This window comes from Thunnus maccoyii, chromosome 7 (assembly GCF_910596095.1).
Source record: "Thunnus maccoyii chromosome 7, fThuMac1.1, whole genome shotgun sequence".
In the NCBI taxonomy this organism is placed as follows: Eukaryota; Metazoa; Chordata; class Actinopteri; order Scombriformes; family Scombridae; genus Thunnus; species Thunnus maccoyii.
This window is the reverse complement of record NC_056539.1, coordinates 2438284-2510372: the sequence shown is the minus strand read 5'-3', so window position 1 is coordinate 2510372 and position 72089 is coordinate 2438284. Positions and strand designations below refer to the sequence as shown.

General features: G+C 39.6%; 3 long non-coding RNA genes across 7 annotated transcripts; 2 read left to right on the top strand and 1 right to left on the bottom strand.

Moving 5' to 3' along the window:
* The first annotated feature begins 29643 nt into the window (after positions 1-29643).
* On the top strand, positions 29644-32309 carry LOC121900589. Of its 2 annotated transcripts, none has more exons than XR_006096989.1 (3): positions 29644-29683; positions 31644-31713; positions 31948-32309. It is a non-coding gene; the product is annotated as an uncharacterized LOC121900589 (long non-coding RNA). The 2 variants fall into 2 exon arrangements; XR_006096990.1 differs by lacking the exon at positions 29644-29683 and adding an exon at positions 30688-30962.
* Positions 32310-39574: 7265 nt separating this feature from the next.
* Positions 39575-42229, top strand: LOC121900790. Of its 2 annotated transcripts, none has more exons than XR_006097082.1 (2): positions 39575-40754; positions 40845-42229. It is a non-coding gene; the product is annotated as an uncharacterized LOC121900790 (long non-coding RNA). The 2 variants fall into 2 exon arrangements; XR_006097081.1 differs by having other exon boundaries at positions 39575-40766.
* A 2061-nt stretch (positions 42230-44290) lies between these two features.
* LOC121900825 lies at positions 44291-49741 on the bottom strand. Of its 3 annotated transcripts, XR_006097098.1 has the most exons (8): positions 47956-49741; positions 47745-47846; positions 46574-46657; positions 46304-46385; positions 46157-46219; positions 45654-45822; positions 45340-45516; positions 44291-44899 (listed from the first exon to the last, which is right to left on the bottom strand). It is a non-coding gene; the product is annotated as an uncharacterized LOC121900825 (long non-coding RNA). The 3 variants fall into 3 exon arrangements; XR_006097097.1 differs by having other exon boundaries at positions 44291-45516; positions 47924-49741; XR_006097096.1 differs by having other exon boundaries at positions 44291-45516.
* Positions 49742-72089: the final 22348 nt, after the last annotated feature.

Sequence of the window (72089 nt, the reverse complement as noted above, 5' to 3'; positions counted from 1 at the left end):
CATATGCCAATGTGTCCTTGGACAAGATACTTAACCCCAAATTGCTCCTGATTGCTGTGCCATCAGTGTATTAATGTGTGTGAATAGGTGAATGTGATTTGTAGTGTAAAAGCGCTTTGAGTGGTCGTAAGATTAGAAAGGTGCTATACAAGTACAGTCCATTTACCATAACACTGCTATCTTCTTAAGTAACAAACTGCTCAAAGTGGAGAATGGGCTACAACCCTGAATGCCCAGGCCAGGTGATGCCCCTGCTTCAGTCTCACACACTGCTAATATTGCAAATTAAGACTATATTTCCCATTAACCCTTTTCTTTCTTTTTCCCCACACTCTATCAGGAAGATAAATGTGCTTTTGAGAACAATCCTCTTTCATTTTCACTGTTTTATTAAATCAAATTCATGTGCAAGGTCCTCTCTTCTGCCACAAGCCACTTGCTATTCACTTGCAAAACATAAAGACATTAACACTGAAGCTTTGTCTTTACTTTTACTATTCATGTGTGTAATTAAAATGCCTAAAGCCTCAATGAAACCCTATGTGCCTGCTCTGTTAATTATACCACAAGATATGAAAAAGTTTTGGAGAGAAGACACAATATTAGATAAATTTAATAATTTTGCTATTCTTTGGGTCTCACCATAATATAACAAAAATTCTACATATGAGAAGACGTTGGGCCTCATGCAAGAACATTTCCGTATTTTTATCCTATTTTTTCCTGTAGATTGCTCATATGAGTGTTCCAAGTCGGATTCAAAAAATTCTCTGAACTGCATGCTCGTGTCAGCCTGATGAATGTCATTTTATTCATGAGTAGGTGTGTGTTTGTGAGATCAAATTATTAACATAATCAACGCGCCTAAAATGTCCACATAAGGCTACATGCTCCAATCTGTTTGTGGATGAATTTCATTCACAACAAATGTTGTCAATAATGTCAATAAAAAAATGTTAATACAGCTGCCAACAATGCGTCATCAGAGCAGTGCAGTATTGTGACAGAAATAAAGAAAAAATGGTATGACATGGAGTTAGATGCTAAAACCGAAGCGGTCCATGATGGGAGGCTGTCAAGGGATGTCACAGTCGCTGAGATATTAGATGTGAGAATATTATTGTCTACAGTAGGAAATGTTACACTGTCAGCTGCAACACAACATGATACTAGACAGAGACCTGCAGAGAGACACAGAGGCAGCTGTTGGAGTGAGAGAAGTTTCCTAGCAACTACTGAAATGTAGAATATGTTGCTGTGCCAAGAAATGCCAATAAAAACCATAAAATCTAAAAAAAAAAAAAAAAAAAAAAAAAAAATCTCAATAAATCTCTAAATGAAAGCTTCTGTGCTCCCGAGTCTCAAAATGCATTGCCTCAAGAAAGCAGCCAATCACAAAGCTTCATATTCTGTTAATGCAAAGTTTATGGTTGATCGATTTTATTATATATACACATATTTTTTTCTTTACATTTCAATATACAGTACATTATTTTCTTCCTGATTGTAAACACCAATATGCAATACCATTGACTGTATGTGCAATAATGTTATACTAAATATAGGTTATGTCACAGCTTTAGCTGGCATCTTCACTATAGCAATGGTCGCTGAGGATCATGGGTAGGCTAGTGTAGCCACTTCCGCCATCATCCAGAACTGACAAAAACACTTGATTTCTCACAACTGAAGATGAAATAATTAAAACTGATGGCCATAACACTAACCCATTGTATTGCCGAGTTATCAAGGACACTTTCGTGCTTTTGTTTGGAGAATTGATGAGGATATCATATCAGCGTTGAGGAAAATAACATTACTTCCCGGCACAGGACTGATAAATAAAAACAAGGATAAAACCCGCTATTAAATGTTGATTAATATAGCAGTTATAGTTTAAACATGAATTACAACTGAGAAAAAACAGTACATCTTCTGTGCTCCCAAGTCCAGAAAAAACGTACATGAAAAAAATGGAAAATTCGTGTCCATGGACACGAATCAATAAATTAAATTTCATGACTATTTCACGAATTGCCATGAGACTCGGTTGGGACAGGACAGTTGCTGCGGAGGATAGTGATGGATGAACAGAGATTAGAGCCAATACTTCAGTGACACTTACATAGCATTGCTAGCAGCGCTGTGAGGATATACTTTGAGCTGCATGCTAACATTCTCACAGTGACCATGCTTACATGCTGATGTTTAGCAGGTATGATGTTTACCTTGTTAACCATCTAGTATGTTAGCATGCTAACTTTTGCTAATTAGCACTAAACACAAAGTACAGCTGTGGCTGATGGGAATATCATTAGTTTTGCAGGTGTTAAATACATTGTGTGTGTAGCATGGAGGGGGCTACAACTGAATTTCATTGTGTGATCCTGCATTGTATAATGACTATTACAATGAATCTTGAACATTGAATTTGGTCATAAAGGAAAGTATTGGACAAATTACATTTACAAATTACATTACAGGGAGGCAATAAACACTGCTAGGAACTGACGGCAAGACTGCCAACACAATTAACATCTATTTAGTTCAGAATTGACAAATTTGTGCAGAAATTAAAAGTTTTACCTGATGAGGGCAGATTACCATAGGGGATCTGGGGATCACCAAAGTTATTAGAATTCATCTTGAGGGGGAAATGAATGTCTCCATCAAATGTCATTTAAATCGATCCAGTAGTTATCAAAACGCTTAAAAACGTCAACATGCTAGAGAAAAAGGCGGGGGATATTAATATGGTAACCCATCCAATAGATTTCCTGACCAAAGTGGTGGACAAACCTGCTGGTCAACATTTCCATCCATAAAAGCATCTGCTGGTGTGGCTAAAAATGCACACGTTGTGGGTATTTGATAGGTCATTTTCAGTTATTTTTAAAGTCTATATATCTTATTTGGCTACTTCAAAGCCAACATAAATAAATAAATGATCAGAATTTCACCATTAGAATCAGTCTTTGATTCCTGGTGTGTGTTAGACCTTCATGTTGGGAAATAAAAAGTACTTTTTAAGTAAATGAAGAGTGTAGCAAAGTGTTGCTAAGAAGAGCTGTCTAAAATTATGAAAAAAAACTAAGCTGAGTATAGTGTAGCTTAGTCATTTTAGAGATTTTCTGTACTGCTTGACTTTGCTTGAGGGCCCCTGTAGGAGAGACCAGTTAAGGGTGCTTGTAGGAGAACCTCATTGGACTGGCGATGTTTGATAAGATGCACATTGAGGGTATTTTGTTGTTGCACTGAAGGCTTTTGTGGAATTGTATTCTGTCTGACCCCAGCAACTAAATCTGATAGAGGAAAATAGGATATAATAGAAAACAATACAAGATTAAAACAGTTCCATTGAAGCACAGTTTCTTTGTCCATCACACTTTTCTGGTTCCTTAAAGATACACCATCATATTGTTGGACCTTAGAACCCCAAATTTGTACTCCTGTACTCTTAGGACTTGAAGCTAGGGGTAATATGACCTCTGTGCTGACACAAAAGTACCTGCTGTAGTGACATTAGTTAGCTGAGCCCAGTTGGTCAATATCAAACTTTATACTTACTTCAGCTCAATGACCATATTGAGTAAAAATAATGAACATTGCAGCCTCTAGGGGATACTAGCAGGTCTAACCTTCTGTCACAGTAAGACTGTTCTTGTCGACATCAGGGGTTTTGAACTGCAAATGTAAAAGGTTTTCAGTAAATAACTGATTTTGGTAAAGCCATTTATTATTTTGTTTGGACAGTTATTAGTATGAAAATGTTTTAAGACTTTTATTTAAATTCCTCCTTCTTTCTTAATCCAAACAACTTCCTCCATCAGCCTGTCAGCTCTCTACTGTGACTGCACTAACTCTACTCACGTGTGGGTGGTCAATGATAAAAAAAAGCACTGCTGCATTCAAGATCTCATTTTCTGTGTGTGTGTGTGTGTGTGTGTGTGTGTGTGTGTGTCCCTTTAGATTAGGCAGCCATGAATCCAGGGCATTTATTAGCGCAGGATGCGTAGAAATATACGCCTATGTAATTGGATACAAGTGTGGTTTCTCAATCACCAGCCATGGTAATATGAGGCTTCAGCGTTATGAAGGGCATGCTAACATTTTCAACTGCCAATCACTGGCTTTGCTAATATTTCGCCTGTGAAGAATGGGAGGTCATCAGGGATCGGCACTTCTTAGAATGCCAGTGCAACCCGCGGACAAAATGATACTCTGGTGATTGATTATTTCTTATTGCATAATGATGCTTACTAAGAACTGTCTTAATTTGTTGTGTAAAATTCTATATGCATGTATTTAAAGCACATATTTATGCATGTGCTCATAAACATACACACACAATGGTAAGAGGCTTTAAACTGAAGATGAAAGTGTGCACATTCTCCCGCAGGCCATGTTTCAACATGCAAAGACGCCTGCCCACCCCTGTATTTACATGTTTAATTTACATATTTAAAGCTCCTTTTATAGAAAACGGTGGGTAGAACACACATAGTTTGAGCAGTTTGCATATGTTTGCTTAATTCCCAGTGGTTCCTCTCGTGGAAAGGACGGACAGAGGGGAGATGACAGAGAAGAGAAGAGGAGCACTGCAATGTTGAGGGGAAAAAGGAGGGATGGCAGGGATCAGAGGGAGAGCTGGGGTGGGCAGGGATGTGGGGTGTAATTGATGTGTTTGTGTCTCTGGAAGCAAAGGAATTCCACTGCAGTTGATCTCATTTGGCACTTCTCCAGAGGACTGAAGATTCACACAAGGAGGGATTCAAAGACCAGCCTTGCATATGATTCATACACACTCAGTACACACTGCACACACACACACACACACACACACACATGCTAAATACAAAGACACAGGCATGCATACTGATAAACTCTCCTCCCACTGCGCACTTATTCCCACACAAATCACCCATTAATGTCCTACATTTCTGTTTTTAATGAGCTTAAATACATTGAAATTATATTATTTTGTACATCAGAATACTTGTTAAAAGAATAATTATGGTTCTTATGTAATTGAAGGGCACTTTGTAATTTTTGAGCACAGACTCCTCTAATCAACAAAGGATTAATTCACACGTTTAGTATTTCTCTTTATGTTTCATAGGTATATCACTGAATCATAAGACTGCAGGTCTATAATTATATTACATTGTATTGTATTGTAAATGTGTTTTTATTGTATCAAAAGTTTACAAAACAGAGTATTTAAAAGGATAATTCTGGTTTATTCCTATCAGTAATAATAATATTGTACTCACTAAGTGAATTGCTGAGATCTGGGACTTTATTTTAGTAATGACAGTGAGTTCCCAGATCTCAGCAGATGCTATGGTAAGGATAATTCTATCATAACTGTTAGAAATGATGACCAGAGCTCTGAAAATAAGATCCAAGTTGTAATAAACCTGAGGTTTATTCAGTTAGTTTCATTTAGTCAGTTTCATATGTTCCAAGAAAAATATTAGAAGAAAAAATCTTGTCAACTAGGAAATGCATGAAAGTAATTTTAAGTATGTATATCCCTAACTTATCTCCTAGTCTAGATATTTATGCTTCAGCATAAATCAGAATCAGAAACAGAATCAGGTTTATTGCCAAGTAGGTTTGCACATACAAGGAATTTGCCTTGGTGTTGTAGTGTATAATAGTCAAAAATATGCACAAAATGAAGTGATCCTAAATATAAAAAGAAAGAATGAAATCTACAATTAAAAATATGTAAATTATATTCTAAGTGAGAAGAACTGCTACAGGTTTAAATTTTAAATTGAAGAGAATGAAATGAAATATACAAAATATTGATCATGAATGTGAAAATGTTCATAGTGTAAACAGTATATGCAAACAGTATATGCAGTGTACAATTATTATTATTAATAATAATAATAATAATAATAATAACAAAAGTTGTGTTAATGTGACGAGCCATGTTAGATCTAAAATCACAGATGCGCAAATATAAGATTATGAACTTTTACACTGTAAGGTGTAATATCCATGAGTGGGTTAGAGTCCATGTCAGTGGGGGTCCTGGGCCTTATTGAGGGGGCCGGCTGCAGATGGTGTGGGAGGGGAGGGGATTGTTTCAAAAAGTTTATGTTCAGGGTGGGAGGGGTTGGCCATGATCTTTCCTGCTCGCCTCAGTGTCCTGGAGGTGTTCAGGTCCTCGATGCTCATTTACTTTATTACAGTGGGACCTTAATCAATGTACAAACTAAAGTGGATTCCTTTGAAAGTACATCATTTTTCTGTTTTGGCCTGTCAGACACACAAACCAGCATCTCCCTTCCCCAAAAGCTGAGCTTTTCAAAAGAAGGAGGTTTAAGTTCCTAAAATCCACCATGTTGTTGTTGTTGTTGTTTCCAACTCAGAAACACGATTTAATTTTTAATTTATCTGGCTTCCAGTGGGACACTCACACTTTTAGACAACTACATGAAAGTGTGGATAAACCCGATCTTGACACATATTATTTTTTTGTCAAGTTTATTTGCACTAAAAGCCTAAATTAGATGGGGAGCTGTCAATCTTTTAGTGAGTTCCTGCCTTATCTCACATTTCTCAGGGAAAATAAACCAATGTAGTGGTTCCTTACTGACCAACCTGGACTTCCTGTATCGTATGTCAAGTCTGACTGGTACTTGATGCAGCACAGCTCCCTGAGTTGATTCAAGACAGGCCTGCTGACACCCATTCAGTATATTTCCATTCATCCATTCTGCCACTTGTTAAAAGAATGGGTACTATCTTGGAGTCCATTATCCAGTTCTTATAATATATCCATGAACTACTGAGTTGACTAAAAGCTCCTGGTTTAGGTCCGACATATCTGCAGCCATTGGGTGCTTTCTATTCTGCGGATGTTCCAGTCATTTACTGTAAATGTGTTTCTGAGGCGACGAGGAGAGAGAAGGCTCCCAGAGGTGCTTTGAATGAGGAACCACAGGTATATGATTCTAACAGTATCATCTAACAGGTTTCTGATGATCTGTGCAGGAGTGCCGTTGACTCCACATCACAGTGAGTCTGTCATTTTTGTATTGAGGTGCAAGTATTATTAGTATCTGACTTTCACTTATGGCTGTCCTGACCACATTTACGATCCAAAATTTATTTTAATTCTAGTTTTTCCTTCATTAAACAATTTACAGTGCACACTTCAGGTCTGCATCAATATTCGTAAAACAGTAAGAAGTTTTACAGCTGGATACCTTTGCATAAAGAGAATATAGTCCTGTGGTATATTCTATCATGTCCATAGAGTATCTGCATCTGTTGTGACAGGAAGGCCTGGACAGGATTTGGACAAACATTTATTAACTTCGGCGTTCATAAAATACTGACATTTTCAACCAACAGGAGCTCTTTAAAGATCAAGTCAAATCAATTTTATTTGTATAGCCCAACATCGCAAATCACATATAAGCCTCAGGGGGCTTTACAATCTATACAGCACATCAGTATCCTCTATCCTTAGGCTGTTGATTTGAATAAGGAAAAACTCCCTCCCAAAAAAATCTTTAACAGGGAAAAAAAGGAATGAAACCTCAGGAAGAGCAACGGATGGACAGACATGTAATAGATGTAACAGAATAGGCTAGATAGCAAAATTGCAGTATGGAAAAATAGGATGACAAAATTATTGATAGATTGATAACATACATATTTGTAGGATATATTGGAAGGATGTTGAGGAACTTCCAGATGCCATGTGACCTCCATCACCATGGAGACCTGGGAAGAGGAGAAACTACACATACACACTGAGGAAACTCACATCACACTTACATTGAAAGCACATTTAAAGGGGATCTTTTAATAGCCGGTATGAACAGGAGGAATGATTACAGCGAGGAAAACCTCTTTCACTGTTCTTAAGGAACTCCTGACTGTTGTTTTAAGACAGACTTGAAAAATTGTGAACCTGTCCTTTAATTTAAGGGTATATCTCTGAAATTAAAGGACAGGTAGTGACTCACTGACAACTACCTGACTGGAGTGGAAGGCCCACCTGTGCACACTATTTCTACATGTTTCACAGTTGAGATGCTGTGCTTTATGAGTAGTTGCTGTCCTCCATCCCTGTGTCTCTTCCTCACATCCCTGTTGGGAGGAGTTAAGACACACGGAAGAGATGTGAGTGAGAGAAGCAAGGAGCCACGTTAGCCAAATGGAAAGCATGCAGTCCCTTCTGCAAGTTTGTTTGTGTCAATGAGCAGTGTCGGGCTCTGATCACGTTTATCCAGCCTGTTTGCTGTGGTACAGCTTCATTGTGTCTCTGTGACTGTGTGTGTGTGTGTGTGTGTGTGTGTGTGTGTGTGTGTGTGTGTGTGGGGTGATGGTGCGAGATTAGCCATAAAGACTAAGCCCATTTAAACCCAGTGCCAAAGGCCACAACATCACATCAGCATTATAGCCTGTTTACTCATTCAGAATGCTCCACCATTACCTCCAACAGCCTCACTACCCCAACACTAATCCATCTCCATTCAAGCAGCATGAACACACACACACATACACACACACACACACACATTCAGTGCACCTGATCCAGAATGGTTTGGAGCATTAATTAATGTATGTGCCTGCATTGCCTAAAGCACAGAGATGATACCGCTGTCATCTGTCCTATGAAACCTGTCACTGAGACATATGCACCTGCTCTGTGTGTGTGTGTGTGTGTGTGTGTAGAACATGCTTACTCTGAATACAAAATGCAAGAAATATACTGCACCTTTCACTAGAGTTACAAGAAATGTAATGCGACTAAAATGCAAAATGCTTTGAGACTATTAAAGGATAAATTTGGTTTATTATGACTTGGATGTTATTTTTGTTATTTGGCCATCATTTCTATTAGTTATGATAAGATGTAATGTGATGTACTCACCAAAGTAACTGTTGAGATCTGGAAACACAGTGACAATGCTACAAGAGAGTATAAATATGAGAAATATAAGCAATCAGTAAAATAGAGAACAATTCAGCCAGCAGTGGGAGGTCACATACGAGACTAAACCAACTCCCTGCAGGCAGCCGGCAGATTATATTACTATTGTGATTATAAGGGATGGGTACCGTTAAGATTTTAACGATGCTCCTTATCAGTCCAGTTCTTTATCACTTCAGGATTTAGGATTAGAATTTATTCAGTCTATATATCAAATATAACAAAATATTTTTTTAAAGCAACAGCAGCAACATTCAACAGCAAAGTCACTATATAAACTCAATATCTCCCTGGAAACAAATGTAAAATTTAAATAAAATCCTCCTCCATCACCCTCCCTCTTGCTAAAACGATTCACTGGCTGGCACTGCCTGCTGGAAGAAGGAGGAGTAGCTGGTTTGGGAGTGAGGCCTTTAAATCTCAGCCAGAAAGTCAAACAAAATTGAATCAATTTCTAAATATGTGGCTGATTAGGCTAAACAATTACGCTGCATACAGTCAGCTTTCATTTGAGGTTCTTCATAACAATTTGCCGTTAGCCTCTATGGCTATAAATCGGCAGTGGATGGGAAACTGCAGACATAACAGCTTAGAAAACATTGCTTTTCTGCAGGTTTATCCTTGAGCAGGTGTTCTGATAGTTACTTTTACTGGCATTTTACTTGGGAAGGTTGACATAGTTTTGTCAACTCGAGTAATGTCTTTACTTCACCTGGCGTCACTCTTACTCTTTAAGATGTGTACATATGAGCAGGATTTGTGATATTATCTATAATTAAACATTTTACTGGGTGCAGATGCGTTCTAGGCAATTTTCCCCCTTTCTCTGTGTGCCCCTCATACATTTGCATGCTAGGCAATTCCCTATGTTGCTCATAGACTGAAGTAAAATTATTACCAGTTGTTATCAGTAACAGAAATTACCCAAGTTGTGTTCAACTGCAGCCCAAGTTTTACAACAGCGCTAAATCTAATTAGTAATTATTAATCACAGTTGTATGAAATGTCAGGTTGAATGTTTTCAGTAAAACCTATTTCCTGAAAGATGTATTGGTGACATTACTGTCAGTCCTAGTGCAGAAACCTCTTGAGGACCGGATGTGAGATGATTTTTTTCAGACTTGTCATACCTTTATTTCAGTCTAAGCCATTGGTGTCACCCTTTAGAGTCTTTGGTCTTTTGGATTTCTGTAATTCATATTTGAATCTACATTTGTTGTTTTGACTAAACCATAGTCTCTTGTGTTTTCACCCTGAAGGTAACAGGAAGTAAACAAAACATTACGATGCCAAAATTAAAGGTAAACTCAGCTGATTTTACACATCAGCGTGTGTTTACAGCTGTTGGGGAGTACTACTGCATATGAGAACAAAGTAGTATAAAGCCTTTTGTGGCTCCAGAGGGAGCTGTGTGAAATCTGATAAATTGCCTCAAATTATGTCACTGGGGTCAGTGTCAACTGGTGTTGAAAGATGTTATATTTGCATTTTCCAGTTTTGTTATTTGGCAGATGCTTTTATCCAAAGTGCCTTACAAGTGAGGTAAGACAAGCAAACATTAGAGGACAGTGACTCAGAAAGAGCCTTGGTACAAATTCTCAAGTAGCTGACCAGGCCGATCTGCCATCCAAGCAGGGATATCGGGCCAAGATGCGTGCTGGTACTGTGGTATCCTCTGGGGGGAAGGACAGGGAAAGCTGGGTGTTGTCAGCATAGCAGTGGAATGAGAAGCCATGCTACTTGATGATGGAACCCAGCAAGGTGGTGTACAATGCAAAGGGAAGAGGGCCAAGCACAGATCCTTGAGGAACACCAGTGGTTACTTGACACCCAGTAGGACGTTCCAGAGAGGTAGGACTCGAACTACACCTTCCCATGATGCCTAGGCCGGGAGAGTGGACCGTAGGATCTGGTTTTAATAGGAGTGGAATACTAAATCAGTGGAGCACAGTTCCTCAGGCACCCTCAGAGAGGACCTAAACTCTCAAATATCTTTGTTTTATATTTGACATGAGTGGTAACATGAATGCCCATATACAACTTGTATCAGCTGAGAGGAGGAGATAAGTGAACTTCTTAAATTGCAGAGCACTAAGCTGGTGATGTCTACGGTTGTGATGGAAATTTGTTTTTTGTTATCAGATCAGTCAAAATCTTAGCTGTCACACACAGACAAACCTCCATACACACATTCGGTACATACGTTATGACTTAGCTACAGCTGACATCTGTACAGTTGGTGAATTTGCTGTTTGGGGCAAAATAAACATGAACTGCAAAAACTGTCCAGCAGTCAAATATGTGCGATGAAAGCGAGGTAAAGATTTTGCTTTGTGCTTTCTAAAACCACAGACTTCTAGGTTCATTTAACAGAAGTAATAAAGTGAAGTTAGAATTTAGAAATATAGTTTGAACCACGTCATTTATTTCTGGGGGACATATTCTTAGACACACTGTACTGAGCAACTGTCCCCAGGCGTTAATTAGCAGTGTAGAATGGATACCTACATATAAAAATGTTTTTCTGCAATATTTTCTACAAAATGAATAGTAAAGGTCTCAAAGCAAAGCCCAGTTGTGTGTTTGTGTGTCTTTGCGAGGCAGAGAGATGATGCAGAAAATGTCTCTAAACTGTAAGAGCAAAAGAGAAAGAGGTAAACAATACGAGGCATCGCCTACCATCACAGTGGGGTTTCTTTGTTAGTTTGATTGACATCAGAAGATGAAAGGATTTGTTTTTTAATGGCAAACTCAAAAACATGTTGGTCGGCTGTGTGCTTCTATACTAGAGACAGACTGTGTCATTAATACAGACATAAACTGAGTTTTGGAACATAAACTGATTCTTATTTACAGCACTGACCCTGTACAACCACTGCATGAAGCGGGAGGTGACTGGAAGGGTCATGTAATGTTTATCAGTTTAAAGGAAAAGGGTTTATAACCTGGGTCTCACTGTTGTTTTGGTGAATATACCTGTAAATCAGCATGACATTGTACTCGCCACTGTCACTGTAGATACTGTGAGTATGAACGTTCCCTTGCAGACACGCTTACAGTACAGTTGTTGCCTCATCATGATATGTTGGCAGACCCAAACAGCAAGGAATAAGAAACATCAAAGAATAAGAAGCAGTGATTTGGCTAACCGGTAACAACCTGCAACCAACCAGCATTTTCATTCATTCAGACAAAAAGAACAAAAGACTGAAACAAAAACTTCTTTTTCTTTTGAGTCATACACAAGTAAATCAACTGAGAGTGGAGAGAGTCAGAGAGATCATTATTTGATTCACGGAAACTTTTGTGAGGGTGAAAGTTATGTCTTGGTTGTGTTAAACAGCCTTGCAGGTTCACATATCACCAATAAAAACAGCTCATACTGTGAATCCCTTTGTGAGATTAATTACCATATTCAAGCAGAGAAATTCTTACTTTTAGAGTTTAAGGACAGAGTTGAGCTAAAGTTCACTCACTACTTAGGTTAATGCTACAGTAAAGTATTTTCTGTGTCACTGTACCATCAGTGTGGTGTACATACTGTGTATCAGGCTGTACTGAGTACCTTTACTTTTAAAGATAAGCAGAGGGAAAAGCCTCTGAAAGTGATGCATCTGTTTCTTTATGGAGCTGGCTTAGTGCATTGCCATAATGAAACAGGAAAAAGCAAAACACAAACTTTTGAAATGTCTAAAATATCATTTTATGCTTTGCATTAAGATTTCCCTTTTTTGGAACTAAAGGGCGTAGTTCAAACAATGAAAAACAGACCCAGACCATCACACCAAAGTATGTGGATGGGGGGGACACATACATTATATTGCAGACTATCCGGACTCCCATTTTCTTAAAATATCTCTTTTAATGTGATTTGAACTCAACAGTCAATGGACCATAGCAAGATAAAAAGCTAATTTATTATTGCAGATTTCTGAGTGCAGACAATAGCACAAAATGTTACAATACTAACACAAGGTCAACCAAACATCAGTGCAGAGCCAGGAATTCCAACATACAGTGATGATGTTATCTTGTGAAGTGAGTTCAGTGTAGGCTGTGAAGACTTAATGGGCGTCACACACCAAACAAAATACAAATGAAGACATCATATCCAAGAGGCTCTGATGATGTCTCTACGTCACTATGCCACTGAAATTTTAAAGAGATGTTTTGTGTGAAAAAGATTTGTATCCACAGTACTGTTCCTACGTCATTCTTGCAGAGACCTCTGCCCACTGTGAAACACCTGAACTGTAGCAAAACGGCTTCTTCGCTGTCCTGTTTTCAGTTGGCAAACAATAAAACTCACACGTACATTTACATGTGCCCACTGGACCTGAAGGCTTGCCGTATTGGGTTGCCATCATACACAACAACATGTAGTTAAAAAATAGTTAATAATGCAAGAGTTCTTATAAAAGCATCAAGATAATAGTTTAATTTCAACTTGATACTGTTGAAATTTGAAAGAGATGAATCTACATAGACATTTTATTGCCGTATTGTGCAACATTAAAATGAGCCCAGAGTACGAGCACACAAGTGGAATCTAAAAAGAAGAAGTAGTATAAAATGATAAAATCAGTAGTAGTCGGGCCCTACAGATAATTAAGAAAAACTTCTTATATAGGTGGCAGTATAAAACATACAGTTCTTTCCACAAATTTTTAGACTGTGTAAATGTGAGAAACACAAAAAAATGTAACAGTGAAAATAAGACTGTTTCTGCTGCCAAGGCAGGGAGGATTACTGCAGGAGACGTGCAGATAGAGTAAATGTGAAAATATAAAGGTTTATCTCCGCCCTATCTTTAGGGTACAGTGGGGACACTTTTCACAGCTACAATACTGTGTTATCGCACTGAGTCTATGAAAAGTTTTTGTATTCATTAAGTTGCCTTATGTTCCCCAGAGCTGCAGTGATGGATTGTGAGAGCAAAAGAAGCAGAAGCAGGCTATCACCAATCCTGTGAAGATATTTCTGAATAATTAACAACACTTATTTAACTAGCTTGGGAAAAAAAAATTCCCATCTTGTGAACAGCATATTATGTTGACACAGTGAATGTAGAGTTCATGAAGAGGAGTGGCTTTTCCAACATTTTGATCCAGTCATCTGAACTTAACCTGCTCTGAAGCACACAGGATAGGTTGCCATGGTGATGTACCCCAGTTAATAGTGATCATCACAAGACTGAAAAGCCATGGTTAAAGGAATACTCGAGTAAAATGTTTTGACTATCAAACGCTCGAGAGACCTTTTGACACACCTACATTTATTTATGTTTGTTGAGGATGACTAGCACAAACCGCTAACAGCTCTATAAACTATACATTTACAGTAAATTTTCATATACAAAATGACAGCAGAGTATCAAATAATGTGGCCAGCATTAACAACACATAAATACATTGAGGAAGGTATTATTACCTGTAGCCTACCACAACAGTTCACATGGTAAATTCAGCCAAAGGTCCATTCCCACATCAGTACAACAACAAAGTCATGTTATACTCACCACTGTGCAGCTCTCACATATTTCTAACAGAAATAATATGTTTAGTTTAGTTATCTGTTATTACATTACTGGGTTTTATTACATTTTTGATCAAGTTAGGTGCAAATTTTATTACATTTTCAGTCATCATTACATTTTCAGGAAATTATTACATTATTGGGTGCTACAAGTCTGACCCTAATATAAACCTGTCTCAAATAAAGGTCTGGTTCTCTCTGCGGAAAAGTAAAGGCCCTGCATACTATTTGAGAATATGCGTTATGCTACAGGTGTGGTTTGAAAAGTTTCTCTGCACGATTTGATGCATTTTTTTGCCATGACTCTGGGTTGCCATTGAAATCCATTGTGACTTTTTTGAATGCAAGCTGTGGTTTGCTCCTTTGCAGAAGATAGCAGGGGTGATTCTTCAGCTTATTTCCATAGTTTTGGCCATCATTCTTGCTATAATTGGACTCTGTTGCTGTGATGTTGCTACATTCCCAGATCCAAAGAATTATTATTTAGCAACCCACCAATCTTACTTCCTACCTCGGCCCCACAATGAAGCCACATAACACCAACACAATGCCAAGACAACTGCAACTAAATACCATAACATATGACAACAATGTAATGACAACACAAAGCTACAACACCACCGACACATATTTCCTGCAAACACAGCCGCAGTGAAGCAGCTTTCACAGATTTCAAAGGAAGAGTTTCCTCTATAGCTGTAGCAGAGAGGGATGAATCAGTGTTGACAGTTATAGCAGCTACACACTGCTCTAAAGGAAAAGAAATCACCATTGTAACATTAACATGCTGGAAAGTAAACACCATGTAGACTTTAACATGACGTCAACATTATTTTTTAAATGTACTGTAAACAATTTTTTTTATTAAAAGACAGAAAAAAGGTCTTTGGGGAAATATGAGAAATGCTCCTTTTTGTCTCAGTCAGTTGTGTTGTTGCAATAATTTATTTATGTACTTGTGTGTGTGTGTGTGTGTGTGTGTGTGTGTGTGTGTGTGTGTGTGTGTGTGTGTGTGTGTGTGTGTCTTGTTCGAGCCATTCTGGCAAAAATAGACCCTGTGTGTAAAGATAGTGGAGTGGGGAAAAGCGAGCCAGAACATGACACAGCCGCTTACTGTGGACATTACACTCCACCTCTACCGGTCCCTGTAGACTAGATTACTTTTTAAATTAAATCGAGCAGTGTGAGCTTTCCAGGTGATTTCTTTATTGTGTGTTGTATTGATGTATAAGTGTTTTCTTTAAACTCTTTAAACAATTTCATTGTATGAACCTGGACTGTGTATGTCACCTTTTGGATGTGTAGAAGAACACAGAACGTTAATTACCATTACATCCTGACCAATCCTGTTGACATGTCTGAAATTTAAGTATTCACTGAAGTTGCATTACTGTGCCTCATGCGTAAATGTGCACAGCGTCTCTCTGTGAGGGGATCACTGCAGATATTTAATACACAGATATTTAATGGTCAGCAACCCCACACCCCCAACTGAAATCATGTTCCAGTGCATGCTATCCATCCATCCATCCATCTATCCATCCATCCATCCATCCATCCATCCATCTATCCATCCATCTATCCATCTATCTTTCTAGCAATTGAAAGCATAGCCAATGACTATGTTTTTGTAGAGATGCAGTAGGGACAGATAATAGAGAAAAGCAAGTTGTTTTCTGGTTTTGGTTTCATTTCTATTCCAACTGCAGATTTGAAGATGAAAACAGGTAAAGCACATGGATTTACATTTTTTTTTAATACACGAAAAAGATTAAAACAAAATAATGCATTCTATACTTGTTTATCCTGTTATCAAACGAGTTCAACACAGCTTTGGGTGGAGAGTACATGAACCTGGTTGCCTGGTGAAGCTGAGTCTATTTATTTCAGTTCACTGGATTGTATTGTTTTACTATATAAAATAACATTAGTTAGAGAAAACCAAGAACTTTGACAGCAAATGACTTGAGCTTACAGATTTCTGGTGTTTTCCCAGTGCTCAGTAAACAGAGAATCTTCCTGCATCCTCTCTTCTTCTTGCTCCCCAAACTGCCCTCAGTCCTCTTCCTGCACACTAATCCTTGATTTTGAGTATGTGCTGGAGAAGCCACCATCAGGGACTTCCCAATTAACAATGAGTGAAACCAGGGTAAGGCAAATACACTGTTTGTCCTCTGGAATTTTCAATTATATCACACAGTTTTCATCACCAGATGGAGTTTGCTCCTCAGTTGTCAAGGAGACAGATCTATAAGCATGTAGAAATAAAGCATAAAAAGTCAGTATAGTAAAGTAAAGTATAAAATATTTATGTTAGATCTTAAGTTGTTTTGTCTATTACTTACAAGGTCAAGACAGAAGAATAAAGCCCTTCAAGTGCTGCAGATGAAATCATGACAGCTACTGAGGTTACTTCCCTGAACTTAACATGTTTTAGTTTTTTATCATTTTTAATCACAGTGGATACAGATTGTTTGATTATTTGATCACCATGACATTGGTCAATATTGAAAAGAAGGAACTTTTGCAGCCACGCTGAGTCTGGCTGAGTCAGTGGTCTGGCTGGGTGTGGTAGAAATTGACAGAGAATGGATACTGAAATGCTGAATCATTGTAAGGTCAAGATGTCCTGTATGGCTTTAACAGATATGTAACCTCTGTCACACTTAGTGGGGGGGCCAGAGGGACCAGGACCAAGATGTGGCCTTGCTGGGGCTCATTTCTTTTTAGTGTGTTGTAATGGCTGATAGATAACTAAGGGAGCTGTTTGTTTATGACCTTGTTCTCTGTGTTGGGATATACGGTAATACATTGTCTTCTGGTGTTCATCTCAAAGCTTTTGTATATGCAGCATTGTGTGTGTGTGTACAACTGCTTCCTGGGCCCAGAATTAAAGTCCTTTCATTAAAACAAGTTTATGGGGGAAAAAAGTTGTAGCTAAAGTAAGGCTTGTCTAACAAAATGTAGCAGGTTTTCTTCCAGGATTTCTCCATATGTTGCTGCATTCTGAAAGGCTTGTTAAAGTAGAGGGTCAGGTGTTTATTTTAACAAGCCTCCCAGTCCAACCTTCTTCTGCTTTGTGTCAGTCTCTCACATTTACTTCAGTCTTTTGCTATCACAGGTTAATCACCTGGTCAACGGTTGTGTCCATTGTAGATGTGCTACTGTGTATTTTTTTGGTGGCCTTCCTCCACTGTCAAAACAACATCACATTGGAACCAAACCACTGGGCTGATGTTTCCGAACCAAATGTTAATTCCTTTGGCAGCGTGTGTATACAACGGACTACCAATTATAAATATGGACCACATTCCTCAATTAAAACAACCAGAAAAGAGGAGAAAACTCATAACACAAAAATGACCGGTAGGATTACGGACATTGTGGCAGGTGCAGCATGCTCATACGCACTTTCAACAGCAGAATAGAACATTTAAAGCACTTGACACTTTTGAATAAACTTTATAAAATGAAATAAATTTTTCTAACAGGAAATCAGCTAAGCAGTAATTGGTCCTACCAGAACAGGTTTATTTAACCTAAAATGACTTGCCACATACTGATTGCATGGAGCTGATCTTCATTCAATTAATTACACAACTTGCTGCACTGCTGATACTTTAGGTGTCATACTAAAAAGGAAAAATATTTATGCTTTCAATAATTTTGTCTTTTATGAATATATACTTAGTTTAGATCAAGCTGTAGAGACTTGTTGTAAAGTAAGTTATATTATACCATTGTCTGGGTGAATACTGGGCAGGAATACTCAGCAGGTGTGTCTTAAAAACCGTTTATTGCACACGTAGTCGGCTCAAGTTTAATCACTGTTACAAATCCATCTGCTACCCAACCTGTAACCATAGTAACATTAAAGAGGACAGCTGTCAAAGCTTACTCGTTATGAAGTTTTGAAGAATGGGAAGCAGCACAGGAAAAAGTTATGGAGAAGAAAAGAAAAAAGAAGTTGAAAAACGACACAAGGAACTGACACCTGAAGAGCTTGAACTGATAGAGGAAGAGAAGGATGAGATTAATACAAAAAAGGCAACAAAATGGGCAGTTAATATTCTACCAAAAACAAAAGAACACTGATTTGGAGACATACTCTGTGGTTATGCTTAATGACACCTAACGTGAATTTTATGACTTGGTTCAGGCTGGCGGTGAGTACAGCTTGGCAAGTTGTCATAACAACGGTAAGCTCTTGCTTCATAACCTTTCGATTTTGAGTGCAAAACTTTCACCAAAAATTTATGAATTTTTATTTTTATATTGTTGGCAAATGACCATGGTATAAGTGGGATAATCGACTTGTAGGTTTGTGTTAAACGGTTGTGCAAGGGGGAAAACACTTTGTATAACTACTACGCTTACTGTACATTTCCAAAATAGTTCCAACGTATGAAAGTATTTGTTTCAACATGTACTATATGTTCAAATGCGTGTCTAATAATGAGAGTCATATTTGTGTCTTGCCTGTGCCGCAGCAGACATTCCAGCAGCAGTTGGAATGCTGTTAATGGGATGTATTGTGTGGCACGCGGTGCACACACTCATAGTTTAGTATGTGGTAATTACTGTGGCACAGGCATGATTGGATAATGAAATTCCTGAATAATTCCTGCAGCCCTGACAAGAGCTGCTATTGTTCATCAGGCCATGCCTAGTGGGAATGTACCTGCACATATGTGTGTTTCGAAGTGTGTGAATGTGCTAGTATGGCTGCACGGGCACGGAAATGTGTGTGTTACATTTTGCCTGCTCTGTATGAGTGAAAAAGTGTGCAAAAATAGCAATGCCTTATTATGGTGTATTTGTGCATCTTCGTGTGTGTGTGTGTGTGTGTGTGTGTGTGTGTTCCTACCTGGCTGTGAGAGTGTGAATTAGGATCCCGATATAGTTCAGGCTCATTAAAAGTTTCCGCTGCTGCTAGCAGACTGTTTTTCCCCATCCAGTTATCAGCCAGGCATGGAGAGCTGTGTCTGCAAGGAAAAGTATGGTATTACTCTTACTGATTATGATGAAGACGATGATCAGTGGTCCCCAGTGTAGGTCCTCAACACCCACAGCTCCACTGGTTTTCACTATATCGCCAGCTAATCAGGAACTGATTTAGACCTGGGATTCATGATGACTGCAACTAACTAGCTGTGTGTTGTGGCAAAAAAAACGGTTTTGTCCTTCAGATTTACCCTGAAATGTAAATGTTTCTGTTCCTTAACATTTCAGGTGGAGTGTTACAAGAAGCACATTGGATTGCTGACAGAAAGGCAAAAATAATGAATGATTTCTCACAGTCCAGCAGGAATACAGTATAGTTGCTGTGGTAACGCTGCTTCCTGCAGGTGAATCAAATCTTGATTGCAAATTGCTACTGTTACTGTGCTTTTATAGTGTGGTTAGTAAAGACGTCTGGGGGCAGGCAGAGATAAAGCAACTAAACTGGACTGACGAGGAAAAACTTTTGTTAGAAGAAGATGCCAAAACTAAATATGATCTAAAAGTTTGATCTTCTGTAGTAGCTTTAATTCTTTGATAAGCAGATTTTTGGTATGCAGGTCAACATACTATGCTGACCTAGCTGCTAGTGTTGGCCAAAGGCTGCATGTGGGCGGATGGTCAGTAGTAGAGGTTATGAATTTGTTCTTGTGTTTGCGTGGAGAATGCTGCATTCATTTGCATATTTTATAATATTTCATTTACTCTGTCGGCCACTTGGGAGCAGAAGAACAAGCTGAAAACACAACACTGACATTGGCTCCATCTACACTTGGTATTAAAACGTGATCTGTATCTGGATATGTTATCTGGATAATGACATTCAATTCACGAGCCTTTGCGTTTATTCTTGATATCTTGATTCTACCCACACTGCGATAGGATATGCAAATTAGCTAAGAAGGGCTGGAAGACTTGTTAACAAACCTGGAATGTCTCAGGGAAGCAGTGCTGTGGATGGGCGTCAATCATTTTTTTGTGAGGGAAGACTACCAGGCACTAGTTGTAGCTTTTGCCAGGCTTGCTTAAGCTAGCAGGAAGAGGTGTAGCTAGGTGACATTGCAACTTGCTGGGTGGGTTTTTTTTTTTTCTTAATTATGTGGTCACACTCTACTGATTGCATTTACACCTGCTGGGATCTAATTACCATGCAAGCTTGACCACCTAAAAATGTGGTCTGGCTGATCAGAGCGCATTCTGATCACAACGTGTTCTGACTGCATTTACATATGCATTAACATGTATTTTTCCTTATCCACATAGGATATCCAGATATAGATCGCATGTTAATGCCAGGTGTACATGGGGCCATTAGGACTTTCTCAATAGAGTACATGAAGATATCATAGAAAAAAGATTGGATCCACAGATAATATTAGACCCTGTATCATCAGTTTAGTTTGATTGCAATAAAGAAAATCTCATTTAATTCGCAGCACTTCTATTTGTTGTCATTTATATACTGTATATTCATCACATTTTAGTGTGTGGCATTATCTGTATATATAAGAAAACAAAAGTCCACAGAAGCAGCATTTTTGTACCATTCTGCCCAATAAGAAAATATTAACCTCAACTTTACCTTCAACCAAAGCAATTCAGCAGACACAAATATTAGATTTTGACACTGAGACAAAGTTTAACTGCCAAATAGTATTGTATCTTATATATAGAAATCTTATATATAGAACACACAGAGACATCAGTGCCACCTGTAAATTACTAAAGGTCTTTAACAATTAATTATTCATTTAAATGATATTTAACGGTCTATTCGATATTAAGACAATCAAAAGATGAGGCAGTGATAGCTGCTTTGGCTCATCTTGCTTTGGTGGGTGTCTAAAGATTGCTCTTCAAGGTTTTTACCAGTGGTTAGAGGAACTCACTCATCAATACAGAAAGAAAGGACATTCTTGGTCCAAGAGTTTGGTTCACATTCAATACCTGTGTTACGGTGACCAGGTGATGATCAGGAATTACAACATTTAGAATCGCAGATTTAACACATGGAAATGTTTGCATGTATTGAGATTTAAATTCAGACCTATCGCTACATGGTGTTGTTAAGTTAGGGCCCAGACGGCGGATGAGAGGCGGAGGATTCTTGTTCTGCCAAGCTAAGGGAAGTGTACAGAGAAGAAGGGGGGGAAAGAAGGAAGGAAGGAAGTGGTAAGTGGGAAAAGAAAGAAAAGAGGCTGGAGGGAAGAAAGAGGGAATGGGGGGGGGGGGGGGGGGGGGGGGTGAGGTGAGAGTGAGTGTGGGACACTGCAGACGATCAGAGCTGGCCTCCCACTGGGGCTGTTAACCAGACGACAACAGAGGGAGCCAATTATAAAGAAATCACACACTTAGCATCGCAGCCTCGCCTTGCCTTGCTAGCAGAAATGGGGGTGAGGGTGGGGGTGTAGTCTAACTTTGTCTTCTGCTTTGGGCCCATCTCACGCTCATGAATGATTCATCAATCCTCTCCAATCATTTCCATTTCGATTCATCTTCAGCCCCACTCTCAGCCAAAAATACCCTAATATTTTTTTACTTCATTTTACAGAGTCATACAGAGTCGCTGTAGTAATGTTTTCAATGATATTTGGAGGCTATTTGAATCAATCTTATCTTCAACCAGGCGTCAGTGTGGCGCCACAGACTCAGAGCTGGTATCAGTTTAAATGCTCTGCTATGAAGCAAAATCCCTTAGACGTTATTAATTACCTGCTTACAAATGCAATCACTAACATGAGATTAAATTAGTCCAACAGAACATGATCTCATTACTTTCAGACACTATTACAATTATAATACCAAATATAGCTGCAAGTCAGTTGTAAGGGTCTGAGTGCAATGCATCAAATGGTTTAAGAAGGCAAAGAAAATGAAATGTGTAACTTATTTTATAGTTTGCTTGGAAGCTTGGAAGAAGATTCTGTTGTAATCATACATTTTAAAATCAGTTTGAGATCAATTTAAAGTGACTGGGGTAAATACTTGTATTATAGATGCAATGGGCCTTTTTCACAGCAGTCATTTTGACTTGTTATAATAGGAAAAGCACAAGTGGAGCTAATGTCATTAACGATGGCTCTGTTCTACATAGTGCTGGCATAAAATGAATGCACAAATCCAAAGTGCCAATTCTTCTGGGGGTTCGATATGTTTCAGGTCTGTACTGGTACTGCCTCCAGGAAGTAGCCATGCACTAACAAAAGCCCTCGTTTTCTCCCGCATAAACTATATCACCAGACTAGCTGCCAGAGAAAAAAATGGAAGCATTAGAACCATAAACTGTATTAAAAGCTTATTTGAATACTGTGTGACAATGTTTAAAGGGTGTTTATGCTGATCTGCTGCCTATATTCTTAGGAATACTGAAGCGACCGCTCGGGGGCTCACCGGATTCATTCATGTACAAGAATTAGACAGTGTTTGTTAGCTCATTAGCTTCTTAGCCTGTAGACAGTAGATTCAGTGCTTGTTAGCCTGTTAGCTTGTTAGCCTATAGATAGCAGACTTGGGAATTCAAAATTGTTGGATGTTACAGGACAGAGTGAACTAAGCAACCACACATTTTTCTGTTCTCTATGTAGCGTTTTCAGGTTAGGCTAACCCGTCGTTGCTAACTTTGGAGCTAACCCCCTTCACTTTTCCAGCAGCTGGGGAAATAACAGACGTGACTTTTCTTGGTCTTGAGAAGCTGCAGCATTTATTAACTGTTACACTGTGTCACATCTTGCCTGGACTTAAGGTGTTTTTTTGGTCTTCCCTGAGTCTGTCAGACTCGGGGAAGCAGGAGTGGACCCAAACGCAGAGGCCGGAATGCAGATATGATGAAAAACTCTTTTAATAGTGGATGGTCACGGACAGGTAAACAGAGCTGAACAGAACTAGCAGAAGAAACGAAACAAAACGATCCAACAAGGACTGAACAGAAAACCAGAACTTAAAGAAACTGAACTAACAAGGAGATGAGGTGCAGGTGGGGAGATGGGTGGAGAACTCGAGAGGGGAATGAACATACAGGGAGCTGATTGGCTGAGGACACACAGGGAGCGGGGCAGGGCTGACGAGGCTAACACAGGGCAGGTGTGGGGAAGACAGCAGGGCAGGGCTAACGAGTCCAAATGCAGGGCAGGTGTGGAGGAGTACATGAACACACAAGGGAAACAGAACAAAAACCCAGAAAACAAACTTAATGCCATCTACACTAACCCATCCAAAACCAACCACAAATCACACAAGAAAACCCCCATGAACCGAGGGGCCAATGCAAAACCAGGAGACCCCAAAGAACACAACATAAGACCAAAAAAACACCTTAAGTCCAGGCAAGATGTGACAGGTAGGCTATTGATGTAGCACTTTTCTCCTTATGACAGTAACATGGCGATTATTCGAATGAGAATTTGGTCAGATGAGAGTATATCAACCAATTAATCGACCAGTCGACCAGGAGACTACAGTCCTAATTTATATAGCACATTTCAGTAACAAGGCAATTCAAGGTGCTTTACATAAAACATTAAAAGATTTGAGATACACAAGACAAAAGACACACAACATAAAAGGACACTTAAATAAAATTAAAAACAGTCATTGAAGAGTTAAGACAGAATAGAAATAGAAAATAAAAACAAGCTAAAATAGAATTAGAGAGATGAAATTCAAGAATAAAAGTTACAGTGCAGTGTGAGAAATGAATAATTATTTAATTTAATCAAAGGCAGTGGCAGACAGAAAAGTCTTCAGCCGTGATTTAAAAGAATTGAGAGTTGCAGCAGACCTGCAGTTTTCTGGGATTTTGTTCCGGATATATGGAACATAAAAACTAAACACTGCTTCTCCATGTTTAGTTTTGATTCTGGGGACAGAAAGCAGACCTGTCCCAGACAACCTGAGAGGTCTGGATGGTCCATAACATAGCAGCAGATCAGAAATGTATTTTGACCCTAAACCATTCAGTGCTTTATAAAGCAATAGCAGTATTTTAAACAATTCACTGACAGACAGGAAGCCAGTGTGAAGATCTGAGAGCTGGAGTGACATGATCCACTTTTTTGGTCTGTTTGGAGTGTGTTGTCTGCATAATTATGATAACATATTTTGTTGTTTTCCATAATCTGAGCCAATGGAAGCATGTAGATGGTGAACAGAAGAGGCCCCAGAATGGAGCCTTGGAGAACTCCACAGATTATTTTTGTCTGCTTAGATGTGTAATTACCTATAGACACAAAGTAGTCCCTGTCCTTTAATTCCTTCAAAACACTTAAGTACTGTGCCAGAAAGTCCCACCCAGTTTTCCAATCGGTCTAGTAATGTGTTGTCAACTGTGTTGAATGCAGCACTGAGATCCAGTAATACTGAGACTGAAATTCTGCCACTGTCTGTGTTTAAGTGGATGTCATTGAAGACCTTTACAAGAGCAGTCTCAGTGCTGTGGTGTGGTCAAAATCCTGACTGGAAGACATCAAAACAGGCCCTGGTGGATAGAAGTTCAGAGTAGTAGCATGGCCAGAAATATTAATTTAGGTGTGCCTGTGAGATATAAGGTGTGCAAAATGTATTGTTTTAAGATCTCGTTAATATTAGTATTTTCCTACTATTCATTGTATCGATAGCTGACTACTGGTTTTGTCTACTGTTGCTTAGAAACGTGATAGTTTCAAGAAATAAGGTGGCGGAGGTGAGCTGCAACATTATATTTAATTTAATGCTGCAGTGATTTCCCCAATAACATTATAGCACAACTGTTGCATGAAAGCAAGGCCAAACCTGGAGTTGTGGCGACTGCAATGGTGTAACTTACTCACTGAACATCTGCAGCACTGAACATGCAACTACATCACATCAGACTTTCTAATAGCAAGCGTAACCACACAACCATGTTTTTTTTAAGGCTAAGCCTATAAGCTATTTGCACAATGCCACTACATGGCAAAAACATACTGACAGCATGCCACTTAAATTAAGTAAGCATCATGTATCCAACAATATAGTAAAGTGTGAGATTAACAAAGTTTAGCTTCATTTATAAGCTATAATGACATTCACAATCCCTCAGGCAAGCACACAATAGGCTGCACCAGCAGGTCCCATTTAAAATAGTACGTCTACCATCAAAAGCAGAATTTATACAAAAAGCACATTAGTATGACTTACATGTGTCAGCACATCTTCAAGGTTTGAAACAATAAGAAACATCCACTGAGCTGGGATGTGTCATTTCTAATGCTTCCAGACTTTAGCAGAATTGAATGAAAATCAGAGAGAAGTCACAGAAATGTAGCCGCAGGATTTTAGTGAAATAAACTAGTCATCTTTGCACATTACAGTGCACACAAGATGAACTGCTTACTGTAGGTTCGACATTGCTTAACTCCAAAGACATTCATATTTAATACAAAAGTAATAGAAATGTCCCCAGATAGTCTGGATACTATAGTTAACTGACTTTAGAATATACATGAATCTGTTATTTTTCTGTTTCAGCAGAGCTTATACAACACAGCTTGAAAACAAGTCATGAATGAAGACATTTGCAGGACCAACCAGCAGACCTTCTGCACAGGCCCCAAACAATCACAAATCACAGAAAAGCAGCAGCAACAGGTGATTCAACAACCAGCAAACAACTTATTCAAAGCCTCGGCAGGCTCCACAGACAGCAACAACAACACAACAGCCTCAGTGTCCAGACAAACCACAAACAGCGCAAAATAATAGCCACAAACCATCAACAACAACACAGCAAAGAGTTACGTAATGTTACACACAGAAAGCCACAGCAGGAGTTTTAACCAGCAGGAAAGAAACCAAAGCAAGCGAAGAGACAAAGATACAGACAGACAAAAAGAGAGGGTGTATTTGACTCATGATTTTTAAGTCCATGCTCTCATTTTTCACAGAAATGAAGTATCATTAACTTACCTGCTCTTGGTCCTGCTGTGTGCTGGTATATTTTTTTAACATTAACAGATGCACTAAGGCCCGAAGCCTCTCAATAAATTCTAGACTTAAATTGATTCAATACGACTGGATAATGAGAAGGTACATCACCCCTGTAAAGATAAATAAATTTAATCCAGACATCTGTGTAAATGCCAAATCCATAAAAGGAACCCCTTTCAATTGCATTTGGGCATGTGAGAAAATGCAAACATTTTGGAAAGAAGTAATTAATTTAATCTCCCAAATAACCTCTAAACTCATCCCTCTTAGTCCCAAACTCTGCATTTTGGGCCTGTGCCCTGAAAATTTATCTTTTAGAAGGCATGAAATTAAAATGGTTGATCTCTGCTTAATTCACACAAAATGTCTGATCACTATCTACTGGAAAAGTGTGTCAAACCCTCACATCACCCATTGGCTTAAACAACTATCTTCCTGTCTTGCACTGGAAAAACTAACATATAGTCTCAAACGTAAGCTGTATGAATTGTGCAAAATTTGGGGCCTTTTTCTACATCTTTTACATGAATCCTCTTCTAGCTTGTCCTATATAGATGTCTGATACCATAATATGTACATTGGCATTGAATATATCTACTATTCTTATGCTGTGTTCTATATTTGTATGACAATCCTCAGGTTGATACTGCTCTATTATCTGCACACTCGCTGTACTTTATATATCTCAATGGAAACGCACTACATATTTCTCATTAGCATAGCTGTCACGCCTGTATTTCTTTTGTTTGTTTCTTGTTGTTTTTTCCCTGGATGAGATGTTTGGTAGGGGGGGGGGGGGGTCTACAATGTATGTTAACTTTTTACATTGTATCCTTGATTTAATTTTCATCTAAATCTCAATAAACAAATGTTTTCAAAAAATGTTTTTCTTGCCAAAGACCTGACATTTAATAAAGCTAGATTTAGTGTGTTAAAAGCATTACCTGCCCAATTTTTTTGGGACAGGCTGTGGCTGATGAGGAATGGATACTAAATTTGGTAAATTTGCAGGATAGGTTGGGTGCTTCCTGTTTCTTTGCAGATTCACCATTCTTTTTCTATTACCTATCAAGACAGGATTGAGGAAGCTATCGGCACACTGGGCCCCGGCCTGTCCTGGAAAGAGTCATGAGTGCCATCAGCCTTGCAGCCTGGACCCAGCAGATATCAGTTAGAGCGTGCTGCATTTTGTACACAGACAGCTGGATGTGTTTTGCTTTTATCAGGCTAGGGAGACAGAGGATGATTCTGATTCCGTCATGGAGGGTGAGGGAGGTGGTGTGCATTGTAGCTGTGATAATCATGTCAAAACTGGTGGAGGTGCACGCCGAGGGGGGGGGGTTTGGGAGAGAGAAAATGAGACTAGATTGGGGTTTTGGTCCCAGCAGTGACCAGCTCTTTTATCTGGTCAGTGAACTTCAAGAGGGAAGAGGAGGGGTAAAGGGTGACTGGAGAGGAGGGTGACCTGGATTGGGTTTGGGGGGGGTGAAGAAGCTGAATCCTCACAGGCGGTTGTTGGTGAGGGGGTGGAGACTCCTCTTGCTCTCCGATAAATCTCATGTCTTCCTCTTGTTTTGATTCCTCTTGTCACTTGTCCTTGGCGGAGGGAACAGATGGGTGATACAGACAGTAAAATAGGTTATAGGTGAACAATTTTACTCCTGACTTGTTAAGGCAAAGTCCATCCTTAGATGCCTTAGATGTCTGAGGTCCCAGAAAAAGTTTAAATTGTCAATGAAGTGCAGTGAATGGACAGTGCATGCAGTTGAAAGCCATGTGTTCAGTTCCAACAGTCTGCTGAATCTTTCAACTCCTCTTCTGACTGGCAGTAGAGGGCCACTGATAAAAACCTCAGCATTCAAAGAGCTGACTGTGTTCAACAGATCATTTCAGTACTTCAGGCTATTGTTTCACAGCATCACTGGTCCCTATGTGCACTATGATGGTTTTCACAGTTGGATGTGCTGACACGATATGCGGGATTCCCTCTGTCATGTCAGAGACCATATCCTTGGGAGAGCAGAGTATTTTGATGTTTTTAATGCATGTACTTCTTACATCTCTTACAGCAAAGTCGCCCATAATCAGAGTTTGAAGCCTAGTTGATAGCTTTCCCTGTAGCCTTTACTTTCAGATTTACTCTCAGTCCTTACCTTGCTGCGTGAAGATAAAAGGTTATCCAGGTCATCAGATGGAGATCCGGGATCTCCAGGAGGACGGCTGTGTCCTACCAAGCATAGGGGTTGAGAAGACTCTCTGCCATGATGATGATAATGCAGGCCAGCCAGTCGAATCACAAATCACAGGGCACTGGGCGCTGCCTGTTACTTGTCCTCCCATTTCTTAGAGAAATGATTTATGCTTTGACTTTGCATCAAGTGAGCTCCAGGAAGGACTACCACTTGTAGATTTATTACCCAGTACACATCCCATTCAAGTTAGCCAGAGGGCTAAACCTGAAGTAGCCGACTTGGCCAGCGAAAATCACTAGTGCGCATGCTCTATGGGCCGCACAACGCGGAAGATCCGGGTACTTTCATACCCGGAAGTCGAATTTTTTTTTACTTCATGCGCCACTTAGCAACTTTCATAGGAATGAACGGGGCCCCGCCTCCAACGCTGTATCCAGTTCTCTTTATACATCCATGAGGATGGGTGCCTGCTTTCCTCCTTAGGGCTGGATCTCTTACATCGATTTAATGTACTTAATTTTTTTTTTAATGCTAATCTATGATTGACCAAGACACGTAAAATGATGCTCCAAGGGAGGACGTCCTCCCTAACCAATCAACAACCAGAATACAATATTGACATTGCATTGGTCCACTGATGGTTTCCAGATTTCATCTTCAATTCTCTCCACTGTAAGGCAGAGTAGCAGCAGTAGATAGCTCTTTGCGTTAGCCAACGCAACAGTTGGCTTGTTGTAGCAGCCTGAAGGACTCTTTATACATCCATGGAAGGACTGTTAAGGACGGTTGTTAAGCTAACGGTGAGAATGGATTTGGACTGTGCTGCACAGCAGTGACAGGATGCCGCTGGGGAGGCTGGAGAGAGAAGCAACCGGAGAAACAACCAGGAGAGTTAGCTTGTTTGTCACTGTTGCTAATGATATCAGACTGGTTAACCAGCAGCCACAAAGTTCTGTTAACTAACAAACAAGATGACCAACAGCCACAAATGGACGTTATGACATGGATACTTCATCTCCATGAAAGAAAGAAGAAGACGTCAGATAACGTGAGTCAGATACAGCCTCTCTCTCTCTGTCTCCTTGGTCGCTAATTTCTTCTCTGATGGTTAAATGTCTCTGTGTGGCTGTTGTGTGAATTTATCTCCTTAACAAACATGCAGCGGAGATCATATAATGTGCTGTAGGTAGTTTGCTTGTTGAAGTTACAGTGAGCTGTCTGGACTCACTCATTCATTTGGAATTGATCCCGTTTTTAAATGAGTGGTTGTTCAGTCACCTGTTGATGTGATTAGTGAATGAGTGTGCAGGAGGTCTGGCTGCTTGCTTGTGACAATTTCTTTAGTTGGTTTTTAAGCTGAGTCATATATTGAGTAATAAGCTTAAAGTAACTAGAATAACAAGTGTAAACTAGGGGTGTAACGGATCGTAGTTGATCCGTGATCCATACGGATCGCCCCCCACGGTTCGGCAGGTATATGAACTGTGGATTAATTGCAAAATTCAATGTCTCATTTAAGACAAAGTAAACAAACTACTGTAAGTACAAGTCATAGACAGACAGCGTATCGACAGGGATTTAGAAGAGCGACGATCAAACCAGCATCTAACGGGTTTATCTGCTGTTTAATGTGCTGCAGCTGAGCAGCTAATTAGCTATATAGCTGCTAACTGACATTGGTGGTGCACTTTGCCCGGTGAATGTTAGTTTTGTGGCTCGTTATCATCAAATTTCAATGATGTGGACAGAGGCAACACTACCGTGTTGAAAAAAAGAAGGTATCATGCCTCATATTGCAATAATTGAGCATTGAATATTTTATATATTTTATTTTATTTAAACATCTTACATCTTAAATGTTCATTTAAGACCATGGGCAAAAGTTCCTTGCTGTTCCTTGCTGTAAGTGTGTTACAAAATAAATGGAAAACAAAGTTTTATTTGTCTCCTCCTTTCTTTCTTTTTTTTTTTTTTTGCTGATCCTAAAAATGATCCGATCCGTGACTCAAATCCGTGATACAATCCGAACATAGGCTGTATAAAAATATGGACGTAGTCACCGTGACGTCACCCATAGGTTTCTGAGGAGCGGTTTTGAAGCTCAAAGTGGGCGGTTCTGGCTGTCGCCAGCTTAGCAGTGCCTGACTCCGCCCAACTCCTGGCCAATCAAAAATGAGCCAAAGAGGCCAAATGACACCTGGTTGCTTAAACACGCCCACCTCGCTCAAAGCTGCTAAGTTAGCTAAGGCTAACAAACTAGGCTACTTTGGCTAGCCTTGTGGCATTGGCTGTTCCCGCTTGATGCCACCTCCCTCACGAAACTTGAGGTAAATTGAGTTTACCTGAAACTAACATTATACAACAAAACTTGAAACAATGATTCAGCTGTTAATGAGATTACATTATACTACACAATCTTAAAAATGCTTCAACATTTTTAAATATATAACGTTAATTTTGGTACATTAATTGGCAACACTTGATTTTGTCGAGACTTGCAGTAATTTGGCCAGTTTTACAGTGAATCAGTGTAACGTTTATTTAATACACATATAACGAATAATTTGAAGCAAATCAATTGACCCTAATTTAGATTTTCACCTAACTTTAGTTACTAGTTGTTTATTTAGGTGATTATACTTTGAATAAGATAATGTTAATAAGTTAAGTCACATGTGATGTTAGCCATTTAACGGTAGTGTTCTCTCTTACCATAAATGTTTTATTGATACCAAACAAGAAATTCGAGTTAGTTGGATTCACAGTGTGCATAACGGCTGACATTAAAGATTATAGCCTAGTATCCACACCGCTATTGCAAATAGCGCACCTATTTATGATTTTGACATTGATAAAAGTCCGAAGGGGACTGAAATTTATGTGTAACGTTAACGTTACTGTTATCAACAGCGCAGTGCGAGATTATCATCTAGAGCATGATACAGAAATGTATAAATTGTGAGAGAAAGGTAGTGTTATACTAGTTACAAGATGTTAATTTCTTTCAGTAAATCACCGGTATTGAGGTCATGGCCGCTTGTGATGCCTCCACCACGCCTGCTGCACACAGCAGAAACTGTAAGTACCAGTTTTGGCTATTTGACTTCAGACAGCTAATATTACAGTCTTCCAAGGACAAAAAGAAAGCATTTAAAAGACTGTCATCTATATTTTGAGGTGTTGCTCCCTGTTCTATTCTATCCTACAGCTGTGACATAGTATTGTCAACAAAAAGAACTGATTCACCCTTTATAGTTAATTTTCTGTTTTTCATTACCTGAAGCATTTATTACACTCATTTTACTTTCATAGGCACGGTGTGGATCATTGGTGACAGCTATGTCTGCTGAGACCCTGGGAAGCAACCTCGGCCTGCCGGGCACCCGTGTCTGCTGGTTTGGCTGGGGTGGAAGGCTGGTGCCAAGCCAGCAAAAATTGATAAGGCCAGGGAATTTGTTAACAGTGTTATGGCTACATTTGGTCATAGTTTAAATGGTAAGAGCACCCTCACATTAGACATGACAGTCCTAGGCTATTTTTGAAAGATAGAGTTCATTTCACACCTAGGGGAAATGACATTGAGATCCGAACTGTGAGTTTTGCACCCCTAGTGTTAACATGTCAGCTTTGTAGATTATATTTTGTATGTTGTGCGTTTAGATAAGAGTGTGTAAGTCATGTATTTGATACATTGATGCATTAATACTTTCTGATGTGAACCTACACTTTTAGATCTGTGAATGTTTTTAGTGTTCAGTCTAGCACTGATCTGTTCCTGTATCACATTATAAGCTTTGTGGTGTATATTTGTGTATACTAAGACAATACATAGGAAACACATGTAAATCATGTGATATGTTTTCTGTTTTTGATGAGAACATAAATTTGTTGTCACAATAGAACAATATTATAAATTTGAATTTCACTTTTTTGGTAAAATGACACATCTGAAACACTTCACGGCTAAAATGAGCACTTCTTTGTTTAGAAACTATATGTATGAATGTATTTAAAGAAGCAGCGTTTTTACCATTCGGGTTTTTGTTTTTAAAAGCAAATTGTTTTATTGGCATATAAAATTGCTCCCCATCCTTCGATTTCATCAGGTGGGGGACAATAATATAGTTTGATGCGGTTTGTTGTAAAATTCCATGTTGGTTTTCCTCCTGTCCTCCCCAATTTTTTGAGTCACCAGCCACCACTGGCCTGCACTGTAAGAAACCAGGAAGCAGAGCAAAATCTTTGACTATCAATCAATAAATATCTGTAGATAAAAACAGATTAAATAATTTTTTTTACCCAAAAATGCAGAGAAGGTGGAAGAACTTTTTTCAGCTCTGGGTAATGTCTGCAGTCTTCTTCACAGGCAGCGTACAGCACCAACAATTTCTAACAGGACTTGATAGTGTGTATGGTGCCTGACGCCTGGGACACACAGTCTGCGTAAGTAACGTGTGTGCGTCACGGAACCTCTTGCTTTTCATTTCCACTCCCATGTTAACAGAGTGTCTCACACCCACACCCCACCATACCCGTCAGAAAGAAAGCCGCTTTCACCTCACATAGTATTTATTTATTTTTAACAATTGAGCACAAGCTTCTTAATCTTTTTCTGACCATACTAAATATAAATGAAATTTATAATGAAATAATATGAAACATTCTATCATTGATGGCCATTATCAAAGTCAAACTATGTAGAAAGATAGAGCTGGCAGTAGCAGCACGATTTATAGATTAAAAAACCTCATTCTTTATATTATACTGGCCCTTTATGCTGCTCCTCAGTTCAGCCTCTGTTCCGAACAGAGCTGCTATAAAGCATTGACCGTGAGACTCTCACAACTGACACTTTTCACACACTCTGCTGTCAAAAGTCCATTTTCTCACGCAATGAAAAACAAATTCATAACTGATAACATTATGAAAAGAATACACTGACATCACAACAGCAGCACTGTGCAGCAGCAAGTTATTCAGACCATCAGGGGGAAAGCGAGAAATATACACAAATCTATTATATTGCAATTTATTCCCCTGCATGCTGCTCAGAGTAATCTCAGTCAGTGGCTTTTCTGGCAGCAGCACAGCATCTCTCCCTCTCCTCTCGGTGCTGTGCGCACGCAGGCTGTTGCTCTGAGAGTTTCTCATGATATACTGTTTTTGATGCGTTCTTGGTTTTCATAGCACTCTCAATCTAACTAATCTACAGTGCAGGTGACTGTTTCTTGACTTAATAGGTGGTGTGGAAATGCAGGAAATGTGTTTTAAATTACATTTTCAATCTTGTCCTATTTCTTTTGTCCAAATTAGTTTTTGTTTTATCTGTGAAACATAATTTCTCAGATAGCACCTTGTAGATAAAGTTAGTGAGCAATCCTTTATGTTTTTTATGGTTATTTAAAATAAGAGGGGTTATGGAAACCTGGATCTGATCTGTTCTCTGAAAAGTGTTCTGTTTGTATTGCTCTTTGGATGTGTCTAGTTCAGTGTCTTTTCACACTGTTATCAAGAAATTGCATTTATACATGTGCAAAAAACATGATATTAATGTGGACATGTGCATGAACTTGGAGTGCATTTCAGATTAAGCAGAGATGGTCAACATCCTGAGCTCAACACTGCCACTATCATAGCTGCTTTCTGTATTTTTGTACTGTGTTAATGGCAATAGTCTGCTACCATACATTCAGTTGTTTATTGTAAAAAAGGGAAAATCACTCAAAGTAAAACCACCTATTGCACACATCTTCCGAATGAAGAAAAAAACACCATATCTACTTTTTTGTATGCAATTGTTGCTTTTTCCATTCAGACTGAGTCATTGCACATTGAATTTGTTGAGTAAGATGTACCACAAAAACAAAACTTCTTACAACACTTCTTCCTCTTCGTTTGCTGCCCTTCACCTGTGGTAGTGGTGGAGATAGCAGGTCTGGGAGAGGGGGAGCACCTGTGACAGAGGTGGTAGAAATGATACGAGCGATGGTAGAGACTGAGGCACAGATAGCATCACTACCTCTGCAATTGTTAGGAGATGGGCTATGGATGATTTTGCACTTCATGATCCACTGACCTCAAATATATTTTTGATATATAATATATAATAATATAATATTTCTTGAATCTAATAAAACAACTTGTGTCATATTGTGTGTAATTGTACAGCAGTGAATTTATGACCAATCACACCCTATTTATAAGAAGAAGGTTTCCATAACATACATGTATTTCTTCAGTTCTGACGAGAACATCAGAAGAAGAATCACGCAATTTAAAAACTTTATCCTGTACAATACTGCAGCACAAAAATTATAAATTGTTACAGGATATCGTGCTTGGTAAGGCTAAAAGTCAGCAGCCATTGGGACAGCATGATGTTAATTTTGTAAATTATGGTCCCATTTAGAGTAAAATAGATGATAAAGCAGCGTATGCTTTAGGGCGTGGCTACGTTGTGATTAACAAGTCGCTACCACGTTACCACTACGTGACGTAACAATGGTGTATAGTCATAAGTGCTGCTATTTCACAGTGTGTTTTCAGTTCACTAAAGTTAATTCTATCATTTTGGTTGCCTAAAAAACCAACAAAAAAAAACAGTCTTGTTCAGCGTTTGGTTGTAATAGAAGACCCACCAATGAGTTGGATGATCAGTTTTTCCGGTGAGTACATTTTGTTTTAGCGGTTTCAGGTCTGTTTTTCGCTAGCGAAAATTAGCATTAGCATTATCACTGTAACCATAGATTTTCAATGCACTGTGCTAACCAAGGTAGCAGCTAGCGCTATGGTCAGCTCCACTCTCTCATCCAAATATGGTCACTTCTCGCTCCAAAAATCAAACATGGTGACGGCCGAATCCAAGATGGCAGTGGTCAAACCGCAAGGCTTCAAAACAGCAGTTCACAAACCAATGGGTGACGTCACAGTGACTATATCCATATTTTTTACAGTCTATGGTTAAAGACAACAAGGGCCTCCAATACTTCCTCCACATCTTGGAGCCAAGGTACCACAAACCAGATAGCTTTTCACCGAGAAACAAATCCCTGTTCTGTACAATAAAGTGGGACGAGATATAGCTGAGTCAGTGAGCAATGCCCAAAGAAGTGCAATAACAGTTAATGGCTGGACATCTTGAGCCACTGACTCGTATGTCACAGTCACGGCACACTATATTGATGATGAGTGTTTTTTGCAAAACCACATTCTACAGACCAGAGTGTTCAGCGAGGCTCACACAGGGAATAATCTGGCACTTTTACTGCAGGACATTAGCCATGAATGGAACATCGAAGACAAGAACCCAGTATTGGTCATGAATAACGCAAAAAACATGATACTGGCTGGAGTTGGTGCTGAGATGGACCCACATGTGCGTGTTATGTGCGTATATGTGTTTAGTGTGTGCAACGCACAGACACTAAGTCTGTCCTCACAAAAATCCTTGAAGATGGACAGAGGGTTGGAGCTTCTGGTGAAAGTGAGGAAGGTGGTAACTTTTTTTCACAGAAGCCCAAAATCCCAGTTATACCTGCCAAACCACAAGCTAGTCCATGATGTTTCCACAAGATGGTTCCTTGGACATGGAGTGTTTTTGGGAGCAGCAGCCTACCGTGTTGAACACCCTGCTGTCAAGGAAGATAAAGACGGAAGTAGTGATGGGCAAACCTGGCACCTGGCCAGCCTGTCGAATGTACCGAGTGCTCATGAATCCCGGACTTTTCCCACTCATACTGCCCACACCCACTCACTGTTATCGTAGGGTACTGCTCACATTGCCTGCCTGCCTGCTACGGTGGTGCAGTCGCTCAAAACATGAATGAGCACCAGTGAATGAGTGTGAATCATTGTCTTGAACAAGATCGTCTGTGAGTGACTCGAGTCGAGACAGCCTGGCAGCTACTCACTGAACGAGATCAAATGAACCGTTCTCTTGAACTAGGACATATGAGTGAACGAGAAGCGGTTTAATCGGACTTGTGTCGAAACAGAAAGCAGGTTAAATTGAACGAGACTGAACGAACTGCTGCTCTCTCGAACTAGGAGTTCTGCTACCTGCCCCTCAAAAAGACAGACAAATCGTTGGTCAGTGTCACATCGCATTTCTGTAACATCATATTGAGCTTATATAGCCTACCTATATACAAGTGGGATGCTGAGTCAATGCATGTAAATTAATATTTTATCTTTATTAATGTAAACTTATACATGATGACTGGTAATGCACTGAAGAGAAATTTTGTGGGGCAGGCAGCACTAGCTGTCCAATGTGCATGTACTATAACTGAGTGTCACAGAGAAACTGACGGCATATTTTGCAAAAGGTATCAAAACTCGAAAGGTTCGATACATTTACATGTATCAACTCGAAGGAACCAATGCTGTGAAAATAATTACTAGAGGGAAGAAGGCATGGCCAGCCTGACGATTTTGCATTTTGACTGTCACAATCTTGGATTTTTGGAGCCAGAAGTGACCATATTTGGACGAGAGGGTGGAGCTGACCTTAACGCTAGCCGCTAGCTTGGTTAGCACGGTGCATTTACAGTCTATGGTTCACTGTGATAATCCTAATGATAATTTTCGTTAGTGAAAAAGAAGCTTAAAACCATTAAAACAAAATGTACTTACACACAAACATCTGACTCCTTAGAGGGTCTTTTAGTACAACCAAATGTTGAACAAGACTTTTTTAAGCCACCAAATGTTACAGTTAACTTTCATGAACTGAAAGCATACTGAAATAGTGATGGCTGTGGTTACGAAAATACTTGGAGAATCTGGAGTTATGCCATGGTTATGTTACCCAACCAACATTGTTGCCATGGTAGTGACTTGCCTGTGACGACACCCACCTGTCATTCAAAGCAGCCACTCCCTTAATTATGCATAACTTCAAGCCTTAATAAAATTTATATGGGAGAGTTATATAAAAAATCACCCCCCATACAGTTATCATGAACAGAGAAACCATTTTTTGTACCAGACTGTAAACATGTTTATTTCTGCTGTAAAGTTGGGCATTTTAACATATGGGGTCTCTGGGGATTGACTCGCTTTGGGAGCCAGCCTCAAGTGGCTATTCAGAGAACTGCAGTTTTTGGTACTTTCATGTTGGCTTCATTTTTCAGCCCCCAGAGATCGCTGCATGGTAATTTCCCAGACGAAGCAGTGATTCAGACAGGACTTATTTAAATAAAAATGTAATGTACCACACAAACACTTCTTCCTCTTCACTGGCCGAGATATAGAGGAGTGCTGTGTGGGTACAACTGTGTCAGAGGTGAATGACTTTAGACATATTAGTTAAAATGTGGGGGAAAATGATTAATACTAGTTCTTACTTTTGTTCATGTTTTGTTGAGGGGGAGGTGGTGAGGAGGGTAGATGGGCGCTTGGAGATGATGGGACAGAGATGAGGGTAAGGGTATAGGTCTCCTCCTCAGAGTCCATTAAGGGATGAGAAGAAGATGGGGAGAGAAAGGTGGAAGGATGTGGAGAATGAGGAGGAGAAGAGGGTTGGGAGAGAGAAGTGGTAGACTGTGGAGGGGGGAGAGGACAAGAAGAAGAAGAGAAGTAAGGGGTGGGAGCTTCTGCTGACTGTATCCTGTAAGAATCTGAAATAATACATGTCAGCATATCACTCACGATGACAGCACACTCCAAAACATAAATTCATAAAAACAGACTTTGCCTTGCCTTTAACAATGTATTCGTATGCCCTGCTCATTTTTTAAAAAAAAAGGTTTCATGGGCCTATCCCATCCAAGGCACATGTAGGTGATTTAACAGGTGATTCTTCCCAAGAACAAAATCAGGTTATAGCCCAAGGCAGTAAGTTTGCTCACTGAAATAAATACAATAAATTAGATAAAATGTTAATATGCTCACTAATACACATTGACATCTTACATTTTCAAAATTTTATTGGAATGTTATGGGTCATTATACGAAACGTGCCATTTCCCATTCTTAATGTTTGACTTGTTTTAAAAGTCTTTAAGCCTCTCTTTGCATGAAGTAGATCCTTATCTTTCAGAAAATCTATCTTTTTTTTCCCACATATAATCAACATGAATATGTATGTTTCGTCAACTCTGTTACCGACATATCAATTAGCCTAATGTTTGAAAAGGTTTTAAATCCCTATTTAGAAGAAAATCTGATATACTATGAAGGATAAAATCTCCCTTGTTACACTAAGTGTGTTTGTATAGTGAGAATATTGAGGAGTTTACTTTTTCATGGATGAATATGCTCATTTACAATTTCACAGCATCTTCTGTTTTATGAAAATTTATGAAAACTAAATAATACCCCAATTTCTTTGTGTGGATAACTGGTCTCTTTTACATAACATATGAAATGAGTTGATTTTACATTTGTATTTAAATTTTTTTTAATGATATTAGAATATTATACATGGCTGATACCTCAGTAACAGGGTTGACAACAGTTATCATATTGGTTATACTGCTTGTTTAAGTTAAGGGTTTAATGGATTTATAATGGGACATTCATAACCTTTAATTCAACATGACTAATCAGAATGTTTTGGAGACAGATTTATTTAGAGGTTTTAGCATAAATGATGATGAAAAATGATGATGACATTGCGGATGTAAATGTAAACCAATTGTTTTATTCAAAACATGAAGGATATTGAAATTACATCACAGTCAAAGGATCTATTGAACATGTTTGGCCTATTTAAAAAAGCCTAATATTGTATCTGCTGTGCCCCCTCAAATGCAGTCAGTGGTATCCCTGTTAATAAAAGCGGGGAACCCCTGCGGCAAGCAACAGCAGAACAACCTAACTGTCAACAATCTTGGTGATGAATGGTAGCGGAATAAACAATTCAGCAATCTGACAATAGTGTGCCCACCCAAAACCCTGGATGCCCCCCCCCCCCCCCGATCACAGTATTCTAGAACCGGAAAAGAAAATCCTAGATGGATATGGATATGAGATTTTCAGAACTTTCTCACACCTGTGTAACTCAATATTTCTATTTTTCTCTGATGTACAGAGTATAAGCCTAAATAACCCTAACCCCAATGATCAATACATGTAACATTCCTGTCTGCCTACTCAACAAGTTTTGACCAGATGTCCTTCCGTATTTCTACGTGCTGTGGCCTTTCTGTTAGTGACCACCTGGTGTATTGACATTGTCCCTGACACCGATGGGATGTCTGTTGGCATGTTACAGTATGCATCCCCAATTTTCTAGGTTTCCACATGAAAGAGCTTCACTGTGGCAGTTGTCAGTAGCACCCGGTAGAGTGTGGTGGCATCAGGAATGTCATACCCTTGACTCACAAGCTGATCTGCCAGTCTTTTTAACACTCCCCCAACACCATCAGGAGCTCCCTTTCTTCTCGCTTCAAAGAAATTCCAGGTGTCACTCTCAAAGCCTCTCTTGCTCAATTTAGGACAGGAAGACCCCTCTGCCTGGATTAGAAAAGTACAAGGGCCGGCACTGAAGAAGTGGACAACAGACACATATGAATGATGAGCTCGTATGTAGTCCAGTACTGGCTCAAGATGTTGCCAGATTGCTGGAGGACCCTTTTGATTGGATTGTGAGATGGTGCAGAGGCAGAGAGGGCTTACATCTTCACAAACATATAACACATCTGTGTGCATTGTTGCCTGTTGGTGCGAGGCACCAAAATGCACAGCCTGGATCTCAGCACTGAACATGCATGAGTAGTTTTCTGAGAAATCCACATGTATAATGCATTTGTGCGAAGACAGACTTCTCCTTAGTTCTCTGGAGAATGTGAATTGCTGCTTGATGTTGAACACAGGCTTCTTGAACTTATGCAGCAAACAAGTGAAATGCTCAAAAAGCCCACGACCAACCCAGTCACAAGGTCGAGTGGTTCCCGTGCCAGCCCCCATCTAGAAGGTGGAGCTCCTAGACCGTCAGCTTCAGGTCACCATAGACTGGGCCGGTGCTCCGCCTCCACGTCATGTCACAACTCTGGTCATAGTTGACTCCATCATCAGGAACAAAGTCTGGAATAACTTGTGTCCCAGGTGCCACTGTTCGTGATTTAGAAGATAAAGCCATCAAGATCCTCGCAAACCAGCTGGACATTACCAAGGTCATTTTACACGTAGGTATGAATGACACCTGTAACGAGCAGTCTGAACTACTGAAAAATGATTTTGTGCATTTGCTCTGCTCTCTGAAGAGATCTGTGAGGCACATGTACGTGTCCGGTCCCATCCCCTCCTGTGACTGTGGTGTTGGGCATTTCAGCAGGCTACTGTCTCCGGACACCTGGAACTCATCAGCCTGCGCTGCCTACGGTGTGTCCTACATTGACAACTTCAACCTCTTCTGAGAACGCAGACAGTTATTTAGAGGAGACGGCATACATCCAAACTGGTTGGGGGCAAAACTACTTTCAGCAAATATTTTGTTTTCTGACACCCACCCTGGTGCTCTGCTAACAGGTAGCAAAAACACTTCCACTAGCTCTGACTAGTCCCCCACTATTTACATCTCCAGGTTCCTAGCACCAGCCTGATTGGTTCCCCATGCTTCTGTTCCGTTGTTCATGAGGAGCCAGGACAAACAACCATGTATATTCTCCCACTAAAGACAGTTCTACAATCTACAATCAGTCAATTGTACATACCATTCCCCATTATTTATATCTTATATCTCTTTATATCTGGCTGCTTAGCTAGGCATAGAAGTCGACCTCAGCATCTCTTTCAAAAATGTAATTTATCCTCCTGTGTATATTGTGCCCTCTTGTCTGCCCTAAAGACCAATATGTCTGCAGATTTGACTGTAGACAATTATCATATCTGTCCAAAAGAGGGAGTCCCCAATGCCTCAACTTCCCCTGACTGCAAATTTTCTTTTAGTTTGATAACACAAAGCTCTGGTTAGGTTAAAAGCATACAAAAACACTGGTGCAGATAATCTTGACCCTTATATTCTTCATCTGAGTGCCTCCTTAATCTGTCCACATTTAGCACATATTTTTAACCAAGCCTATATAACAGGCATGATTCCAGATTCGTGGAAAAGCGCCTTAGTAGTTCCCTTACACAAAATTGGTGATGTCTCCGATTTTCACAACTACTGTCCAATATCTAAACTTCCTTTCTTTCTACAACCACAACAGTCTGGTTTTTGCCTGTGTCACAGCACAATAGCAGCTGCAGTCTCAGTCATTGATAGCATCATCTCCTCTCTGGATAAAAAATAAGGTTGTACTGCTCTCTTCATTGACCTCTCAAAAGCATTTGATACTGTTGATCATAAAATTCTACTTCATAAACTAAAGTTTATAGATTGAAATGAAGCCATGCTGCTGTTGCTGATAGTACTCAGTCAAGCCCTCTTGCCATCAGAAACGGGTTGCCACAGGGGTCAATCCTTTTTCCACTGCTGTTTACATTATACATAAATAACATCATTCTACCTAATCAATACTTCAATGTCCATATTTTTGCAGATGATACAGTTTTATATACCCCAGGCTCCAGCCCAGCCCAGGCCCTGACTCGTCTTCAGTCTGCCTTTGATGCATTCCAATTATCACATTAAATGCTGAAAGACCAAGTACATGGTATTTTTTTTCACCTCCACCAGTGACTTTGACTATCCTGCCATTAAAAAAGTTTAAATGGCACCCATATTACTCTTGCTGAGTCATATAAATACTTGGGAATTTGGCTGGAGAGCAGACTATCATTCAAGATTCATATTCAACATTTGATTCAGAAATTAAAAATCAATTGGGCTTCTTGTATAGAATTAATGGTTTGTCTTCTTCCAACCGTACAACTATTGTGCACTCAACCTTCATGTCTGTCCTTGACTATGGAGATACTGTTAATTGTCATGCTGCCACATCTACACTTCAGCAGTTAAACCCTGTGTATCATAGTGCATTATGTTTTATCACAAATGACAAATTTCATACTCATCATTGCTCTCTGTATCACAAGGTTGGTTGAACTTCCTTACAGACAAGAAGAAATAACCATCTCATGTTATTCATCTATAAAGTTCACTGTTGAAACTTCCAAACTTCCTCACATCTCTTCTTTCATTTAAATCTAGTAACTACAGTACATGATTCAGTAACTACTTAACATTAGATATCCTTCATGTTCACACTAATGTTGGCAGGACTGTTTTCAGCTACTATACACCTTTTTAAGTGGAATGAACCGCAAACTGCCCTCAAACCAGAGTCTTACACTCCTACTTGGAGATTTTAAAGCTTGATTATCTGATGTTTTTTTTTTTATTCTTGTAACTGTTTTTTTTTTAATTCCTTGTTTATTGTGTAGTTGTGTTGTTTCTGTCTGCTGATTGTGTTCTTGTCTTATAAGTGTTTCTTGTTCTCAGGAAAAAAGATCTTAATCTCAATAAGACTGCCTGATTAAATAAAGATTAGATAAAAATATGTTGATTTATGTAAAAATGACAACAAAAGTTGTTCTACGCCATGTGCTTGTTAGAAATGCCAACCCTAGCTCCAAGCTTAGTTTTTCATCCATGAATTGCATATGTCAGACAGGTCTTAGTAGGGGTCATATCGGTCATTTTCACATAAATCAACAAATGACACACACTGTAACTGACACAGGTGATGCAAATAAATGCAAGTTAGCATACAACATCTAACTGATGAAAAATATGAAGTGAAATTGCACCTCACACACTCATAGACCCTGTGGTGCCACCTAGGAATGTAATTTTTCCAATCTTTGGCTCCAATGTTTGGCTTATGTGTCACTGTGTCATATGTTGATTTGACTATGTCATATGTTTATGATTGATATGACCCCTACTGAGGCCTGTCTGATGTATGCAATTCATCGATGCAAATCTAAGCTTGGACCTCGGGTTGGCATTTCTAACAAGCACATGTCATAGAACATGCAACTAATGAAAAATATGGGAGAGAAGTGAAATCACACCTTACACACTCACAGATCCTGCGGTGCCACCTAGGAATGTAATTTTTCCAATCTTAGGCTCCGCCCACTGGTAACATACAGCCAGATGTCTCAAATTACACATATACATTTATTTTCATTTCCTGTTATTTGGTGTTTTTTGTGAAAATGACTGATAACCCAATGACGGTAAAAAGTATGAACAGCGTAAACTAATTTAAGGAGAAAAGCACCTCGAAGGAACCAAAGAATGGAGATTTAACCAAATATGGGTTGGTTCTGGGTGGACCTGACCAATATTCTGTTTACTATGCATGCTCTGACTCCAAAAAAACACCTACTGCGCAGAACCTGGCACCAATTTGAACGAACATATGGCAGCTCTCATTTTGATGAATTTTGTTTTCATTTCTGTGTAATAGAAGGGCATGTGCCTACCAAAGTATGTATGTATTGCCATGCAATTCATGGATACCAAGCTAAGCTTACCCTTTGGGACAGCATTTCTAACAGGCACATGTCATAGAACAATGAATTGGCATAGAAATCTAACTGTGATGGAGAATATTGGAGAGAAATTAAATCATACCTCACACTCTCACAGAGCCTGTAGTTCTCCCTTAGAATGTAAAAGTTCAAATCTTTACATAAATAAACTGACTGTTTGCAAATATAAGTTATTCAGTGATCTCTTCAGATAAAATGTAATCAAACATTTATAGCACAGGTGCAGTGAAGAACATGAGGGAAATTACATTACATTGCATCAACATCTGAGTGAACTTTCAGAGCTAATCTCAAGTTCATCTGAACTCTGTTCTGTACAAAACATGACTGCCATCTGCTGATGAGGATGTGCAGGTAAAATCGCCTTGCACGCCTCTGCAGCTGTCTTGTTGCCCCCTGCCTTCTGTGGATGAGGCAGGTGAGACCCTCCCTTGCATTCTCTGTTAGATGTCCACTAAAGGAGACTATACAGGTAAGCAAGTTTTTTACAGCTTAAATATAACTTGGTGAAACATACAGGGGTTTAAGTGGTGGGTAATTTCAAATGCAATGTTTCAAACAAAGCTCAACAAATATCACCAAACATACAACTGTTTTATGTGCAGCTTGGCCATCTGTATTGCTAGCTACCGGTACGGTAGCTGACACCCCCTGCTGGCCAGGGAGATAGCTGTGGCAGACTTATTGCCTCAACTGTCAGGAAACCCCTACAAGGGCCCTCCGCTCCTGGTCTTTCTCACTGTCAGCGTGGGTTTGGGAGGGGGGGGCGTGATTTGCTCCCGCTGGTCCCGCTGCTATTATGAAGAGCACCCTAAAATTAGAATGAGTATTAGTAGTAGACAGTATTAGATAGTTAGAAAGTACATTATTAACGTTAATGTGTGATAATGATAAAATTTCAAGCTTGCATAAGTAATGTTATTCATTTTAGATTTTTTTTTTAATCAGACAGTGGAAATGTACATTATGTGTTGCTGAAGTTATGTGGTTAATTCAAATGCAGCACAGCCCAGAGTAGCAGCAGCAGCAGCACAGCCCAGAGCCACAGCAAGAAATGGGAGCTTAAAAGAAGGTCAGCTAATCACATAGCCTGTCCACAAAGAAAACAAGTCCACTGGTTATTTTGAGGTGATAGTAATTTTCCCTGCTGCACCGCTACACTGGATCTTAGGGTTCCCCCCACCTGCCAAATCCCACTTTAACCCCTGTAAACATATGATATAAAAACTTCAAGTAGAAGTGCACATTTACTTTGCGGGGTGTCTTCATTCTGACGGAGAGACAAGTTGGACAAGACACTGGCACGGGCCTTGAGAGAATCCCAGTGATGCTTCATCTCTTTCACAAGGATCTTCTTCTACTCTTGAAGCCTATGAACACTCATGATCCTACAGAAGACTTACTTTTTCATGCTGAAATCAACAGAACCTGTAATATATTGATATGGAAGGTTAAGACCACTGTACGAAGTATGTAGCTTCAGAGATCATTTCTGTCATTCATATGCAAGCATGCACACTGTAACACCTACATGGAAGAATACACACAGTACATAAAATGCATACCACTGTTTGTAATCTGCCAGGATCAAGGATGTTCTGTGTCCAGGATATGATCTATGCATACTGTTTGCTCGGATGGAACGAGGCTGTTGTATTCTGCTACCGTGGCCTTCAAAGTGGTCTTCTATTGCTTTATTTATTCGATGGATTCTATGTCGACCTTTGTTGCTGTCTGAGAAACAAACAAAAACAAAAAAAAACAAATTACATTTTTTTTTAACTCACAATGTCAATATGACCCTGTTGAAATTACAGCTATTATAACAGAATGACAATACATTTTGCCAATCAGGTGAATCATAACAGATTCACTAATAATATCAATGCTCATTTTATTGTGATTGTGGAGAATCCACTTGGGAGAGGTCCAACACATGAAACACTACTTTTTAGAACTGCATGGACATTGTAATTGTAAAGCGAATGAGGAAACGTTTCCAACTGTGGTCTGAATAGGCCTAAGATAATATTTTTTCGGTAGAGGAGTTGATAGCTTGTCTTAATACTGGTCATGAGAGCCTCAATCTTCTGACACAAAGCCTGTGGCGTGCCTTGATGGTCGGTTTCTCCTGACAAAGTGATTAACACAGCATCAGTTTCACAAAAAGACAAAAATGTTTTTTCATGTCAGATAATGTTCATCATTTTCTCACCATCTGCCTATTCCACAGTGTTTTATTCCAGTTGAAGCTGGGCTTTCAGGTCCTCGAACTGGATTTTTAGGGCTTTAAAAGTCTAAAATGACAAGCAAGATCATTATAAAAACCTACAAGCCATTAGAATGCATACAGTGTCTAACAGCAACTCAAGTCATGCAAAAGTTATAATACGTGGCAAGGCCATAAATAAGTGCACAAAGCTGTATGTGCATTTCATTTACCCACACCAGGCCATAGCAGTAAAATAATATTGTTTCTACCTACCTTATGTTATCTCTGGGTCAGTGAATTAGCCAGGTTTCTGCTGGTTCCATCTTATGGACAGAAGTGTCAGCATGTCATTGCCTCCTACAGGTACACAGAGATGAGTTCTGCACAAATGTCCTTGTAATAATAGTAATGTCATTCATTGTATAAGGTACAATTATATAGCACCTGCTTTTGACATGTGCTTAGTAGTGACTGCTATCCTGGAGAGAAACGTATTACACTGTTCCACTTCCTCCCCTAGGAAGGAACCAGCACTATCTTGTACAGCGAATACCTCCAGCTAGGCCCGGTAGTCCCCTTTACTTCAACTAAAGTCTAATCAAAATTCCACAATATTTAATATGTTATTCCCCGGCCCATGCCCCACCCTTCCACTATCTAATGTGTAAATTAGTGAGAAACCTTATGAGTAATCCTGCTTACAAACAAATATATGCACAGACAGATAAACAGGTGAAAACATAACCTCCTTGACAGAAGTAGATATATCAATTACTCTGGTATATGATAGTTGAATATCATTTATAGGATTGCACTTCATTTGATAACAATGTACTGCACTACACCAACCTCACATTTGAAGTCATGGGCTTTAGCATGTACAACTGACGGGAAGGGCCTCATGTTCTGAACGGACAGAAGTGCAGGTCTGCAATTACATGTTTGGTTTTGCTGTGTATGTGATCCACAAATACGTGTCAGACAGTGTCAAAGACACCTCAAAAGAATAAAATAAGTCTGCCTCATAAATTGTTGCGAAGTTGAGGGTTGGTGGGCCAGTAGCCACTGGCTATCCACTCCATCGTTCCAAGTAGCCTGTCATCCATCACAGGTTAGCTCTGGCATGTTGAGATCATACCATCCTACAAAGTAACATTTAAATCCACTGTAATGTTATGACTGCCAAGGTTAGAATGCTATGTAATATGTGCCATATATAGCTCAGTGGTTCAGTAAAGCTTGCTGACTTGGTGGGCACTATCATGAATAAGTCATTTGTAAATGGTATGAATAAATAAGTGGCAACTGTCCATTCCTCCCCAAAAAAGTTTGCATGACAACCCTGATGTGCGCATTTCTTTGAGACATTAAATTCTTGTGAGAGTTGTTCAATTGCAACACATCTTTTTTGAAACTGGACAAAGGAAATGTTTCAAATAATTACCATTTATTGTGACCAAAGCAACTGCCCTCCCTTGGATCATCCTGGATGCCTCTGGTGGACAGCCACAGATGTGGACAGGCATCTCAATAGGCAAAAGTTGTACTGAAAGACATAAACACATGTGAATTAGGATAATTCATCATTAGCTACACACACACATAAGGCAGTCCATAACTTACCAAAGTGTGTAAGAGCCTTATCCACAACACACCTGGTTGGAGGCAATGGCTAGAAGAAATCAGCACACATGGCATCCCGGTTGTGGAGGACATAGGTTTTGTTGTGGCTGCTGATGTTGTATTCAGCACAGAGGAATGGACACAGGAGGCAGCCTCAGCAACCGACAGCCGCCCAGTTGTTCCCACACTGGCTGCAGGTGTTTGTTGCCATGTTCCCCTGTGCCAGCATGCTATTAACAAGGTCTTTTTGCCCTTCATCTCTCAGAAAAGTGAGCATTACAAGTGCTCCAATCCTAGGGAGCCAGAGGAGCTCTTTGGTCTGCTGCTGCTTCTTCTAACTTATCATCAGAGCCACTCAAGGAGTGCTGCAGATCTTGCAGAAGACATTATATTACAATTGAAAAAGAAATACATGGAGTGGCTATAAGAGGCCCAAGATTTTTTTGCCCACTGTTTGATCACTGGCATACAATCTAGCCAAAGACATGGAATTCACATTGTAACAGATAAACTAGTGATAGATAAACTTGTGAATGATGGGTTGGCAATTCCTGATCAACAGCTTCAAAACCTCATATCTCAAAAAAAGAAAAAAAATCAAGAGACACTAAAAATTAATGATTAATTCAGATCAATTCACGTATCCTCATAAAGCTTGTTTTGGAGACTTTTTTTTAGTCCAAGAGTTGACTTTGCAGATACAGAGTACAAGACATTATATGCAGTAAATACTGTATATAATAAACTACATATCAGCAGAGACCGTCTCTGAAGCAAAGGTCACCGTTAAATTAGGGTGAGAGGGGCATCAGTCTTACAACGGTGTTCAACTGTAATCCAAAAAACAACTTTTAAAGCAGCATTTATATATATAATCCTTACATTTGTTTTCAGAATACCTGTACACAGTCTACATTCACAGATGATGTTTTGAGTCAGACTAATGACTGACTGACTAATATTTGTTGAGAAATAGAGAACATAATTGTACAGTTTTTCTTTTTCTCTTCTTTTGAATCTTCAACATCAAATGTATGCTTCAGTTTTTGAAAAGAGGTTCCTACACCAAAGATCACCTCTACCAAAACATTTTTCATACTACTCATGTCAGCTAATTCATGCTAGGACCAAAAAGCATTTCCTTATTTTTCAAGATTTAAGATGTTATCAAAGATGAGTACACATTGGTCTGACCTGGTGTAATTAAGCTTGAAATCTTGAAAAATAATGAACACACATTTTGTGGTTTTTTAAGACAATGTACCAAAATTATTATTATTTACATATTTGTGGGCACATTTCATTTCTGCGGTCAGCCTGAACCCAAATCTGTGGGGACTATGCAGAATAGAATGGTTAATTTGTTTAAAACCCCATAGAACTGTAGTAGATTTACAGTGATACATGCAATCCCCGGCAATGGCCTGCACTAACATGAAAGGACTGAAACAATTTAAACATTTAAAATATCGAGAATATAAAACACTAACCATGTCTGGATTGATTCCATGTGACTCTTGGCCTCTGGCACAGCATGTTTCCATCCATATCCCCCTCTCTCCACCTCATTTTCTGTGGTTGTACAGGTGCTGCTGCCAAATCCCCCGAAGGAGGTCAGCAAATTCGTTGTCCTAATGCAAGGGAATGGTTATGGCTAGCTAATATTAGGCTAGCTTGGGGGTGCAAAACTAATGTTAGCTAGCTAAGTTACTTCACAGTGACTAGAGTTATCTAACTAGTAGTATAAAATGGCATAAGCAAATCAACTAAGAGTTGTCGTTCCGAAGTACATGCTTCGTGGCTGAATTTTAACACTAGAACTGCCAAGGGGTTATTTTTACCCCCCTGGTGTTTTCAAATGCATGTGACTCTTAAGATAAAATCCTTACATCTCTCAATGCATGACTTTTCCTAAAATGGGTTTATTAATCTTCTAGTGACTTATGGGGGTGTGGGACAAAAAGAAAAAAAAATTTTATGATCATCTATACCTCGAACCACCGAGGGGTCATTTTACCCTTCACAGAAACCGTTGAATAGTATACGGCAGCCATGGTATCGCTACCGGAGATCAGTTGACACGCAGCAATACATTTAATAGAGAGCGACTGACATGGATATACATTTTCATGAATATTGCACGTTGCATGTAGGAGATAAATGTCACTTCCTATGTCCACTATGTGGTGCTAGAAAACAACTCTAAATTTACATTATATTGATATATATCAAATGTAGACCACACACTTTAAATTTCATGTAAACCAAAGGAAGTTTGTAAAATAAGGCTTGCAAGCAGTAAGCAGGCAAGCAGTAAGCAAGTAGTTGCTATAAACGTTGCTATATAAGTGGGTCATTAACGCATAAATACATTCAGTAGGGGTCGCCTGACATGCATATGCATTTTCTTCATTATTGGACATTACAGGAAGGAGTTAAACATCACTTCCTGTGTCCATTATGTGGCACTACAGAAAACCAACTAATTATACTTCACGCTGTATATCATGTGTAGACCACACCATGTAAATTTCATGTAAATCGGATGATGTTTGTCACATAAAGCTGACTACTGTTGTCAGTAGGTGGTGCTATGACTATATTATTATATTGACATGTAGATGTGTTCAGGTCTGGACTCTTATCAAGCATGAGAAATTTGGGGCAGATTGGACAATGTAAAGTCGAGTTACAACAAATTCCTGTTTCATGTTTTGGGCAAAATTGACTGGCACACCACATCAAGGGCGTTTGATGAAAACTCAAAAGCTTCACAATTTAGTGTCGTCAAGGTCTTTAGGTGTCACCTGCCAAATTTGAAACTACCAAATTTGTTGAAGTATAACGCCTATAAATGCCTTCAAACTGCAAAAAAATTGTACAGTAAATTTAAAATGGCTGACTTCCTGTTGTACTTTGGGTATGGCTTCAAGTCTGGAGATATAACATCTGCCTACCAAATTTAGTACATCTACATCAAATTTAAAGGTGGAGGCTTTGACTTTGAAATTTCCTAGGGGGCGCCCTCGAGCCATTTTTTTTATTTTTCATATCCAAGCCCAAGACGCATATCAGACATCAAGTTACGTCACTTATGATGCATATGCAAAGTCTCATGAGTTTTCAAGTATGCTTAGCACTTCAAAAATGCTAAAAATAACTAGGGGGCACTATAGAGCCAATGTTCCTTGCCTAGCCCAATTCTTTACTAGTTCATGGGTATGGGTAACATGGGTGCAAAGTTTCATGAGTTTTTTCACATTCTAAAGGTCTCAAACATGTATTCCTAAAATGAACATTGACGCACAAAATCCAAAATGGCCAACTTCCAGTCTTTTGAACAAATTAAAAAATATTTGTATTATGTCCACAATGATGAGAGCAATGATCCTACTGAATTTCATGAACATCCAAGCACCTTTATCCCAACATGAACCTGCGTTTGGGGGCACTATTGAGACTGCTGGCCATGCCTGAGCCCAGTCACTATAGAACTTTGCAATTTTTGCCAGTTCTGATATTTCTTCTGATATTTGTGCCAATTTTCATTTTCGTTTTCATTTTTTGATCATCCCAAGCCCCTCAAAAATGTAGTGGTGATAGAAAATAATAATAATAACCATTGGACCCTGGCACTTTCGTGCTCTGGCCCTAAATTTTTATATTCTTTAGTGTCAGCTCAACCATTACCAGATCCATGTGAGTTGCATGAGACTGGCAAGGAACTGTATGGAGACCTGTACAGCTGGGACAACGCACTGGGAGAGCAAAGTCACAAAACATCTTGACAGAAGGAGCTGGCCCAACTGCACCCACATGCCACAATACTGACGACTCTCTGAGCATGTTCATGTGTTTGATGAATCATGTGATGCTGCAGCATATCTGTAACTGTACGGTGGCAGAGATGCCCGGGTGTGGAGCAGGAGGCTGGGAGTTGAGCCTGGCTGACCTGAAGGCATTCACTGCACACCTCTTAGCCAGGGAAGTGCATAATGGGAGGGACACGGACATGGAAGACTTGTAGTCAAAAGAATCGGGTCTTCCCTTCTTCAGCACCACCATGTCAAGGAACAGGTACAGGGAAATCATGCACTACCTCCAGTTCGACCAAAAAGACAGCAGGCACATTACACTGTTGAGTGACAAGTTTGCCCTGGTCAGTGAGGTGTGGGACAGGCTAATACAAAACAGCATTGCCTCCTATAAACCATTGGCAGAAATTACTGTTGATGAACAGTTGTTCTCCACAAAGTCATGCTGCCCCTTTACCCAATACATGCCCCATAAACTGCAGAAATTCGGCATTAAGTTCTGGCTCGCTGCTGATTTGGAGACAAAGTACATGCTCAATGGATATCCCTATCTGAGGAAGGATCTGAGTTGCCCTGCAACGCAGAGCCAAGAGGAGAGTGTGGTCCTGAAAGTGATGGAGCCTTTTTTGGGGAAAGGGAGAAATATAACAACTGGCACCTTTTTTACATAACTCCCCCTTGCCCACAAACTCCTGACCAAAAACACCAGCCTGGTGGGCACCACCAACAAAAATAAACGGTCACTGCCCTCTTCTGTGCACCAGAAAGCTGGACTGCACGACACAAAAGTGATGCAGAGCAACATGGCAATGCTCACTATCTATCAGGGAAAAGAGAAGAAGAATGTCTGCACCCTCAGTACTACGAACAAATCAGAGGAGATACGCGGTGATGCAAAAAAGGATCCAGAGACAGTTAGTTCACTATTACAACAGGACGAAGGTGGGAGTTGATGTGTTGGAAAAGTTAATGTTAACCCTCATCCTACCAACATAATTAACATACAAGGACTACTGACTGGGAACCCTGGGGACCCCAAGAATAAACCACTGTAAGAAACAACCATCATAGCAAAATGTTAACTTATTTCTTCTCGAAACACTATAAGTTATGTAATTAATGTCATCTAAAAAAACAAAACAAAACAGATTGTTGTTATTTCTGGAAAGTCACAGTTAATTTGCATATATAAAAAATATTTTCTTTTAATACAAATTCCAGCTTTTATCCCAAGTACAGTTTTTCCACAAAGCTTTAAAAATGACTGACAGAGTGCTCATACCCCCTCCTGATAGTGTGTGATACAAATTAGGACCCATGGCAAACATGAACTCAATAAATAGTCCCATCTATTAAATCTGCATAGATGTAATTGGTGCTTTAATTGGTCCACCAGGACCCCAGTACATTGGTATTTTTAAAAAGCACTAATTAAAATTGAAACAGAAGACAATGATATGAAGTCATCAGGTACAAATTGATTGAAAAAGTCATGAAAAATTGGAATGATAGAATAATAGATAAATATGACAAAAAGTATACCTCTGGGGTCTGCGGGTACCCCAGTCAGTAGGATTAAGGTTAAGGCAATATTCTGCCTGAGCCACTACCAGAAGATAGCCAGTCACGGGCTTCTACAATATACTGGACATGGTTGCAATGAACGTGTGGGTCCTATAGTGGAGCTGCATGGATACAAATACGACCTGGCAAGTGTTCATCCTCTGCAAGCAGTTACGCAGTGAACTAGGCCAACACAAATACTGAACAGGCCTATCTTTCTGACCATGCCTGAAGAGAAAAGGAAGAATTGTGGTGTAAAACGCAAACAACAAAAATGTGCATCAAGTGCCTACGTGCAGTATGTGGACGGTGCATCACTAAAGTCTAAAGCGGGTGCGCCGATTGTGAGTAGTGTGCGTGCGTGAGTGTTCCATCTTTCTTGATGGAAGGGTGGGCAAGGCACAATTCCTCGACTTGATAAGAAAATACTTGTGAGTCTGTTGCAGCATATACCATGAGCTTATCTGGGAATTTCTAGATACATTCCCTCATCATTTCCTTGCAGTTTTCATGCATCACTTTAGTGTTTTTGACTGTGTAGAGAGAGAGAGAGAGAGAGAGAGCGCTCCATTTCTATATTGCCAATATAAAACAACATACAATAATGAAATTATTTAAATATTATTGATGAATTTTCAAATGTATTTGACCTTTTCAATCTGTAATGACATAGCCTAAAGCAATTGTAAATTTAATAAACCCCCTGAACTGAATTTTAAATAGGTATTTTGTCAAGTCTTACTTATTTGAATGATGAAAATTTTTTTTGATGAAAATAAACAATTTAACTGCTTCAAGAAATTACATCTCTGTGAATGCTGATGCTGTTATGGCAGGGGGTAAAAAAATGACCCCCCCCCCCCTCCTAGAGGGTATTGGAATGTTGGCGGTTCTAGTGTCAAACAAAAACAACAAACAACAAAAATAAGCTCACAACAACAGCAGAGAAATAATGAATGAGAGATGTTTAAGCATTATTGTGCCCGTCAAATCACATGATTTGATAAATAAAATATGCCTCTATGTATGCATAGAGAGAATATTAGATTCCTGACCATTTCTCATTTGAAAATATAGGTCAAGTGTATTCCACTGAAACACATTGATTAAAACTAGGCTATTGAGGAGTATGTTGTGCAAATTTTCTGAAAACACTGAACACACATATGAAATAATACACAAAACACTGCTGGGTTGAAAAATTATTATTGCACAATAAGGAGCCAGAACACACAAAGATTTGCATCAGTCCGTCTCACCCAACAAAACCTTAATCTTTACAGTAGTTACAGAAGGAACAAAGAAATGATCTGTGATTGGTCAAATCATACAAACTTATGGATTACAGCCAATGGCAAACAGCCATGAGATATACATTTACATGCACATGTATGTTCCATAAGAGTCACATCACCTAAAGACACAAATCTGGGAAGAGCCCCAAGCCATATGTGGCCTTCGACCCCTTAACATGTCCTGTTTACTCCATGACCCAGAATATTACCTTCTTGGGCATGAAACAGGACAGAGAAGGCCAGTGGGCCCCTCAACAATAACAAAAGGACATGTCTGTCCAAAGGCAAACACAGAAAGTCACAGAGAAAATGTAATGATCTCATTTCACATTTGTATATTAAAATGAAAAGCCAATCCTTTGGTCTTTCTTTACTTTTACAAGTAATTAGCTGAATTTGACAAAAAGTACATTGGATTACAATTGCAGACTCTACCTTTGACTTCAGCCATCAGCCAACAGAATTTGCCTGTTGTCTGTGGGAGAATCTATACAGCCTACATTACCGACGTTTCGGGAATCCCATTTGTAAATGTCCCCAATGCACATTGTTGTTGACATGTAAAGTTTGCGTTTGTAATATTTTGTATTTGTTATATTGTTCTTATTTTGTTGTTTCCTGTGAATAAGTTTATTTTAAAAAGACACTGCATGCATGTAACAAGCAGAAACTGAGTAAAAAAAGGAGAAAACTACAGAAACAGTTACAGAGCATGGGGACAGAAACAAGTAATAAGGATAAACAAGGAGAGTAGGTTAAGCAGGAGTGTAGCTCAAGTCGAGAGTGGCAACAAGCTCTTATGTTGGTCTATTAACTGCAAGGAAACAGAATAAACAGCATTTTCTTGACTGGAACACTACACAATTGATATCTATTGAGAAGCCCTGCATGTCCAAAACTGACGCTAAGCTGCTGAGTGGAGGCAAAGCAGACACAAGTTGGGAATGAGAGCGTGTTGGTCTGAAACAGGCCATTTTAGCTCCTGTCTCTTTAAGGCCCCCATACAGATGGGCCCACTCTGTTCTGATTGGCCAGCTTCAGGAAGCTGCCCCTTCAGCAGATTTCTGGTAGCACCGGCTACGGCAACAAACAGTAGTGTTCAGATTTCACCTCTTTTTCTCGTTTTTAACTCATAATGTCAACTTCTCAAATCCATCTGCACATGTCGGAGCCCAAATCTGATACAAAATATGAGAGTGGACATTGTGAACAACTTCAGCAACAAAGATTACAGAGTGGACAGAGGTTTATGGACATGTGCAACGAGGACATTTCTACTTTCCTTTCGTCAGGAAAGTAGAAAAAAAATTGCAAACAAAGTATTCGGGGCAGCTAAAGCTGGAGTGTGGGACTTTTGTCTTCCCCCTTCTGACAGTGAGAGTAAAGGGCGGCGCTTGGCTGTGATGGCCTGACACAGGTATGCAGCACGCTCTCATGCGCACCCAGAATGACAGGCGCACAGAGAGAGCCAGTAAAAACTGATGTGTTTTGATGGTCCAGTGGGCCAAAAACTTATTTTTAGACACCAGCCCACCGAGATTTGTCCCAAAACAGTATTCCCGATGGCCAGCATACACCACTGGCCATAACCTACTGTTGCTGTAAATATATTGATAAATTGTTTTGAGTATCACACAACCCCTGTGAAATGATTTGTTTCACTGTCCGAATTTCATCCATTCGGTCCTATAACATTTGGAAAGTCTAGAAGAGCTGCACAATTAACTGCCAATCAGCCAGGATGGGAATGTCACCCCTGACATGAGATTTAAAAACTTCGTATACTGTGAAATACAGAGAGATTTATCTGGCAGTGGCCTTAATCAGCATTGTGTGAACTCTTTTAGTAAAGACTTAAATGTAACAGATATTCATTTATATGTACCTGTTGAAACTCCAACAGGTTGTGCTATTGGTAATCTGAGAGGAAGATCTGCAGGCACTATATAAAAAAAAGTTCTTCTACACTCTCTACATATTTTTTGTCTTCAAGTCTGTTGAAGTCTGTTGCTGAACATCAAAGATAAGGCAGTAAAGGACAGTTCTTTTTTAGTAAAGGTGCAAATACAACAATGAAACTTAATGAGATTTGTACATAAGAACAATAGCAATACAGCAATTTACATGCAACTATGTAATTCTAATGGACTACAATTATTATGGAAAGCACGAAAACAAATTTCATCATAATCTATGTTTTTGAGCTTTTTAGCCTCTTTGAGCTCATTGTTTTGCTTTTAGGCACTGGTCTTATCAACTTTGCTTCAACAGGACTCACATTCACCAGATGGATACAAACATGAACAGGCAACTGTTTGCTAACAAGTTCAACATATCAACTTTATAAAGTGATAATGTCAGATGTTGTATTTACAGCTTGTTCTGCTGCCCTCATGATGTTTAAGTAGTCAACCTTATCATGACAAAAGTTCTTCCAGTCCTGAGTTAACCGCTTTGTGTCAAACTTTCCTCCCATGCTGACGCTGCTTGAGCTGCTTGAGTTGCTTTATCTTCAACTCTGGCACTGAGTGTGCCCTTTTGACTCCCGAGCCGAAAAATTGTCCACAAGCAAGAATGTAAATCTGACCCTCCCCTCCTCCTTCAGACGGAGCTGCTACATTGATCAAAGCATCTCAGTGCTGCATACAAATACACTCACAATCTGGCTTAGCAGCATGCACCTGTTCAAGCACGGAAATATCAACAAAATGTCAAAAGTTCAGTTGCAGACCAGACTGTCATGGAGGTAAATTTCAGTTTGTGGAAGCAGATTCAGATTTTTCTGGGTAAGGGAGGTTGCTGAAGATGATGAAGAGAAATGGCTTTGAATAAAACATTACATTTACTGGGATGGTTTTCCCCGCATGAAGATTTCTCGTTCTCTTTCTGCAGGGAACCATGTGAGCAGAGCTGAGCGAGGACAGAAGCACATGGTCTAGTTTGGAGCCTTTTTAAAGATTAAAAAATCAACTTCTGCTTTTAAAACGCTGTTTAAACATTGATAACAAGCGTCTTGAGTAAATCAATGGCTGAGTGATATTAACCTAATTCTCTCTAACAGAAACCCTCTCTGGGAAACTCCGTCTGTTCTCCAACTCTCTGACACAAGCCAAACTCCAGGCTTCTCACAGACATCACAATTGCATGTTTTCAAGACTGAATAAAAGTTTGGAGTCGAAGAAACAGAATAGGAGTGTTTGATGTGACAGATTCGGCTGAGTGAGCTTCAGAGCTGTTCATCTCTGACAGAGCTGTCGCTGTAGAGCCTTGCCCTCCTCCCTGGCTGACACCGATGTGGTAATGAAGCCTGATGCTGAGCCAGGATCTGCAGATCCCAGATGACCCTGCTGTGCAGCATATGGTCGCCCTCACTGTGGCCCCCGTGGCCACTGGCCTGTGGCAGCATGTCACCAGCTGAACTGGGAGCAACGATCATGTGGGAATACTGGGTTTGAGCTACAGCAGGTCTGCTTGATTTTGTTGAGTATAAAGTGCTGCTTTGGTTTTCTGTTACATGTGCTTCTGAGAGAGGAGGATTTAAATGGGTCAGGCAAGACTCCAGTGTTTTATTTTGAAGTCTCAGATATAAAAATGAAAACGTGAGGCACATTGTTCTTGCTCTTTTGTATCACATCATGATATCAAATCAAGCCAACATTTTTTATCAAATTGCTATACTTGTTTATTAGTTCATTGTCACAGAGAGGCTGCAGTCTATCCCAGCATGCATTTCACAAAAAGGCCTGCTTGTTTTTTGACTGTGGGAAGAAACCACATCACTCATACAAAACATAGAAAGACCGCCGGCAGCTGGTGGATTTAAACCCTTCTTGCTGTGAGGCAGCAGTACTAACCACTGTATTTATGTTCACATGATTATGGATTAGTGTTCTTAAAGAGTAAACTAACAGAAGGCTGAAATACTGTGTTTTGATGCTTTCTCAATCTGAAGCTTCAAGTTTGTTGCACCTGTAACCATGCCCAGCAGTGATGTCACATTATATGGACCACACCCTTGAGTACACTTCTAGATCACTAAAGTTAACCTGTTCAACCGTAAGGTGTTTTTGCTCATTTTTAATTTACCTCATTATATGTGTCACCCAGGCATGCCATACAGTGGGGTTTTTTTTCAGGAAAACTTAGCTTATTCCAAAATATACATGCTCTAGGGGAACTTTAATGGGAAAACATAAAAAAATGAAAGGTTTTGCCTTTATGTCCATAAGTTTTCAACATAGCACAAACATCAATATATAAACAGAAAGGAGATTATCAGGGTTCCATTGATATAAGAACCATGCCGATGGGATATTCTTAGCCTTATTATGTCAAAACATGTATTGAAAGTGCCAAATCAACAAAATACAGAAATCCCATTTCATTGATTTTATCTGCCAGCAAGGCATCAATACGTATCAAGTTGTGATCATTTTTGGGGAAAGAAAACAGGTTGTTTTTTTTTACATGATGGTGAGTCTGCTCCACAGAGTTACATGCTATGTTTGCTTCTCAACACTTCTGGTTTCCACACAGGCATGGATGTAGCTGTAACAGCTTTTACTGAAGAAAATGTCATAAATTTGATGATTATGAATCTTATAACTGGAGAACAGTTATAAGGAGCAACTTTTTTCTATGACTTCAAAGTGGATTTACTTATGCTTATCCTTAACAGATCACAGAGAAACTGTCATCTTTGTACAGGGTAGGTTCCACTGTGTGTATGATTCTGAGATTAAGGAGTACAAATTTTGTTGCAAATTGCATCCCTCAGGCGCAGTAGTGGAGATACCACTGAGGCTGATGGGAATGGCCTTAGTTTTGCAGGTAGTTGGTCATAAACAAAAGTGTTAGACAAACTGAAATCTTGTCCTTATGATGGAGCTAGATGAGAAGTTAAGGGAAACCCAAAGTGGTTACAATTCATCCTGACGAGACCATGAATGAAAATTTGGCCCAACCAAGGCAACTGTTCTGAGGATATTTCAGCTAGAACCAAAACTGTCGACTTGATGGTGACCCTAGAGGAAAAGTCGGTAGGACTCATCCTCTGGGGACCGTGAATGTCTATACAGAATGCTGCTGTCAGAGTTCTAATAGGAACCAGGAGAACTAAGCTCATTACTCCTGTTTTTAAATCTTTAGCTACAATGCTGCACACAGATGGAACCAACTTCCTGATAAGCTTACATATGCCCCAACTTTAGCCACTTTCAAATCCCTGCTGTTCCCCTGTGCCTTTGACTTAGTGAATTTCTCTACTGTATTATGTGACCACACTATAACTGTATTTTTCGTCTGGATTTTATTTAAATTGTGTCTACTTTTTTCTCATTTTATGCTATTTAATTGATTTTATTTAGTTTCTTATCACTTATTGTTTCTTATCACTTATTGTTATTTGATGTTTTTGTTGTTCCAATGTATTTCTTTGCATTTACATTAAATTTATTTATTTGGCACTTTGGTTCAAAGTGACAAACAAATGAGGTAAAATCCAAGCTACAGTAGATCAAGGTGAGGCCTTTGAGAATAAGTGACACAAGGCTGCAGGAGCATGAAGTAACACATACTGAATACAAACACACCTTTGCCTACATGAATTCAGCTATACATACAGTTGAAGTAAAAAAAGGACAATATAACAGCCTAGATCATTTGATAACCCTGGTGACATGTGCGTTTCAGCATGTGAGTGCATGGATTTTGCCTTCTACATTAGGAAGTGAAGTTAAAACAGAGGTGCTTGTGTCTTACTACATCTATTTTGGAAGTTCCTCAATAACATCATCCATAACATTATGATAAGCCGCCTCTTTTTGGCCCAATTTCTAGCTGTTGTTCATTTTTTATGAGTTCCATTTGCAGTCTATTAATTCTCATAATCACATATTTCTTGGTGAGTACTTTGCAACACAAGATGAGTTAAATAAACACATCAGGTTCAGTAGAAGTACAATCACATGCTGTCAGTCACCAGAAAATGATTTTCACCAACAGGTCGGTATGGCACCACTGATGATGCAGGATGACATTAGCAAAAACGTCCAATGAATGAGTAACTTGTCCACATAATTTCATATTTACTCCTCTTGATTTGCCTGTAATAAGTCAGTGTCACCATGTGTTATAACAATGTGTTATATTTTTTTTTGATCCAAACCAAATGAACTGGTGTGAAAGAGACCGAAGAAGGCTGCTACTGTTAAATATCCCTTTGAACATTGGCTATACTTGGGTCTAAGTCGACCTACATTATTGTGTATTGATAATACAGAATGTTGAACCAGTAACTTTTTGACCAGACCTCGGCCTCCCTGACCAATTACAATAAATCATACTAAGTATTGACTCATCCGAAATTGGACACCAGGCTGACTAACAGCGCCATATGGATTGGACAGATGTAGGTGCCACCACCAAGGGACATCATGAGCTATTTATATGTTACCCGCTCACTCTCTCATTCACTCTAAACTTCCTGGCTGTGGGCTGTGTAGTCTTAGCGTTAGCAGTGAGAGAGAGAGAGCATGCAGCAGAAAAATCCACTCAGGTAAATTATTCATCTCAATCCTTGTATCTAATAGAGGAAGCTGGAAGTCTGAAGCACGTGGCCCAACAACAGCTTAAAAAACTGGGATAATATTTGTTAAGATCAAAGTGACACAAGCCAAATTATAATTGATGACACTAAAGGCGGTGACATTGCTTTGCTTAATGATCAAAGACAGACTAACAAGCAGTGCAATCAGTCAGGCCCTGCTGCCACGCAGAGCTGTTCCAGCAGGCTGGGCTGAGGTGATACAGGGTGGGAGCCAACATTCAGGGGGTCTGTATACAGACACAGATATCTAGGCACACGGTTCAAAAATGCATGAGCAGCAGATAAAAGGCCCTGCTCACAGGAGCTCTTTGAATAAAGACAGAAACAAAACCTCTTGGAGGTTTAACAGTTGTATTCCTCTAACACCATAATCTCAATGCTCATACCAGAATTTGACAGGTGTTCATGCTATTTGTTTTCTGCTACACATGAGATATAATTAAACTTTATAGCGCTATGTAGGGAGGCTGAGACACTGCAGCAAAATACTAATATTAAAATCAAAACAGTATGTCAGCGCACACCAGGATACTAGGATAGGCACTATTTTATTAGGAGATTGCATTAAAAAGAGAAAATCTGATGAAGCAACCGGCGAAATGCATAGTTCACTCCTTTTGTTTTTTAATGTAATCCCCTCATAAAATAGTGTCTATCCTAGTATCCTGGTGTGCGCTGAAATACTTTTTTGATTTTCTGTAATTTTCCCTGCATCAGCTGGCACCCAAGAGAGAGGCACTGCTGTGCACAAGGTATCTTCATTTTTTTGACTAATATTACATACTTCATACTAAAAAAATGAGAATAGAGTAATAAACTTGTTAAAAATAGCACTATAGAATAATCATAAACAGTTGTAGGGTTACTGAACCTGTTAATTATGTAAACATATGCAGCCAATAATTAAACATGCTAAGCATGAGTGGGGAACATGGAAAATAGTGTGGATTAATTAGGCAGAAAGAGAGTTGTGAAAAATCCTCATAGCTGCAAAACAAGACAGGTCATCTTTAGTGCCTTCTGAACCACCCATATGATCATTCATATGAGTGTTCTCTGATCTGCCACCTCAACGATTAAAGTTTGGTTAGATTTAGCCATCTTACATTACTGGATATATTTTAACCTTGAACACAGTTTCCCCTAATTTTGCCCTCTTGAACCACCAATCATCAGATGTAGTAGATTCACTGGCTTACCAAATGTTGGGACCTATCAACCGATACCAGACATTGTTTGCTGTGGAGACTGTTTATTAGGCAGTTAGCCTCCAAGCTGTCAACAAACGCCAGCTGCTTGCCGCTTACTAGTTATGCTAAACAAGCCTAAGCACCACCAGCCGGCTAGCAGCCTACCCCAGACCAACTAGTTTGCCTCCAGTTGTCCCAAATATGCCTCCACTCAGCTCAGCTAACTTTGTGGACTTTTGGAAATGCTGACCTATTTGTATGTGATGGATGCCATCTAAACATGTCAAGTGTTAAGCTTTTGGCTTTTAACATTTATATTTCACTGTGCTCTGCAAACTTCTGAAATGTTGCAGGCCTAGTACCCAATTTTTATTACAACCATAACCATAACAACCTTGTAGAAGAGACATGTAGCTCTCTAAGTGTACTACCCTTTACTCTACACAATAATCTGGTGAAGAGCGTTAGGCCTGCTCATTTGTATTCCATCCTTCTCAGGACTATACTTAGGCTAGACAAATTATTCAGTATTCTAACTGTTCTGCATTGTCATCAAATTTAATATCTATACTCCATTCTACTCTGCCATTTTTGTGTAAATCTTCACCCACCAAAATCTGAAATAACCCTCAGTCTCTAAAAGATACAAACAGTCTGGTTACTCCACTGGAAAACTGGAAGTTTACTTCATCCACAAAAGCTTGATCATCTAATATTTTGGTTTCTCAGACAGACCCTGATATTATTGTGTTATCTGAAACATGGTTTAACAAAGGTACTCAGGACTGTCAGGTGGCTATTGATGGTTTAAATGTGTATTGAATAGACAGAACTGGTGGTGGGGTAGCAGTTTATGTACCACCCACTGGCTCTGTGTTGCTGCTCGCATTAAGCTCAAGTCACTAATGCTCTCCTACAGAGTTGCCACTAGCAGCCACCTACCTGAACTCCCTCAGTCAGGTTTATGCACCTTCTCATTCCCTACAATTTGCAAACAAATAACGACTAGTCGTACTGTTTCTGCAATATTACAAATAACTAAAAATGTGTAGTTTAGTTTTTTAATTCAAGCTAAAATCATATCTACTATCATACAGTCCTGTGGTTGGTCTGTTTGATTTCACACCATAAACAAACCACACCAGAGTACACTCAAAATGTCCAGTTGTTTGGTCTGAGTTTAATTGATGAAACAGGTCAATCACATCTAACCTGGTTGTATAGGTTCTAATGTACTCTGGCCCATTTGCCAGTGTGGTTTGGTTTGCATGGACTGGTGTGAAAGCTGACATTTGAACTCTTGTGTGCAGTTACAGTCTACAGTCTAAGTCAATTTCCAAGTGAACTCTGGTTCAGTTCTTTGTGGTGCAAACCAACCACAGGATTCTGTGACGGTGTGATTTTAACATTAATTCAAAGATAAATTTACATGATTATCTGTTGGCTGTCAAGACAACAAATCATTTTTCATTGACACATCAGAAAGTGTTTCATCTTTATTACTTCAGTGAAATCAGCTCTCTGATCTTACTTCTACACAGATGGAGTCACCTCTCCAAGCTTCCTGCCCGTTGTGCCCCAGTCTCATTGCTGCTCCTGATGGGCATTCTCTTCTGCTTCGAGTGCATCGGATCATGCAGAGTGTGACATGATGCAGCCACCGTCCTGCATGCACTGCTGGGGACTTTCTATGACTCAACACTGGCAGTGGGACCATTTTTGGCTGTGTGACATCTCGCTCCACTGTAACGAGAGCAAACTAGAGGTCAAGATTGATCTTCGTGGTGAGGATTATTTCACCGCTTCATCCAGCCCTCCATCACTGCTGAACGTCTCAGCTGAGACTCTCTGAGCAGCCAGGATTTCTTGAAGGTTATGGCCATGGTGGCAAAGTGTGTTGGGCTGTCCTTGTGCCCCCCATCCTGCCTAAACTGGTCAGCCACCTTCATGAGGGCTTTTACGGCCCGGCTCAGCCTGTCTGTGTTTAGCCTCTTCTACCAGACATTTGGCAGTGTGTCAAAGTGTCCTGGAAGGAGCCATTGAAAACAAAGTTACCAGTGGCGGGACTGGTTTGGACTGTCTGCACAAGTGGTGCAGACCATCCAGGCAGTGAGAGCAGGATCCACTATTGCCTGCTCTGGTGGAAGAACAGTGGTTGGGATTCCAAAAAGAGAAAAAGAGATTAGACCCCCTGTAATGTGCAGTGGGAGAGGTTCTCCCCTTTCTACAGTATATGATGGAAAAGGGGCTGTTTCATGCTGCTATTGAAGTGTATGCAGCAGCAATTTCCTCCTGTCATGAGGGCTTTGGTGATAGACCTGTCTTCACTCACCCCCTTATGAAATGTTTCTGACAGGGGGTTAGGAGACAACAGCCAGTGATGCATGTCTCCGCCCCCCCCCAGTGGGAACTACCGTTGGTGCTCAAAACCCTAGTGAGTGATTCCTATGAGCCACTGGAGTGCTCCTCTCTGAAGGCGTTGTTATTCAAGACATGTTTGCTGCTTGCACTGACCTCAGCTAAGAGAGTCAGTGAATTGTGTGCCCTGTCAGTTCACCCCAGCTGTCTGTTGCTTTGTGGTTACCACAGTGGTGCTACTCTCAGACCAAACCCCTCCTTTGTTCCCAAGAACACAGGGAGTTCTTTTAGGTTGAGAACTATTCAGCTAGAGGCATTTTGTTCTCCAACCCATGGGGACACCAGAGAGGCAAAATTGCATCTGTTGGGCTCAGTACATATGTTGGTATGTTATGTTGAACGCACAGCCCCCTCTCGGCACACTAAACAGCTGGTCGTGTGCAAGAAGCACCTAGCTAGTTGGCTTTGTGAGTGCATCTCCCAAGCCTACAGGTAGGCAGGTAAGGACTCCCCCACCATTGTCGAGCGCATTCCGCACATGGTGTAGCAGCGTCTATAGCCTTATTCAGAGGGGTGAGTGTCAAGGACATATGCATGGCAGCGTCTTGGTCTACGCTTTGTCTGTTCATAAGGTTCTATCTCTTGGACATGACAGGCTCCTTTTCAAGGTCTGTGCTTGCAGGAGTGACTCAGGACTGGTGAAAGGGGTGATTTGAGTGTCAGCTGTGGTACACCTGACCCCTCCCCATGGCAATCATATGCCTGCTTTCTCCCGTGATCCAAGATGACTCAGGGAATGGGGTGTGCAGGGTGTCTGTTGTGTGATTTGTGACCCCTGCAAGGTTAGGCCATGTTTTCACCCTGTTCATGTTCATGTTAACTGGGCTACGTTGGGCCTCCTACTGCTCCACTTACACAGCTGGGATTATAAAGTAGTATGAGGGCCACGGAAACTAATCTATAGGTGGTCGGGCTCAGTGAGGCAGTCTGATGATATATCGTGGCAGGGCTCCACCTACCGGACCCATGCCTGTTTGACATAGAACAAAGGTTACGATATTGTAACCCTCGTTCTGTAAACACTGGCAGAGCCTTCTACCTATGGACCCTGCTGCTTCTATGCGGTCCACTGAAGTGGTTTTGGGACGTGAGCAGCAGCGAGATGCTGCCCTTTATACTGTGTGAGACACACATAATTGGTAGGCACATCCTGCTTGGCCAACTACGTACATGCAAATTTCAGTGGGCGATTGCGTGCATGCGATTGGAGGAGAGTATTACCCATAGAGTCCAGTAGAGAACTGACAGTATATGTCATTATTTATGATACATGAGGTCCAGTTGCAGTCTGGCTTTAAAGTATTATTGCTCTTTTGCACTAAAAAGTAATTGGACAGCAAAAAGCAGCATATTCCCTATGAATGTTCATTTATATTTATATATTCATGTTCTTTGAATATGAAAGTATGATTTTGTCACTTCAAGGTACAAAGGTGTCGTGTTACACAGGTGGCAGCCCTTAAGGAACATATCAGTATCTTTTCAAAGGGGACATTTTCTTGTAACAAAGCATTAACTTTGGGGACATTATTGCTCATTTAGAGGCAAAAGGTGATATGCGTGTATAAATAAACCATGCCAAAGGGTACAATGTGTATCCCTGCAGGGACTAACCCCACCAACAGTCATATAGCAGATACTCTTGTAAGAACATGAACCTGTTTTCTGAGTGTACACAGAGTGAGTATAGTCAGAGATCTTTAACTTGTGTTTTTAGTTACATTTATGCACATCTTAACAAGTGGATCTTTGCAGCATCAGCAGTGATCCAGGCATTAAACTAAACTACTTATACGAAAGAACTGGCATGTTCAATTCACAGTTTTTACTCTATCAGTGCAGCTATCAGCATAGCGTTCTCCATGTCTTCTCCACACGTTGACTCTACGATCCAACTGCCGTAAGCAGAATCTGGACTCATCACTGAACATAATGTTCCTCCACAGGTTCCAGTACACGTGTTGCTGACACCAGCACAAACAGGCCTGACGGTGAAGGGCAGTCATGGCAGGCCTCCTGGCAGCCCTATGAGACCGGAAATTGGCTGCGTGCAGTCTGTAATGGGTGCCATCCCAAAAAACTGACGCGTCCATTTTTTGGCTGCTGTGCATCAATAAAGAAGTGATATACATTTATCTGTGAGTGCTGACGACTTCATTTGTTATTTTTGTGATTACACTTAACTATTCTGGTGAAGAGCTGGGCTGAGCCTGAGAGCAATGCACTCAATTTATGTACAAGTCAATTTACCCGTGGTCATGAGCTTTGGGAAATGAGTGAGACTGCAGACTGAGTTTCCTTTGCCGGGTGGCTGAGCTCACCCTTGGAGATAAGATAAGGACCTCAGACATTCAGACTGAGCTCAGAGTAGCTGCTCCATTTCAGACTGAGCCTGGTGGATTGTCTGGGATGCCTCTTGGACGCCTGGAAGGAAACCCCGAAGGAAGACCCAGAACACACTGGCGGAATTATATGGGAATGCCTTAGGGTACCCTGGGGAGAGATGGACGATGCAGCTGGGGAAAGAAATGTTTGTATAGACAAAAAGCCCTCAGGTGCCCTTCTCCCTCTGACTGGACATGCTTCAGTCGGACGTAAAACTTAGAAACCCCATTGCATGCTATTAAAAGAAACAGTAACATTTTTGAAAATATGCTTATTTTATTTCTTTCCAAGAGTGAGATTTTTTGAATGATAACAATCTCATGTTTTTTTGGGACGCCCAAAAAGACACCACACGCTACTGAAGCTCCTGTTTGTTAAATGAATAAATTGTTAAATTGCCAATATGTCTTGTTTCTTCAAACTTCAATCATCCAATCCACCAAACACCAAACAAGAGTCAATGGCAGAATAAGCTGTTTGGCACTGGCAGAGAAGATTTGGCAAATTTTTCATGGGCACAACCCACATACTGAGCTCTGCTGCATCCCACAAATGAATGTTCCTTACAAATGTGGCACCATTTAAAAGGGAAATAAACAGGCTTTCCAACGGTATAAGATTTATTGCCAAGAAGCATTGTTACAACAAAGAAATAATCTACTAAACACAAATTTCCTTACTTTTTGTGCTAAGTTTATTTGATTGGTTTCTGAATGATTCTTTTTTTTCCCTCCTCTGCATCCTCTCTCTGCTAATGCAAATGTAAATTCAAATGAATGAAGCTGTTTTTTTTTCAGTGTTGTCTGTCTGAACACATCCCCAAGCTCACTGATTAACATAGCATTTTAATCCATTCTCACAAGAAATGTAACACCAGCACGGCAAAGTGACTGCATAGAGCTTGCTGAAGTCTTGTCATCACAGTGAAGTGACCAGGTTTCATATCATCCTGTCTTTACAGAGACCGAAACCATAACTCACTGGTTGTATCTGGCATCAGTGATTTTTAGAGGTGTTGGTAGGTATATTTTTGAACAACTGACAAAGCCAGGTTTCCAATTTTTATGCTAAGATAGGCTAACCATATCCTAGACATCTCACTCTTCGAAAGAAAGCATCTAACCATGTTTCCTAAAATGTTGAAAACATTCTCTCTGATTAGGAGGTGAGTTGATCAGTGTTTTTGGACTATTGTACTTGATTGGAATTTTATATATTCTGATTAGTGTTAAATGTTTTATGATTTAATGTATCCATTTTCTGTATTTATGTGTTTATCAAGATATTTATTGGATATCTGACTTCATATTCCTTATAATGGTATATTACCTGATGTTATTTTATCAGTTTTACAGTATCCTTTTGATCACATCTGTTTTGTTTCCTTCATATTTTATTTCAGTAGCCTTTTTTAGGTTTTGTAACTTCTATCTTGTATGTGTTGATGTTATCATGGTCAGAACTCTCCTGTAAAAGAGATTTTTAATCTCAGTGAGGCAGTTATTTTTATTACCATTAGTCTTAGACGTTAATCCCCATGATCTCTTTTGACACATAGTAAATAGTATCAGTGTTACAAGTGTGATGTAAGTTATGATAAACCTGTATGACAAAACAAAAACAAATTAAAATTTTCCAATCGTTTTCTTTCTTTATCATGATTTTATTCCTTGCACACATGAGGATTTGTCCATGTGTGCGTTAAGGCCACATGAAAAGACCCAGTGAGCAGCAAAGTGTGTCTGTGTGATTGCTGTTTGTTCTCTGCCCTTCACAGTACAGCATGAAAGCCTAGCTACCTCCCCGACCCACACATGCAACACATATAATAAACAACCCTGCCAGCTAATGTATTCCACTTTATCCAGTATCTGATAATATCTCACACTGCTGTAAAGCGTGCCCTGCAGCAAGCGCTCTGCATCAGGAGCTCTTGAGTAACCAAACTGGGTTGGCAGTGTACTTTAGAACTTAGTTTCATGGCTCAGGCTGAGACTTCTTGTTTTTACAACTCATAAATATGGAGGAACAGTTGGCAAAATGAGCCCAAAGGTAAAACTGTGGTTGACTTTTAAGAGTGCAAGTTGTTTAGGTGTGAAGACAAGCTAAACCCAAGAGTGTTCGCCAAGACGGCACAATTATAGCACTTGATAAAAAGGTGAATTAATATGCATTTCTTGTCTGCTCACATTAATCGGAGTGTTTAAACAGACAGTCTGTGCATCAAATGAGTTCCTCCTTCACAGTATGGGTTATTACTGACAGAGAAGCTGTAGCCAGTATTTTTTTTTTTACTCACTGACAGGCAGTCTGGCTTGAGATTATGGGAGGTTTAGCTGCTGTCAGCTGGAAAGACAAAGCATGTGATACAGTATATAGAAACACAGGATAGCTAAGGACAATGGGTATACACTTCCCAATGCTGCCTGAAATCTTTACATGTACAGATATTGTGTGCAGACTGTTTATTCATCCGTCAAAGGCAAACTAAAACACTTCCTGCCACGAGTGACTCACTCAAAGAATCAATCCACATTTTCCACCTGCTGTCCTGCATGACTGCAAAAACACTGTGTATAGAAGCAGGTAACATTTAATAAAGAGACATCATTTGATCTAGGCCAATGTTACATTTAAAAGTATGCAAATGATGCATGTTTGTTGCACATTTTTATCACCCTGGAAGGTGTATGCAACATTTCACTAAGATGAAACTGTTTTAACAACTTTTACCATTAGCCATTGTGGTATAATGTGTTGTTACATTGTGGCATACTGGTAGTTGAAATATTTAGTGAAATATTTAATAAAATATTAAATGACATATTTTATTCAAGAAAATGTTACAAAGTAAACAAGAAAAATGTTCTCCTAAATGTGAGAATTTACACAGCATTTTCATATATTTTAGTCTCTTACCTTTGGTTTCATTATTCATTCGTTATATATTAATTGTATAAGTTCTGAATGATAGCGACATTCTGTCTGTCTTGTAAAATATTTGTTTGTCAGCCTCAGATTTACACCAACCTTGAGTATGTATAACATGACCAGTGTTCAAAGCTACTTTGAAACAGAAACTAGTGAAACAAACTGTTCTTTATTAAGTGGATGTAGTTGAGCTACAGCAAAACTACTCAAAGTAGCAAGCTACACTACAAGCTACATATAGCGCCGCAACTTCCCAACTCTGAGTATTGTGATGATCAGTACCAATCCATCCTTATCAAACTGCGATTTATTTCTATGGTCTCAAAGTGGATTTACTTTAATGTTTATCCTTAACAGCTTATGGAGAAACTTAGTCTCCATCTTTGTGAATGGTAGATCCCCTGATTTTCACAGTGTATGTGTGATGTCTGCACAGCAAATTCATTGGAGTCAAAATTCTAGTGTTGAGCTATTTTAGAGTGTTGAGGTTCTGGTGCTGGAGGAATCTGAGGAATTACTTCTGTACCAGTGAGAGAACCTAATGTTGGTGTAACATCACAGACTTCATGGTATTCAACACCTGAGTGTTACTTTCAACATATGCAGCTGTCAGGTAGACTTGAAAAATTGACAGCCGCCATTTTCAGCCCCTTGCATTGAGCATGAAAAGCGGAGACTGGTGAGTATATTGAAACCAATTCTGTTTCTGTAGACACTGATATACTGCACATGAGGAACACGCCCTCTAAGCAGACTCCAGAAAGTAGTATAAACAGAACTAATCCGTGTACTGTCTGTGTACACATCCACTCGGGAGTACATCTGTGGCTTGCGTGTACGCCATCTGATGACGAAATTTATGTCATGCGGAACCTCGTGTACTCGCGGACATGGAAGGTATAATTTCATCTTCATGCATTGTTGACTAGCTTTAGACTGGCAGTAATAGTGGAGTAGGCAATGAATGGCTGTGAAACTTAATTGGTTAGTTTAAATGTTTCAGATGTAACAGAATTGAAAATGTCTCAACTGCTAAGATGTCATAGTGAAAGATCTATCCTTATTTATGAAAAATAATACAAGTTGAAGTTTATGATATGATTTAAAAGATAGGTTTGAGCATTGTTGTAGCTCTGCCATTAAACTCTTCAGTTGTGTTATCCAATCACCTCATATCATTTAATGTATTGTAACAGTATTGTGTATTAACTTAACATTATCTCACGCTTGTTATGGCGTTTTAGATATTTGGCTCAACCGATGCAATGTAAAGTATAGCCTTCAATTACTCTTTTAAATGTTGTATTCAATTTGATGTATTTCAAGAATGAATACTGTACTGTATAATGTAAATATACAGTACTGTGCAAAAGTTTTAGGCACTAAAGGTAAAGTGAGAATGCTTACAAAAATATTGCTATAAATTGTTTTAATTTATCAATTAACTTCTCACAAAGTTAAGTAAACAGCAGAAACCTAAATGAAATCAATATTTGCTGTGAGCAGCTTTGCCTTTAAAACAGCAGCAGTTCCTCTCGGTTCACTTTAACACAGTTTTTCACGGTAACTTGCAGGTAGGTTGTTGTAACCATCCTGGAGAAAGATGTTCTTCTGTGGATTTATTATTTAGGCCATCTCAGGTGCTTCTTCATGTAATCCCAGATTGACTCCATGATGTTGAGATCAGGGCTCTGTGGAGGCCATACCATACCATCTGTTGCAGGACACATCATTCTTGTTGTTGAAAATAGTTCTTTATGACTCTAGCTGTGTGCTTGGGGTCATTGTCATGTCATGTGTAAATTTGGGACCGATCAGACACCTCCCTGATGGTATTGTGTAATGGATAAGAATCTAAACATCTAGGGTGCCTAAAACTTTTGCACAGTACTGTATATTTGACTAATATTCAGTAAAGCTTTACAAGCCGCTATTTTGAAGAATTCATTTCTGAAGGTAAAC